Source organism: Bidens hawaiensis, unplaced genomic scaffold (genome assembly GCF_021521415.1).
Source record: "Bidens hawaiensis isolate Kalapana, Puna unplaced genomic scaffold, B.hawaiensis_p1.1 tig00016457_1, whole genome shotgun sequence".
NCBI lineage: Eukaryota > Viridiplantae > Streptophyta > Magnoliopsida > Asterales > Asteraceae > Bidens > Bidens hawaiensis.
This window is the reverse complement of record NW_027492506.1, coordinates 167088-239176: the sequence shown is the minus strand read 5'-3', so window position 1 is coordinate 239176 and position 72089 is coordinate 167088. Positions and strand designations below refer to the sequence as shown.

The 72089-nt window shown below is 37.2% G+C and overlaps 2 protein-coding genes, 1 long non-coding RNA gene and 2 pseudogenes across 3 annotated transcripts; 1 reads left to right on the top strand and 4 right to left on the bottom strand.

Moving 5' to 3' along the window:
• The first annotated feature begins 7347 nt into the window (after window positions 1-7347).
• Window positions 7348-9475, top strand: LOC143551439 (benzyl alcohol O-benzoyltransferase pseudogene; annotated as a pseudogene).
• A 7915-nt stretch (window positions 9476-17390) lies between these two features.
• Window positions 17391-30134, bottom strand: LOC143551423 (cysteine-rich receptor-like protein kinase 15; annotated as a pseudogene).
• Window positions 30135-30912: 778 nt separating this feature from the next.
• LOC143551453 (uncharacterized) lies at window positions 30913-32493 on the bottom strand. Its single transcript, XR_013138494.1, has 4 exons — window positions 32359-32493; window positions 31691-31744; window positions 31407-31601; window positions 30913-31145 (listed from the first exon to the last, which is right to left on the bottom strand). It is a non-coding gene; the product is annotated as an uncharacterized LOC143551453 (long non-coding RNA).
• A 9351-nt stretch (window positions 32494-41844) lies between these two features.
• On the bottom strand, window positions 41845-44415 carry LOC143551452 (putative ADP-ribosylation factor GTPase-activating protein AGD6). Its single transcript, XM_077041889.1, has 4 exons — window positions 43966-44415; window positions 43323-43780; window positions 42626-42715; window positions 41845-42555 (listed from the first exon to the last, which is right to left on the bottom strand). The coding sequence occupies exons 1-4, from the start codon at window positions 44312-44314 to the stop codon at window positions 42055-42057; spliced, it is 1398 nt and encodes a 465-aa protein (XP_076898004.1). The 5' UTR covers window positions 44315-44415; the 3' UTR covers window positions 41845-42054.
• Window positions 44416-47741: 3326 nt separating this feature from the next.
• On the bottom strand, window positions 47742-50658 carry LOC143551451 (uncharacterized). Its single transcript, XM_077041888.1, has one exon. It carries the CDS (start codon window positions 50276-50278, stop codon window positions 48023-48025), a length of 2256 nt encoding a protein of 751 aa, XP_076898003.1. The 5' UTR covers window positions 50279-50658; the 3' UTR covers window positions 47742-48022.
• Window positions 50659-72089: the final 21431 nt, after the last annotated feature.

The window sequence follows — 72089 nt, the reverse complement described above, 5'->3', positions numbered from 1 at the left end:
ATCTTATCCCTATTCAAATAAACAAATAAATATTTCCTATACTTGAATCGAAGCTTGGGTATTGTTTTATGATACCCAATTCGCTAAGATCGATGGCTCTGATACCAACCTGTCACACCCCCAATCTAGGCCTAGGAGTGTGAATCATAGTTGGTACCATATTTGTAAATATATCAGAGTTACGGGTTTAAGAGGAAGACTTTATTAAAACAAAGGATCGCTAATATAAATATTTACATTACAAAATACGAGACGAAAGTCTCGATTTGTTTTACTTGTTTATAAGATTACAAAAAAAAACCACCATGTTTTAATATTTACATAAAAGTTATCCGAGCCATCGGATACTTGAGCTTCTTCGTCCTTCAAGCTCTACTCATGATTACCTGCAAAATGTAAATAAAATACGTCAGCAACGAATGCTGGTGAATATGCTGACGCTTAAAATATTTTCTTTACTTAATTACCCCTCTAGACCACGTAAGTCTCGGCCCATCTTGGCTTAGGAATAATTAAAATAAACAATCATCATAAACTCGAGTCTCTGCACTAGGTCACCTCAGCGAAACACCGCAGCGTTTATGACATAACTTAGGTACTACAAATATACACATGGCCATTCCCCACTCGGACGTAACTTAGGTCCGGCCCATCGTGGCTGGAGGTCGTGACCAAGCGTGGTTCGATGTGCCCACCGCGTTCCACATATGGAAGGATCCAGACAAACGTATACCATAGCCTGAGGGCTGGCTTATACTCTTATTTATAATGTTTTTAGAGACACAAAGCCTCGTGTAAAGTTTTGCATAAAATCAAGTAGACTTTGTTTGAAAACAAGTTTGTAAAAGTGGGGCATATTCACCTTTTCAATGGGATCGGCTTCCAACACCGTCCGTTAATCTTCCTCCGCTATCTCGCACCTATAGTACGAGTATAACATTCATTAGTCGGATACACGATCCGTCTTAAGACCTTTAGTCTTATTTATCTCGATGAACCTTTAGTTCATTATTTTATTTTACTTTAAAACCTTTAGTTAAAAAGTAATCTTTATAAACCTTTAGTTTATTTATAAAACCCGACGTTTCTTCTTCATTAAGAAACGTATTCTTTTCTTTTATTATTTAAGTATACTCATAATACTTAAATAATATATTTGATAACAAAGAATAATCTTATATATATATATATATATATATATATATTATCTTTTTTTTTCTTTGTTATATCTTTCTTTGATTATCGAGAATAACTTCGACTTAGGGTATTAAGCCCTTTTAATATTTTATTATTATTTTGGTTGGGCATTATGCCTACCTTTGTCGGCTTGATAAACCCTAGTCACTTGGGCAGCACTTCGTCACCGCTAAATCAACACTCTTTCCTTGTAAAATCTTTTCTCCATACTTGGCACGCTTTTCGAGACACCAACACTCTTGGCACGCACTTCAAGGAAATCACCGGGTCGTCGGGCAGCACTTCCTTCTTGTCAACACGTGGTGACACGTGGCAGCAGGCGCTGCCACCGTGTGCCACGTGGCACACGTGTCACGCTGTGTCAAACACCCCGTCGCGGTACGCGATGGGTGTCTTTGTTGACCCTGTCGCGTAGCGTGATAGGTTCAGAAAACAAATTTTTCATTTTTAGTCCCTGGAGTTTGGAAATTGGCAGAATTGGTCCATTGACTTTGAAAACTTGACATTTTTTGCCCGAATTTTACGTGATGTTACAAGGCCACTTGACAATTCCTTAATTTCTTTTTTATTGTCGCCATCAACAACCGTTTTTTTCCCACGATCCCTACCCGGAGGGCGCCTACAACCTTGGTCTTTCAAATGACCTTCGGACAAGTTTAGGTCGAAGTCAATTTGATTCTCCGACCCCTCGAATAGACGTATGTGCCGGACGCACAAGTTTTTGTACGTTTTTCCCCATCGCCCACGTCTTCCGCACATAGTTCAATCCATTTCGAGCACTTTCTTAACACCTCCCACAAGTAGCCCTCGTCAAACGTCTTCACCTCCCCGTACCTCCTCAGCACCTCTTGTTTCTGTTCTTCACATGTGAATTGGTAAACCGCGAGATCATCGGACCCACTCGACCGCATTCGGTTAGCATTGCGGTTATGTATGTTGGTAAACAATCCTACATATTTACGAGTATCGGTCCACCGACCCGATATCATATTATCGGTACGAGACCTACTCCCCACTTGATCATAAAAACATTCCCGAACCTTGGCCTAGAAAACTCTAGCTTTTTGAAAGTCGGCTACAAAATAATAACAAAAAATGTAATAAGTACACACAAAACTTAAAAGATATATTAAACAATAAAATTCACGAAATAATTTACCCGTGTTTCGATCTTGGGATATTTCAATCCAAGCTTTCGCCAACGCAAGCTTCTCTTCTTTATACCACGGAGTAGACTTCCGCTTCTCCGGTGCCGAAGGACCATCCGCTTCGCCGGTCTTCTTCCCCGTTTTTTTGTGGGATAGTTTTGCCGGCTTCTCCGATGCCGGCTCCGGTTGTGTTTATGGGACCGAATAACCGGGTTGTGACATCTCAATGAACTCTTGAAACGATTCGTCGTCCATGTAGTTCAATCCCTCGGGAAATTGAGTGTCGTTGATGTTGATATTACCGTAACCCCAACCCGACATGGTTTGTAACTTGATAGATTCTTAAATTATTAGAGAGAAATGTAGTGAGAATGGTGTGTTATTGTTATAAAATGGGGTAGTTATTTATAATGGGTTTGTTTAAAAAAAACAAAACAAAACAAAACAAAAAACAAATTAAAATAGCCCAACGGCTATTTTTTAAAAAACCAAAACCTCCCAACGGCTAGTTAGCCCCGCGGTCCCATCCACGATGGCCAACCGCGCCCCCGATCACCTGAGGGGTGTAGCGGTGTTCGCGAGCCACGTAGGCGGCCGCACCCCCGATCACCCCCCACTACCCTCAGCCTAAGTAAGTTCCCACTCCACGTTATATTTACTTTTTGTATATCTATAGCTATATACTATATAAGATTGTTCGTTGTGGTCCAGCGAACGGTGGCGCGAATGGATAAATTGAATATGGTATTGCTGTACTTTATTAATTATAAAAAACCAAGATGTTACGTTATTGCGAGTTACGACCAGAAACGGGTAAGGCAAGATCGGGTCATGTTTAAGACCGGATTAGGGTCGGGAACGGGTTGATACAAAAATGGTTAATTTGGTTCGGATTGGGTCGTTACGAGTTCGAGTCGAAAGAGGTCAAGTCATAATTCATCGTTACGCATTCAATTCAGTGTTACGCGCGTACCAACATCAGATTGCACATGCATATAAGCGTTGTGTGACACATTTACCAACAACCGTTACACGTCCGATGTCATCCACCCTTGGGGCCGACCCTGCGACTTTTTATCAATGTAAGACATAAGATTTTCATATTTTATACATATGCATCCTTTTGACTAACTTTAGTTACATTTTGATCACCTAAGCATTATGTTAAACCTCAACTAATTATAAATACTAAATACATCGGAGTATTTCAATGTAACTAACAATGTAATTATTGTATAAAAGTTGTCACAAACATCACACAACTTTCATTGAATCATTCATATGTAAGTAAACACCTTTAAATACTTACATTTTAAATATTTTACCTAATAACAATATATTTGACATTATTTGGGTTGTTTATGTTAAAATAGAGTATTATACTATATAATAAACAAAATTTCTAAGTATCATATGTCATCATCAAAGTGATCCTTACAAACTCTTCATTCTCTCTCTCTCGCATACTAAGTTTATTTGATATTATTCTTTCTTATTAATAATTTTGTATTTTAGTTTTTTTTAATTAATCTTTCATTTTCTCTTCTTAATAATTCTTTCATGGTATAAAAAATGTAATACCAGCATAAATATGTTGTTTTGTTTTATAAAAGTATATTGTATTCGTTATTAATATTAGGTTTTTATAAGTAACCAATTTTCACGTTGATTTTGAATAATGATTTCAAATATTAAAGTTTTAAATATATTATATTAATTAAGGTTTTGTAATAAATGATATTATTGGATGAAGAGACAAGATTAGTTTATAATTAAAATTTTCACAAACTTTAACTTATATATATATATTATTTACTAAGTTACAAGTTTTTTCTTTAGTTTTTATGTTAACTTAAATGAGCGGGTTTCTTTTACCGGTTATTGAGTTTCGGTCCACGGGTTGTTTTAAAAGCTAGTCATTTACAACTTCTTTTTTTAACTGACTATTTAATCAACCCATCATTTATGTTAAGTTCATTATCTTAAAAATCCACAAATATATAAACACTAGACTACATGTTTTGGCTTTTCAGGTGGATAAGACAACTTCGTATCTTCGGAATACAAATGTTAGACATTAGCACATTATTGATTATATATGATAAATTGACTTTGTATATCCTTCTATTATTGAAGATTATATATATATAATATTTTATTAGTGAGCGAGTTATACTTGCACCGAAAAATGAGGTCGTTCAAGAATATAGCAAATGTTTGCTATCCATGTTTCCGTGAAATGAAGAATATTACCATAACATAAAATGATACGTTACAAGAAAGTATTATTTTTCTGATGTTTTAAATAACCTCAAAACTTAAGGTTGTCATGTCATATATTAATCCTAAAAGCAGATGTTGAAATGATGTTGCTTAAAATATTAACTAGAAAATTGCTACTAAGTGAAACTAAAATATATGCAAAAATACAATATGATAACAGTGTTATAGAAGCCGAAATCATATCCGAAATTAATATTGAAATTCACATTTTTATTCTTAAAAATATATCCGATACCTTTAGATGAAGTGACTAATTTCAAAAAATGAAATTTTCACTTTATTTTTGTTTTGCAATAAAGATTAATAAAAGCTAAAGTCAATCATTATAAATGGTTGGTTTGTTTTTGAAACAACTTATTTTAACTCATGGTCAGTTATGTGTTATATTATCTAGATTTAAAAACAAAAACAATGTGAAACTATTAAGTTTTGATATAGAAAGTAAAGTTACAAATAAAACTACAAATTTTGTGTAGAAAAGAATATTTAGAGATTTATGAATTTTATAACTTTTTTATTTTCATGTTGTGTAATGTGTAATTTATTCTACCATATTATATATCCTTATATATGTTGAACATAATTTTTATATTTCTCATTGTGTTATCAGTTTATTTTAACCCATATATATAGCACAGAAGTAGCTAACCTAATACTTAAATAAATGCTTAGTGTATGATCTTTTAGAAAAATGTGATAATGACAAAGTTGTATATTGGTCTTGTACAGTTGTACGTATAGTTCCAACAGTGTCTTTGGGAACATATATCAATTGACATGTAACATATAAAACTTTATACATCCATAATTCCATGTGGGCTTCATACTTGAAGAGATTTATGAGTTCATGACAATGTCTTATACATTGGGTCGTGTAAGAGTTTTCGCCCCAGTCCAATCAAAGTAATCAAATAAGATACTCAACCCGGCCAAATGTACCTCCTTTGAAATTTTGTAGTTGGAGACTTGGAGTTGCTCACTTGCTCCACATGATAGAGCGTGAATTTTGTATATATTTACCTACAAAATATGACATATCAAAGCATATGTGAAAATCATTTAAGATACAGAAATACATTATTCTAAATAAACTTTGTTTAAAAGAAATATATCGAAATGTTGAAAATAAATTAAAAATAAACATAAATTAATTCCAATTAATAATAAACTATAAATTAATTAATAAATTATCATCGTGTTAAGCGTTGCCTTGGTTGTTATCTAATTATCAGTTTTATTTATTACAATATTTTCCACGCATAGAATATTAAAAGGAAGGAAAGTATGGGTTAGGTTAAAACTCACAACACAACAGATATGCAAGTGATTTGGCCTAGGTGGCAAGCAACAAATCGTTGTCCTAGGTATAAATAAAAGTAATATATATATATATATATAAGGAGAGGGTCATGAGAGAACTCCTTTTTGTAGAGAAAACTAAAGAACTAATAATGAAATATTTTTAATTAAATAAAAAAATACTTTTAAATTTTTTTTTTTTTCATTCTTTTTATATGTTGTTATTCTTCACCACAAAAAAATATAAATATGAAAAAAAAAATAAAAAAAAAAACAAAAAAAATTAACGAGTAATGCATATATGCAATACACCGACTTTTTTTATAATGCATATGCAATAGTGTGCATTTTGATATTTTAAATAGTGTTGAATAGTATATATATAGTTGTTTGTATTGTATATTTGCAATAGTGTTATATTATATACAAAAATTAAAAAAAATCGATATAGTGCATATGTGCATTAGTGTTGTATTACATATATGCGATAATGTGTTTTGCATCAATTATTAGTGTTGTATTTGCATATATTCGATAGTGTGTATTGGATAATGCAATTGTATTGTATTATATGCAATAAACACTATTATATATATATGCAATAGGCATTAGTGCACATATGCACTACAGTACTACACCGACAAGTGGTTTTTTTTTAAGAACAATATCATCTTATTAGAAGGAGGAAAGAAAAAGAAATCACAAAATATTTTTTTTAAAATAGTTAAAAATAATTATTTGGTAGCTCTCTAGTTCTCTCTTTAAAATGAGTTCTCTCTAGATCCCACCCATATATATATATATATATATATATAAATATATAGGGTAAGGATCCTAAGAGAACCCTTTGCAAATTGAGAACCTTGAGAACCAATTTGGACCACTAAAAACACATTTGAAAAAAATATTTATAAAAATCATAAAACAAAAAATAACAAAAATTTTTACAAAGTAAAAAAAAACCAAAATTCTTATATTTCATTCCGGTTTCATTAAAAAAATAAAAAAATAAAAAAAACGTCATATTATACACATATGTATAATTTTATTTAATCTTTATTTACGTAATATACACATATGTACAGTGTCATTTATCTTAAATTATACACATGTGTATAAAAAATCATGTAAATATACATATATGTATATATTATACATATGTGTATATAATTTGGTTAAACCGAGTTTTTTTTTATGAAACCGGGATGTTAAAATAAGAATTTTGGTGTTTTTACTTTTTTCATTTTTGTGTTTTTTTATTTTATGATTTTTTATTTTTGAGTTTTTTATGGTCAAAAATAATTGTCATGGTTCTCAATTTACAAAAAGGTCTCTCATGATCCTGATCTTATACATATATTTATTTGAAAATATGGTAGTTAGTGTGATTGATACTTCAAACTCGCCTTTAACGTTGAATGGCTACTATAAACATATTTGCCACCATACAAAGATACCATCAAAAGCCAAAATGGCCTTCAGCGTTAGTAGACGTGCACCGGAGCTTATAGTTCCGGCAAAACCCACACCCAGAGAACTGAAGCCTCTCTCCGACATTGACGATCAAGAAAGATTCCAGTTGCAAATTCCGGTTATTATGGTTTACCGTAGCGACCCAAGCATGAGTGATATTAATCCGGCGAGTGTGATAAGAGAGGCGTTGGCTAAGGTGTTGGTGTTTTATTATCCGTTTGCGGGTCGGTTAAAGGAAGGTCCGGCTGGAAAGCTGATGGTGGACTGCTCGGGCGAGGGTGTGTTGTTTATCGAGGCGGAGGCCGATGTTACAATGAGTCAACTCGGAGATGCAATTTATCCACCGTTCCCGTGTATTGATGACCTTCTTTATGATGTCCCAGGCTCTAGTGGCATACTCGATTCACCACTACTACTGATTCAGGTAAAATATGTTAACACTAGATTAATTATTATTACGTTTTTTGTTTGTTTGTTTTTTCTTTTTTTAAACTATGTTTTAGTGTTAGCAAAATTAATCTATAATATATATAAACGAAAACATAAAAATCATATGTGTCGCGATGTGGTCGCTCCCTTTTTTTTTGGAGTTACCATATTTGCTTGATTTTTAAATGGAGGCTTCTCATGCATTTGACCCGAATTAATGGGTATGGGTCTTACCAAACCCAGATATTCCTTAAACGGGTTATAACATCTCATTAAATTAAAAATTATTCTCGCCAAATTATTGATCTAAAAATCCTATAATATAGAATATACTAAAAATTAATATCTTATTTATTTTTAAAAAGATATATATATATATATATTATTTAAATTAGAAAGCCAATTTTATAGTAAAAAAACGGGTATTGGGTCTCATTAAACCATACGTATATTATTAACTTTCATAAATATTATTTATAATTAAAAAAAACAATTTTATATTAAAAAAATTAAACGGGTCTTGAATCTCATCAAAACTATATAGCTTTTAAACCGGGTTATAACATCTCATTTATTTGTGAAACAATTTATCATCAAACCATAAGTATATTATTAACTTTCATACAATAAAAAGAATATAAATTCAAAAATAAAATAAATATTAGAACAAACAATATAAAACAACTCTTGTAATGCGGGGGATAAAAAACTAGTGTTGTTATATATATTTACACTTATTAACATGATAGGTGACACGACTCCTCTGTGGTGGTTTCATATTCGCCACACGGCTTAACCACACCATGAGTGATGCAGGCGGACTCGTGCAATTCCTGTCAGGGTTAGGCGAAATAGCACGTGGTGCCACTTCACCATCAACACTACCCGTTTGGCAAAGAGAGATGCTTTGTACAAGTGAACGTGACGGACCACCCGGTCCACCCATGACAACATTTAATCATAAACTAGGATATAATACAAATGATAACATGGTACACAAGCCATTATTCTTTACCACCAATGACATTTCAGCTTTTCGTAGGCTTGTTCCAACACACCTACAAAGATGTTCCACTTTTGAGGTGCTAACTGCATGCCTCTGGCGGTGTCGTACCATCTCTCTCCAACCCGATCCCGAAGAGGAAATGCCCGTAATGTGGCCTGTGAATGCACGTAAAATGTTTGACCCTCCTGTCCCGGTAGGATATTATGGGAATGTTGTGGCCTTCCCGGTTGCAATTTCAACTGCTCGAAATCTATATAACAAACCATTAGGGTATGCGTTGGAGCTAGTAAAGAAAGCCAAATCAGATGCCACGAAAAGCCGCATTACATCTGTTAGTGACCTAATTGCATTTAAAGGACGGCTCCATTTTACATCTGTTAGAGGTTATAATATCTCGGATTTGACCCGAGCCGGGTTTGATACGGTGGATTTGGGGTGGGGGAAGCCAGTGTATGGAGGGACTGCAAGAGCTAGAGCAGGGGTTAGTTTTTATATTCCTTATACAAACAGTAAAGGAGAGTCTGGAATCTTGATACTTGTATGTTTGCCGAGCGGAGTCATTATGGATCGATTTGTTAAAGAGGTAAAGAATATGTTGGTACTAGGAAAGAACGAGTTACTCACTCTTTCCAAACTATAGTTTCGACATTGGTGACTGCGCGAGATGATTTTGAGGCATGATCGTTTATTGTGAAATAAATACGATCTTATAAATTTATATGTATAATCGAGTGTATTACCTACGACTTCGCAACACATATCTCTATATGATGAAGTTTAGTTTCAAATTTGTATAAACACATGCGATTACATTGTTATTTCATATTTGTATAGTATTATGTTTTAAATTTCATATTATTTGGCAGCTTCCTCAACTTGCTCTCTATCTCTCTATCGATCTGTTTCTTTCTGTTAAAATTTGCCAACATTGGTCTTGTGACTTCCATTTATGATTCTCTTCTGTTATATATGCTACATCTTTATTTCTTTGATCTCTTAGATACATTTGATTATTTCGTTGGCTCAATTAAAGCTTATTGAATATATGACTAATATGAGTGGTTTGACCATAGACTACCATGTAAGTTATATTTTTTGTTGTTGTGCTCTAGTCATTAACGGTTATTCAGACCATTATCTATCTAATATAAAAGACAAGTTTGGTGCCATTAAGTCACCGTTGGGTTACTTAGCGACACCTTACTTGTCCATAACATTTTGTTACTTTTTTTGTTTTTTACGTTCGGTATCGTAATGAATATAACGTAAGCCGGTCGAACAACAATTTTGTTTGTTTAATTCCGATATCGTAACGAACGTGATAGGAACCGACAGACTTCACATAGACTTGCTGCCTCAACGCCCGAGACCGACAACGTTTGGGTTTAACCAACGCCCGTATTTATCGGCCGACGGCACCTCACTGGTCCACTCAATTTTTATATTGGTCCTTTTTTAGCCCCGGTACCGTAACGAACGCAGCCGAAACCGACCGAATTTGTCTCTAGTTACCGCCTCAATGCCCGGGTCCGACAACCCTTGGGTTTTACCAGGTTTACCGACCAAACAAACGGCATTTTAAATAATTTATTTTTTATATGTTAAGTTGACGAATATGTTTTTTGGTTAAACGCTAAGGTTTTATCAATAATGTCTATACCATAGCGAACGTAAATGATACTGACCAAATTCGCATCGTCTCATTGACATAATGTTCGGGTTTTATCAACTCCCGATTTCAACGTTGAGGTTTCACTAACTGCCCCAACGCAACGCGCCGGGGACAACACTAGTTTGACATAACCAAAAAGACTCATGCCGCGACCTAAGAAGACATCAAATTTGGATTCCTCTCGTCATGAAACCCAAAATTCATATATTATGGGTCCCGTAACTCATTTTCTAGCACATGATATGCTCGTTTTACTTCTTGATTGCGTTTTGTCAACCTATCTTGTTCAGTTTTAGCATCGGCTTATGTTTTCTCATCCATACTCTTCCCGAATTCTTGTAACACTTCCCGAATCCTTGTAACAATTCCCAAGACATCAAATCATGCTCCGGTCTTCCCGAGATATCATTTCATGCTCGTACAAGTCTCAAATTTAGCATTTTTAACAATAAATGGCCTAAAATACAAAAGCACATATGAAATACCAAAGTTCTAACAATATACTCAACAAAATTACATAATTAATACACTAATATATATACAAAATACCCGACCATCGTATATCGAAATGTTGAAATAAAATTAATAAAGATAAATTAATCGCAAATTAAAACTATATTATAAATTAATTAATAAATTTCATCGTGTTAGGCGTTGCCTTGGTTGTTATCTAATTATAAGTTTAATTTATTACAATAATTTCCACGCATAGGATATTAAAAGGAAGGAAAGTATGGGTTAGGTTAAAACCCTTCCTTGTATACTAATAAAAAAAAGCGTCCAAGTTATTGTATAAAAGTTGATAAAAAAGAGAAAAAAGAGAATGATTTGTAACTTAAAAAAAAAGGGATAACTAAAAAATCATTACTTTAAATACAAAAAATATATAAAGACTAAAATATTTTCTCCGTTTTCCTCATTCAAAGAAAAAAACTATGTTAGAGAAAAAATCATGGTGTTTATTATTTACCACTGTGTTTTTTTCTTATGCAATAACGTAATTTTTTTAAAAGTATTAATGATAAAAAACGTTTATTATTACAGTGAACTTGTTGTTTTCTTTTTAGATATCATATAAAAATTTGTAAACGTTTTAAAATAATGAAAGAATTGACATGTTTTAAAATAATTTCATCTAGACCTTGCTCGTTAAACATCATCCTTCCGGTTACTCGTCATTGTACCAAATCAAGTTTATTACTTGAACGTGAGTACTTTTCATACCCCGTTTTCCATCTTTCATTTGGGGGGGGTGATATTGCATACTTATTCAAACTAAATGCTTTATACTTGAGTCTTAAACCAAAAACTTTATTGTATACTTTACTTAAGTAAATGCTCGATTTGGTGTTCTATGCTTATATGCTAATGTGTTTACCGCTTTTGGTTGGTTGATTCATAAATCCGTGAACTATCTGGTATTCTCTTATAGCATGATGTTGTTAATGTATTCTTTTTAACGATCTCATATAAAATCCGTGAACTATCTGGTATTCTCTTATAGCACGGTGTTGTTAATGTATTCTTATTAACGATCTCATGGAAATCCGACTCTATTTGGTATTCTCTTATAGACGGTGTCGCCAATGTATTCTTATTAGCGATCTCTTTTTATCCAAATTGTTGCTATTATTTATCGTTTGGTATACAAGTTGTGGAATTTCTAACTATATACATATTGTTCAAAACTATGAAATTGCTCACCAACCTTTGTGTTGATAAACTTTATTTTATGCAATGTTACAAGTTTGACTTTGGTTGACTCGAGAACTTGACGAAAAACGTTATCAAGATTATTAGGATATTAGCAAAACGAACAATAGATATAATTGTTTACTTGTATTCAATTTGTTTTGTATGAACAAGTTATGTGATTGTTTATTGATTTATGAAATAAATGAGTTGATTAAATATTGTGTCACACCCCGACCAAAGGCGGCGGAACATGCCGAGGTGTAACAATTGCCCATAAGCGCATGACACTAATTTAAAGCGATAATATTTAACAAACTCATTTCATTTCACAACATCGAAAATGTCACATAACAATATTCATAACAAGTCTCAACAAAATATAACAAAATATAGCAAATCAAATATTGTTCATTTTTGCTAATAACTTAAAGGTCTTGACTTTCGTTTCCCCCACAATCATCAAATCAACTTAGATGCAAACCTGTAACATTTCATAAAATAAAGTTTGTCAACACAAAGGTTGGTGAGCAATTCATAAGTTTGAAACAATAGATATATAGTATGAAAAACCACAAAACTAGTATACAAAACCATAAATAATAGCTATAAACTTGGATAAAATAGTTATCGCTAACAAGTTAGCGACACCCAACTATAAGGGGTTGCCAAATAGTTTAGGATTTTATAGTTATCGTGAATTGCATTACGTTAACGACATCTTGCCATTAGGGGTTGCCAAATGGTCTAGGATTTATAGTTCCACCATCGAAAAGCGATAAACACATAGGCAAATAAGCATAGAACACCAAATCGAGCAATTATTCAAGTAAAGTATACAACAACGTTTGTGGTTTAAGACCCAAGTATAAAACATTTAATTTAGATAAGATGAAATGTCACTCCCAAAACAAAATATAGAAAACGGGGTATGAAGTTACTCACGTTCAAGTAATAAACTTGAAAGATTGATTATTTGGAGATTTGTCGGAACAACGAGTTTAACGAACAAGGCCTAAAAGAAAAGAAGTTTCGGGTTTAGCAAGGTTGCCTTAAAAATATTTAAATGAAATAATTGTTGAAAAAAGTAAACAATTTAAAGTTCAAGGTTTAAAATGTAACTATTTAAGAATTTATAATAATAACCTTTTAAAAATGCAAGTTTGCTCGAAACCTGGTTAAAGTATCTAACCTTAATATTTACTCAACCAATGTTAAGTAATAAGGTGGGAAAAATGCTAAAATGCAAGTTCCATTGGGACAAAGATACTAAAACGGGTTTTTAACGAGTGTTCGGGTTGTCGGTCCGGGTCTTGACGAATGGTCAAACACAAAGTCAACTTTCCAAAATATTAATTATTATGAGATAACTCATTAAAACATGATAACACTTAACCAAGTATGTAGATCTATTGTTTTAGAACTAACAACGTACGTTAAGCGAGTGTTCGGTTTTGTCGGTCCAACTATGTTATGAGACCAAGTTGGATCAATCATTTCCGAGTACTTAAGAAAATGATTAGAATCAGTTTGTAAACTATTTTTAAATAAATATACAAGTCTTGATAGCTAAAAACACACTTGTGTGTCTTAAGCGAGTAAAAAAATCGGATCGGTTCGGTTTCCATCTCACAAGAAGTTCATAGATGGATTCCACATACCCATATATCTTGTATAATAATGTACAAATGAAAATATTTAAATTCTACAACTACAAAGTCAACAAAAAGTCTTTTTAACATAAGTTCGGTTTGGTTTGGTTTCCATCTCACAATGAGTTCATAGATGGTCTCCACATACCCAAGACTTGTAAATATGACTAACAAACTAAAATGAGCAGAAGTTAGGCATAAATAATATGTATAAATAAGTTGTGTGTGTGTGTATATATATCAAGAACTCGAAGTCCTCCATGAAACCTTGCCTTATGATATTTGAAACTTAACCAACCGGAGTCGGTGAAGTAACAAATAAAGGAAACAAGGGGTGTGTATTATATATATGTTGTACCACCATATTCAAGAGTTAGTAATGTTAGATGAACAAGTTAGAATTAAAAATAAAACTCAGTTTGACTTTTAGAAGTCAAACCTTCAAGAACACAATGAAAATAACCTTAAGATCTTTGAATTTGAGAGAGAATTTGGAGTTGTAGCAGAGATTAATGGATGGAAAGGGTGGTGTATATATAGGGTAAGTTGAAATGGTCAAGCATAAAGGGCCTGGCATGAAAATGGGGTGTTTTGGTCACATGTTTACATAAAAATAAGCAAAAACGAGCTGATGTGCAGGTGTGCCTTCGCGCTACGCGACTGGGTAGGGTTTCCCCATCGCGCCCCGCGAAGGGGTTATTTTCCAGATTTTCAAAAATGGCAGTTTTGGCTCCCGAAGTTCGTTTTAAGTGATTTTTAAGCGTTTTAAAGACCGAAATGAATTTTTTCAAGACCCAACAAGTGTAAAACAATTTTGTAAAATAAAATCCATCATTTTTATTATATCAAAGGTTTCGGTTTACAAAACGGATCGGTTTACATCAATAAAGTTTACAAAACGAATACTATTCGGACCCGAAATTAACGAATGTCACATATTGTCACTTTAATAGTGTCTTGTGTTTTGGGCAATCTGTTGCACCCCGGCATGTTCCGTCGCCTTTGGTCGGGGTGTGACATGCTTGTTGGTGTATTTGGCAAGCTAGGAACAAGAGAATATTTGAGGATGAGGAGGTGAATGTGCAGAAGATTGTGGGCCAAATTAATTCTCTTAGCTTTCTTTGGGTGAAGGCTCGTTCGAGAAAGTTAGGAATAGATTAGAGAAAATGGTTGGAGTTAGATGTTTAATTTTGTTGTTGTTCCTTTGTTTGTTTATGCCTTGCTAGTTGCTTGCTAGTGGTTTGTCGTGTTTTTAATGAAAGTTGTCGTTCAAAAAAAACATATTCGACCACAAATACATTGTAAGTTGTGATCATACCTACCCATCTTGTCAACTCTTAACCGGGATATAATAGTAAAATTAAATAGTAGTTGGAAATCGGGCCTTTGATCGAACACACAAACACGAGATTGAACAACTTATTAGACTCTTTTATATTATTAATCAACAAAACCACATAAATTACAATACACTTAACCATCTATTTATACTAAAACTTTAACTTGCTAACCAAGACTCCTAATTAGACTCAACCTAGGAAACCAAATATATCAACAAGCACGCTTGTATAGATCTTACTGGAGTATCTCCCACTTGTCGGGCTTAAGGATACCGGGGTTTGTTGTTAGACAGACTGTGTTGAAGACGAAATCAGGAAAAAAAAACTAAGCATGTGAAAGCATGTGCCGAGAATCAACACGTCTTCATTTCTTTTGCTTTTGATACGTTTGGGTCACTTATTACGTTTTTGAAATGAGTTCAATAGGTCGTGCACAGTAACTTATTGGCGCCAAAGAACTATAATTTTGTTATCAGTATCATCGGGCTTGCCATTTAAAAGGGGGTGGTGACGCAGCTTGTTGCCCGCTTACACATCGCTCTATTGTAATTGGATCATTTTGTTCAATTAATAAAATATTTTTTTTAAAGAATAACCAGATCTTATTCCTAATTAAAATATAAAAAACTCAGTAAATAATTCACCAAGAATTATCTATAACCCGTTTGATCTTTATCTTATAAGTTCAAGATTAACGTCTTCATTCTCCCCTTAATCTTGAATTGGTATTCTCATTCACGTGGGACCCACCACGTCAATTGCTTTTTATACCATACAAAAATGAAAAGATGCCACCTCCACTTTTTTTCACCAACTTGAAGTTCATACAGTATAATCCCAACTAATGCTAGTAACCGTAGACTTCGCCGATGAAATTCACAAACCGAGTTCACTTGTGTCCACTTGCTCTTCACCACCATCACTAAACAAAAAATAAACAAAAAACAAAACCACGCCTCCTTCATAGCCATCAATTACCACCTATGTAGCACGGGAACGGGTACGGGAACGGGGTACGGGGACGATAAGAGTACAGAGAACGGCAAAAATCAAAAATTTAAGTTACAGGTATGGCAAAGGTTCAACAAAAAAATATAAAAAATAAAAATATATTAAGCAAAGTCAAAAATAGATATATATTGATGTAAAGTGTGTACTCCAAAATCACTTTATTAACCATATGTAATTAATTATAAATAAATAAATAAATCATTTATATATATAATATATAATATATATATATATATATATCAATTTTAAACATTTTATGTATTAAATTATAAGTTGAGGACCAAATGTAAACACTTTAGATAGAAATGGTTAAATGTTAAAATGCATAACTTAATTTAATGCTTTTTATGTAAAAATTAGCAGTTTTTTTGGACTAGAAGCAAACAAATAAAATATCAAGGGGTTAAATGTTAAACATTATAACCTTGAAATACTAAAACAATGTTCCAGAACTTCCAGCTGACTCATTTCTTCTTCTTCCTTCTTCTTCATGGTTTTTCTGACGCCATAATTCATGGCTAGAATACCGTATGTGGCCGCTCCGTCATGCTATTGGCTATAGAAATATCCACGATATGGTTTTAAATCTGTCACCGAAGGTCCGGAATCATTGTTGATCGTCCCCATTTAACGGGTCCGTTTAGAAAACGTTTCCAACGCGTTTCCGTCCCCACGCCGTCCCGGGACCGGTATCCTAATCCCCAAGTCGTCCCCATGCATAAGAGATTACCACCAAACCAGCTGTTGTTGACCAAACATCTCTCCCAACCCCTGACGTTACAAGGGTTGCTCCGTTGCTTGAGGTCGACTCTCAAAACTGCCACAAGCTCTTATACCAATTGTTAGATACCAGACCCTTTATCGAACACACAAATAAGAGATTGAACAACTTGTTCGACTCTCTTTATTATTAATTAACACAAGCACCCAAATTACAGTACCCCATAACTATCGATTTATACTAAAACTTTAACTTGCTCACCGATACTCCTAATTCGACTCAACCTAGAAAACCAAATAAAATTTTAAAAATAACCAAATCTTATTCCTAATTAAATATAAAAAAAACTCAGTAAATAATTCACCAAGAATTATCTATAGCTGTTTGATCTTTATCTTCTAAATTCAAAATTAACGTCTTCAATAATGTCATATAATATACACACGTACAATGTCAAATTATGTAAATTCGGTTATGAATGTGTCAAACACACATTCAACATATAAGAAAAACCAAATTTAAATCTTAATTGTTTAACATGAAATCTGAATGTAAAATCAAATAATGCTTAATATATGTGTGACTATCAACAACATTCTAATGACCTATCTAGGAACAAAAATAGATATCGAAACTTCATTAATAGAATGTTGAGATAATCTTGATCTTGACCCAGTAGAAGAGCTATACTCATGTAGAAGCGGCATTTCAGGATTAATGTTACTGTGCATGAAAAATGCAGGTTCTGCTGGTATGGGAAGCGTAATAGAGAAACTATTAAGCATATGAATAACTGAAGCCATGATTGGCCTATCATTAGCATTTTATTGAACACACAATAACCCAATGTGAATAACTCTAATGATGTCATCTAACGAACAAGATCCAGTCTTCAATATAGGATCAATTATGTCTAATGTTGTTCCATTCCTCCAACTATTCCATGCCTAAAAAGGTATTAGTAATTTTGGTTTTCAGGATTCATACAATACAAAGATAACTTTTTCATCAAGAATACATTTTCCACATAAACAATATGATCCTGTAGGTAGAAAGATTATATGGATACTTACTAAGCCAAGAAGATATTCTATGTTCTCTCCACTCAGGAAACGTTTGTTCTTTTGACCTGCTATCACCTCTAATACCAACACTCCAAAGCTAAAAACATCAGACTTCACTGAGAACTGACCATGAAGAGCATATTCAGGTGCCATATAACCACTATAAGATACAAGGTGAAAAGTTAGCACTTTCCTGTACACAAACTCATACTGACACATATGTGTTTTGAGTATTAGAAATTAGTTTTTGGTAAAATAAACTTAGCCGGTAATGTTCCCATACTACTTTCTAAAGAAGGTGCATGTACTTACTACGTTCCAACAATTCGACTTGTGTCTCCTTGTGTTTCGTCAGTATTAAACAATCTGGCCATGCCAAAATCAGCAATTTTGGGATTCATTTCTGCATCTAGCAATACATTACTTGCCTTCATATCGCGATGAATTATCCTTAGACGTGTGAATCTTCATGAAGGTATAGTAGTCCCTTTCCAATGCCTTTAATGATATTATATCGTTTTTCCCAGTCAAGAAGTGTACGTTTAGTTGGATCTAAAACACCAACATTAGTAATAAATCCATTACAAAAAGTTCTATTCAATAGAAAAGATATATACAATCGGATTATATACGGTAGTTAATCACACAGCCTCAAAAAACCCCAGGGCTCATTTGAAAGTGGGATATATAACTAATGGGTCCATCCTAATATCCTATATAGTATTTACAATATTCCACAGACGTAGTTGGAACAAGAGGAGAGCAGATGTGTAGGTGTGCTCTTAAATACTTACCGAATATAAATTGATCAAGACTCGCATTTGGTAACAACTCGTAAATGAGAAGCCGTTCACTTCCTTCTATGCTGAAACCCAGTAGCCTAACCAAATTAAGATGTTGAAGTTTTGCAACTATCAACACTTCATTCTTAAATTCTTGGTCACCTTGTCCAGAATCCCATGCTAATCTTTTTACTGCTACTTGGTTCCCGTCTTCAAAGGTACCCTGATAATAAAGTTAATCAACAGCATATATTATATTTTTATTCTGTAAGCCTTTATATGTAGAACATAAAAATCATGTCTTTTTATTGATGCTAGTAGTTGAATTGAAAATTTAGATATAGATCACAATCTGTCTACAGTTTAAAATGAAGATAAGTTTGTTAACATTACTAAATAGCTTTGACTCTTTAACAAATTTATCTTTACTCTTTAAATCGCTAACAATTTTATGTTGATAAACGCTAATTATAAGTGCAGACATCTTTTTTTGTATTCTTTTGATTTATAAATGTAAATATCAAAACTGTGAAAAAGTGTGCTATATTTATATTTATAATCATTAAATATGAATGGGTATATATATACCTTGTAAACTGCTCCAAATCCTCCTTGTCCGAGCTTATTTTCTTCAGAAAAGTCATTAGTTGCTGCTTTAACCGTACTAAAGTCTTACTGAAAATATTCAGCTGTGCCAATAGTAATGTAAAGTTTCAACTATAAGATAGACAAGTCCAATTAAGCTAATATGTTGTTTATTAGAGCATTCACATCAGGTCCTCTAAAATATTTGTGAGAGAAATCTCTAAAAATTTTTAGCAAATGGTAAGTGGTTGTGAGTAGAGAAGAGAGGAAATTTAAAGAGATGGGTAAATTTTGAGTAAATTTAAAGAACCACTGTTCATCCTCTATTTATTTTTTAATATATTTGAAAGTGGTTGTGAGCGGAGGAGAGAGAAAATATAACAATAAAGATGTACAAAATTAATATTTAATTGTATATGAGAGAGAAAATGTAGTGTTTTTTTAGTGTAATTATAGAGATGGAGATGAAGGATGTGATGTGAATGCTCTTAACAAATTGCATGGTTTTCAGTTATAATTTGAGTGTTTAAAACTTTAAATTATATATAATAAAATTAATTAAGAATATCGACGGCTCTAGATCCACTATGCATTAGCCATTTAGTCCTTTATATATATATGATCGAGTTCCACCTATAAATTTTAAGCTGCAAATTTAGAACTTGTCAACTTACTCTCAAGACTTTCTGGGGGAGGTGGCCTCGGTTGCCTTTTCTTCTTCCTATATCTCATAAATATACAAATCGAAGCGACTGTTATAATAGCGATGACGATCACAGTAACAGTAATTAATATCACAGTCCTAGTAGTGTTATTCTTTTTCCCTGAAAAAACTGAAAGTGTTGCCATGAGAAGTAAAAAAAATCAAGTTAATGAAGAAAGTTGCAAAAGGAAATTTTTTAAAATGAAAGGAAAACAGTATGTATTTCTTTCCACCAGCTTATAAATGATGGAATGTAATTATTTAACACTTAAAAAAAATTGAACATCATTTGGAACTCTCCCAATACGTACGGTGAGTTGTTCTGAGACGGGATATTAGCCGTCCATATTGATTTTTACGTTTCAAGTCTGATACACCCAAATACACCATCAATGAGGAAACCCACTACCTTGAAAAAAACCAGGTTTTGAGCTTGAGACCTTAAAATTCAAAACTTAACCATCACCTACCTCATGCCATTAGACCAGAAGGCCAATTGCTCAAACTTATAAATTAAAACAGAATTGACACACATTAATACATTATAATTATAATTTAAGGTGTTAGACAAAAGATAACGACAATGTTGTAGAAAATTTTGTCACGGCGGTAATTATATATATTATTGTTCCCCCTACTAGTAACTAACATTTTAGATCATCATGACCATTGAAAGTCATCAACTTTTAATCTTGTCCACCCAAAGTCCTTAAAATTCTTCTAGAAGGAGCAGTTGGGGGAGGTTCCACACTCTCTCTCCTTCTCCTTTTTCATCGCCGGTTAAGCTAAATCTTCGCCCCCCTCAACACATAAACCTACCTTTAATCATTCATTACCAAAACACTCACGAACATCAGACCTGTTCTTTACTATCTATGGCAGCTTCGTATTCCCAATTTCGTTAGAATGGATATGCGGAATTTGAATACAAATGGTGTTTTGCCAGAGTTGTTTTACATGTAAGTATTTATGCTTAACTATTATGTTTAGTTGGATGTATCTAATAGCAGTTAATATAATTTATTTTTTTATGTTGCTTGTGTTAACAATACAAATGTGTGTAGCCAATCGACCACTGGTCACTGAAGGATATTCTTTAGGAAGGAACGGTGCTTGATTGAGGAACCTGCATGGTTTTTGGTGGGTTATACAACACGAATAATGTTGATCTGTAGCAGTACAGTTTATGCCATAATGAGAATCACATATTGGGATATACTTTATGAAAATGTGATAAGGTAGAATTTCAATTTGATATGGTTAGAACATAACATTGTTAGTTTTGATAATCATTGTATATGAGCAGGAAAAGAGCTTTATGGTCTGTCTCCATATTTGCATTTTGGGTAGATTTCAGCCCAATGTTGTGCTCTACAGGTACACAAAATACACAAAGTTAATCCACAGGCATGTGGTGTTTGGATTGACTCACGGCATCTATTTATATAAGTTAACACGTTTTGGATTGGCTCCCGAGTTCCATTCATATAATGCTTCCTTAATTGTGTGCTTTTAGGAAGCTGCACCATGGAGGCATGGATTAATATTTGGTGCAGCGTGTCATTTGAAGTGTTATAAAAGAATTATGTTTACTTTTTAAGAGAGATGAAGTAATAAGTGTTTGAGCACTAATTGGTAAATAATATAAAGGCCAATAAATCTTCTTCATATACCTCCTGAGAAAGTGTAAGATACTGTTATTATTTTAAGATAATAAATTGAATTTTGAATTTGCATATATGAAGGGGTGTTAAATTGATTTGTTGAGATAAGGTTAACGCATTAGCCACTTATTAATGGTTTGGCCACGTTACACATGGGGTGTAAAAAAATTGTACGTAATTAATAGTTTGTTTGTTAGTTTAAAATTTTAGTCTACAGGTTTTACTTTGAGTGCCTTTACTGCAGTAGACTAAATATTTAAATATGTCATTAAGTTCACTAAATCTATTAAACCAAATTATGTCGACTCTGAAATGTTATCTCACAACTTTAAAGCTTTTGTCACATTTGAAATTTATACAATGACAAAATCCATTCAAACTCTTCAAGATATGTTTTTCAAAGTCATTTTAGTTAAAACGGTAAAATAACTCACATCAAATCCCAATTTGAAAAGTTGATCGTTTGGACATAAACTGACCTTTGTAGATTTACAGGTGTAAAGAATAAGATGGTTGTAATTAAAGTAATGTTTATTACTTAAAGGTGTAAATAATACAAAGACAACTACATCTATTTATACACAAACAAACCCTAGCTTTCAACTCATAAAAGGCCCATGGGCTTTAACCAACTACATGGGCTAAAACCCTAATTATAACTAAATACAACTAACACTCCTCCTCAAGTTGGAGCATAGATGTTAATCATGCCCAACTTGTTACAAATAAGATCTATCTGAGCTTTCCGGAGCGGTTTAGTTAGAATGTCTGCTAGCTGAAAATTTGTCTTCACATGAACTGGTTGAATGGATGGAGGATCAGTTTGTGTGCATACTACTCGATCTCTGATAAGGTGGCAGTCGACCTCAATATGTTTTGTCCTCTCATGAAATACTTGATTCTTGGCTATGTGAATGGCTGATTGACTATCACAGTATAACCGCATCAAGTCATTAGAAACAACCCCGAGTTCTATGAGAAGACGACGTACCCATGTCATCTCTGATGTTACATCTGCCATGGCTCTATACTCCGATTCGGCACTCGACCGGGAAACCGTGTGTGTTGCTTCTTACTCTTCCATGATACAAGATTTCCTCCAACAAACACACAATATCCGGTGGTAGATCGTCGAGAAATCGGACAACCTGCCCAATCTGCATCTGAGAACCCTGATATCCAACCATCTCTTTCTTCCGTGAAGGCACCCACACGACAATGACCCTGATCAGAGTATAATATACCCAAACCAGGTGAGGTCTTAAGATATCTTAAGACACGAATGGCAGCATCCCAGTGACCGGTGTATGGCGCAGCCATAAATTGGCTCAGAACACTAACAGTAAAGGAGATATCCGGTCGTGTGACGGTTAAATAATTAAGTTTACCAACCAACCGTCTGTATCGCTCAGGATCTTTCATTGGATCTTCTTCCTTTGGGAGGAGTTTCTTTGTAGGAAGAATTGGGGTATCAACAGGTTTACAGCCCAGTAAGCCACATTCAGTCAACATATCAAGGACATACTTTCGTTAGGAGAGAAGTATTCCTTGTGGAGAGCGAGAAACTTCTATGCCAAGGAAATACCTCAATCGACCTAAGTCGCTGACCTGAAACTGAGACTGAAGAAACTGCTTGAGTTCGGTGATCCCGACCTCGTCATCACCTGTGATTATAATGTCATCCACATAAACAACTATGATAATCCTCTTTCCTTTCTGGTGTCTAAAGAAGACAGAGTGATCGTAGGCACTCCGAGTCATCCCAAACTGTCCCATAACACTAGAGAATCGACCAAACCATGCCCTGGGAGACTGTTTAAGACAATATAGAGAACGACGTAGTCTGCAAACTTTCGAGGCCTCCTCCTCAACAACGAACCCTGGTGGCTGCTCCATATATACCTCCTCCTCAAGAACACCATTAAGAAAGGCGTTCTTGACATCAAGCTGGTGGAGCGGCCAATGATTAATGGCAGCAAGAGCAATACAAATACGGACAGATGGCATTTTAGCAACTGGCGAGAAGGTTTCATCATAATCAATGCCATATGCCTGAGAATACCCTTTTGCGACCAACCGAGCCTTCAAGCGGTGTAAGGAGCCGTCCGGGTGTAGTTTAACCGTAAACACCCAACGACAACCAACAATACGCTTCCCTTTAGGAAGTGTTTCAAGATCCTATGTATGATTGGACTTTAGAGCCCCAATTTCATCTTCGATAGCCTTTCGCCATCCTGGGTGAGCGAGAGCGCTCGTCACATTTTTGGGAATCGGGTAGGAATCAAGAGTAGTGGTGTACGCATGAGATTCAGGAGATATGTGGGTGTAGGCAACATAGTCCTGAATTGGGTAACGAGTGCATTTCCGGGGTTCTTTGCGAAAAGAAATAGGTATATCGGGTAGTGGCGCACCAGGAGGATCATAAACAGGTGTATCAGGGGTAGCTTCGGATGCAGACGGAGGATCGGGTAAGGATGTATTAGTGAGAGGTGTAGATTGTTCGGATGCAGACGGAGGATCTGAGGGTATTTCAGGGTTGTGGCCTGAATGTGAATCAAGTGTCTCTGATATTTGACCCTTACCTCGCCTAGCATATGTGAAAAGCAGTGGCGGAGGTTCTGTCAGTGGGTCAGAATCAGCAGAGATTGGATCGGTAGAGGGAATCGACACAGGAATGGTGAGGAGGAAGGGAGATGTGGGTATATCGAGGTCGGGAAACGGGTCAGAAACAGGAGTGGAACACTCGGGAAAGTAAGGAGACTCGTGAAAAGTGACATCGGCACTAGTAAAGTATCGGTGAAGTGATGGGCTATAGCATCGATACCCTTTTTGAACTCGTGAGTAACCAAGAAAGACACAACGAATGGCTCGGGGATCAAGTTTGATGGTTTTCGGACGATGGTCATGAACATAGGCGACACAACCAAATACTTTAGGTGCGAGAGGAAATGGATCATCGTTGGGAAATAGTACAGAAAACGGTGTTTTACCATGAAGAACGGTTGAGGGCATGCGGTTAATCAGATATGTGGCAGTGAGAACGGCATCTCCCCAAAAAACGATGAGGAACACGTGATTGGATCATGATTGTGCGAGCAACATCCAATATGTGACGATTTTTGCGTTCGGACACACCATTTTGTTGAGATGTATAAGCACACGATGATTCATGAATAATGCCGTTGGTTTTTAAGTATGAAGAAAAGTCGGTGGAAAAATATTCTTTAGCATTATCAGATCGTAAAGTTTTAATGGTGGTGTTAAATTGGTTTTGAACATAAGCATTAAATTCTCGAAATATGAAAAATACCTCACTACGAGATTTCAAAAAATAAACCCAAGTAGTGCGAGAATAGTCATCAATAAAGGTAATAAAATATTCAAAACCCAACGTAGATTTGATAGGGCAAGGACCCCATACATCAGAATGCAACAGTTCAAAACAAGAACTGACTCGATTGGGCACCCTAAGGGGATAGGGACGCCTGGTATGTTTACCAAGTTGACACGACTCACAATGAAAATTAAAAGACGAAAGTGGTAAATCTGGTCGCATTTGCCTCAGAACAGCTGTAGAGGGATGACCTAACCGACAGTGAGCCTCCCTGATAGCGGAATCACATAAGTTTGCTACAGGATGCGAAAACGGGGATATACGATAGAGACCTCCTGATTCAAAACCAGTACCAATTACCCGGTTTGTTCCTAGTTCATGAAAAACGCAGTGAGTTGGGTAAAAGGTCACAGAACAGTTGTTTTGTTTGGTAATCTGACTCACTGAACAAAGACTGGTAGGGAATTTAGGAACAAATAGGATAGAAGACAGTTTTAGGTTTTCCGAGTTACTGATGGATCCTATGTCGAGAACGGGACATGAAGATCCATCGGCAAGACGTACTGGTGCATGGGAAACATTTTGAAGACTAGAGAAAATACCCCGATTCCTAGACATGTGATGTGTGGCTCCAGAATCAATCACCCATGATGAGTCAAGACTAGAAGATTTACCTGGATGTGCCGAGTTGGTTTGAGGATGAGGCAGTTGCGAGGCAAGAAACCGTTGAATAAGATCATGCTCCTCCTTGGTAAATGTATACGTGTATTTATTGTCACCCATAGTAATACACCGAACTGAAAATGGTAATCTTCAGATTGTGAACAGTAACTCTGAGATAAGAATGTGTTTAACTAGAAAACGAGTGCAGGTAGTGGCTGGAAACAGATTTTGGTAGCGGCAGACCGACAACGGTAGACAACAGCAAACAGAAAGTCGTCGGTTCGAAAAACTAACAGCACGGGGAGCTTCAGACAAGAAAAATAATAAATCTGAAAAAAAAGTCGGTGGCCGGAAACAGGGTCGCGCCGTCACGCGGTGGCGCATCGGCGGCAGTGACGGTGATCGGACGGCGCGTGCGGCGGCGGCTGGCGACGGATTTTTGACAGATGATATTTCGGGGGTTTCTGGTTACGATGGTGGCGGCGGTGATGGTAGGGGGTGTCTGGAAAAAAGATTCCGTGATAGGGCAGCAGGTTCAACGAGACCGGAGCTCGTTTCAGATCTGATGGTTGTTGATCAGATTCAGGTTCGGGTCAGACGGCTAGGATTTGGATCGAGAGCCGTCGCTCTGATACCATGTAAAGAATAAGATGGTTGTAATGAAAGTAATGTTTATTACTTGAATGTGTAAATAATACAAAGACAACTACATCTATTTATACACAAACAAACCCTAGCTTTCAACCCATAAAAGGCCCATGGACTTTAACCAACTACATGGGCTAAAACCCTAATTATAACTAAATACAACTAACAACAAGTAAAGCATCACAACCAAAATCGTGGACATGGACATGAAGAAGACAAATAACCTGTTAGCAAACAATGATGCCTAATTATTCTATCACAGGTTTGCAAGTTTATTGCTTTCTAGATGGTAATCTGCCTGATGAGCTAAACTAAAGAATTAATGAAAAGAAATGAGTGAAAATTTAATCTTTAATGCATGATATATGATCCAGATTGACAGTGAGTACTAAAACATCGAAGGGGCATTTCATGAGGGCAGATCATGATATGTGAACTGGATTGTGCAAATGGCAGTTGGTCAAAACACAGGTGAACCATGGATCATGTGCAAGCAAGAAGACGCCCCGACGCAGCACGTGGGTTGATCGTTACACGCACATCGTGTTTGTATGTGAAGAAACGTGGATCGACTCGCTGGTAGACGATCTACTTTCCTCGGGTGTGATTATGCTATTTCACCGATGGTTCTCTTGGATCTGATGGATCTGGGTTCTTCCACCTACAAAATGAACAGCACCGTAAACTTACCCCTCAGAAAGGGACAGAGGGGTCCTCTTTGGGGTAACCCTCCGGTGTGAGAATAAGTGTTTGTAGGAGAAGATAATGATATGAGAGTAAGGAAATGGAATGTATTGCTTAATAGCTGAATACTCTGTAATTGTGTGTAATTGAATATGTCTCCTCCTTGTGGAGTTGATGTGGTATTTATAGTGCTAGGGTTTCCACTGATTGGGCTTAGACCCAGTTAGGGCTTTGTTGGCCTCTTCCAGTTGCTTTGCGCCACGTGTCCTTTGGGACACCTGGTGCTTTTTCATTGGTTATAATCACGTGGTAGCACATGGGTTTTGCTGAGTTGTCCACCTTTCATTGGCAGCTGTCAACATCAGCATATTCTTATTCCTTAAAAAGATACCTTCTGGAAGGTTGTCTGACGTGCACAATAAAGGTTGCCCTAATCCTGATTTGGATAAGGATGAGGTTGATTATGTGCATGTGTGATACGCGCCTATCCTGAGGATGCGCGAGGTCTTCTCTTTATTCTCACGCGCAGATGTTTCATGCGCAGATGTGATATGCACGAGCATGTGATATGCGCCACGCGCGGATGCGCCACGCGCATATGTGATATGCGTGAGCATATGTGATGCGTGAGCATATGTGATGCCTGAGCATATGATGCCTGAGCATATGATGCATGAGCATATATATGTGATATGCGTGAGCATATGTGATATGCGTGAGCATATGTGGTGCCTGAGCATATGATGCCTGAGCATGTGATGCATGAGCATATGTGATATGCGTGAGCATATGTGATATGCGCCATGCGCGTAGGTTTTGGCTTTGTGCCTTCATAATGTCTTGATTTCAAGCCTGTTGTCCATATCTTGTGGGTTGACCCGCCTCGCTCGTTGTTGAGGCGGGTACATACCTCTTCAGTATGTAAATGTCTGATGTTACATTTTGTTTAATGATTATTAAAAATTTTGTGATTGTATATAAATGTCTGGCGTTACTTTTTATTTGATTATTGTTTGAAATTTGTTTTGTGTTAACATTTTTTTTCTCTTTGGAGAAGTTGCACAAGTCGACTGGGAAGATTTTTGTTCATACTTGTATTATTATGTCATAAATCACCCGTCTACCGGACGGGTATAAAACTAGTTAAATCAATGGAACCAAACAGAAAATACCCTTGTAGCTGCTAAATTACAGTCTCAGAGCATTCACATCAGCTCAACAATTTCTAAATCCAAAATTATATTAAATGACACATTATTTTTCTTTCTTTTTTTCAATTAAAAAAAATTTATACATTTCTCTCTTTTTCACTCACAACCACTTTTAACAAATATTAAAAATTTATACGGTGTGAACGATAACTTTTAAAATATACAGAAAAAATTATTGCGTTTTCTCTCTCATCCACTCAAATGGTTAGGACGTAAGCGCTCTCAGCCATAAGATAGGATTAGGGGCACAAAGATTGTATAAAAAATGGATTTTTATTATATTTTATTATATTTGTGCCTTTTCTTTGTCTTAATTATACTAGCTAGTCTACATGACAATTTCTTCGAGGAAACTACTGATCGAAATTTCAAGATCTTGAACTTTCGCATGACTGGGTGTCAGATATTTAACTTATTTTTATAAATTTTATAACTAAAACATGTTTTAACTTAATTTTATTTAAAAAAAAGTCATGAAAAGCCTAACAATCTTTTCGAGATGTTACTTTTTTTGTATGATTTTTTATAGTTCCATTGACAAGTTAAAAGATATGAATTTTAAATTAAGTTATTTTCATTTTTGATTTACAAACAAGGCCTTTTGGAAGGTATACAAGTTTAGGTGGTCTAGGGTCCGCTCTTGACGGGGAGAGAGAAGGGGGGGGGGGGGGGGGATTAGTAGATATAGATTTAAGAGTGTTTTGCAATTGGACCCTTCCTCGGTCGATCATTTGCGACAATTGTGATATTTGTTGGGATTCCCAAAATATATTATATGTTATCAATATTGATATTACTGTGTTTATTATTATGATTATTAAATACTAAATATAGATTAACTTTAATTTGTTCATTAAGTTTTCCTTCTCTTATAAATTACATATACCTATTGATATTTTATTGTATGATACACCAATTAATAATATAAATATATTCTTTCTCTAATTTTCTTCTCATCTTCTTGCTAGTAGGCTTGTTACAGAACATTATGTTAATTATTCTCCTACATTTTTAGTCAAATTTAAGAGCAGAGCGATTTAACATTTTAAGTTGATTCCGTACAAATTATTGTGTTAGGATATTGCTGGTATAAAGAAGAATCAACTTATCATACCTGGTGGTGGTGGCGTGATGACTCCATAGCTACTGTTATAAAAGCGATATATTTCATATCTAAGATTGCATGTAGGTAGAAGAAATACTGCTCCAACGCTCCCCTCACACAAACTTGGAAAGAGTTTGAATAATTCATCGAAGCAGTTACGACACTGTTGCTCCGATAGGTACGGAGTACACTGCACAAGCGCGTATATTGTAGAGAAACCCGAACCATTCGTGTACCCGCTGGCAAATTTCTTTAGGGTGTCGCCAGCTGCCGCAATACCTGTCAGGTTATTCAGTAATGATGCCAGAGCGTCATTGAACTCAGCAATATTCGACGCGGTCATTGTGTTGTTTAACTGAGACGCATTAAAGTTTGTTTGCGGGTTTCCGAGTATACTCTCGTCAGAGTATCTCACAAAACAGTAGTCGTAGTATCCTATTGCTTCTTTTTGGTATGGGCAGAGTTGTGGCAATTTAACTACGGAGTCATTAAGACAACTCTGACACACATCCGGGTTGATGTCCCCTCGACAAAGGGCGATCGAGTTGACTCTATCATTGCCTAGGCCAGTGGAGTCATTATAGAAACCAAAGCCCTTGTCGGTGGTGGGGAGGACGGAGAGGGTGGTGTTGAGATTCCTTCGATACGTGCTGTTTGCAGCGTTTTCGCATAAGTAGGAAATGAAATCAGGTTGGGCTATACTGGCGGTGTTGATTAGAACATAAAATATGATAAACAAGAGAGCAGTTTTCCTGCTAGGATGAACATATTTTTATGTGATTGAGAAAAAGGAGCTGAATTATTATTGTTGATAGAAGTGATAGAAAACTATCCGTATTGACTTGGTCAGATGGAAAGGTACCCGTAGAAAAACGAAATGAAGAGTAATTGCCTAATTGGGACCTTATGAGTTTTGACCAATAAAAATCAAACCTTTGTCCTTTAGAATAGAGGTCAAACTCAATTTGTTCTTTTTAATTGAATTTCAGCAACAACAAAAAAATTGGTTTTGCATTTGACTAACTACACATCTAGAGTAACCATCAGTATGTTTTAGTGATAAAAATATATGTCTTACAATCAAATGCTTGGGGATTCTAATTTCATTAGAGACGTAAGGTGAAAAAGATGAAAAAAAGTAGTTGTTTTCAAAAAAAAACTAGAGTTCTTATTTTTAATTTTGTTTTCAAGAACTATCTCAAAATAAGAAATAATACTGATGACATGACATGTGATGTGGCATAACTGGATTTGCATTCAGAAAATAAGATGTGACAAAAGGAAGATATCTGATCATCCTTGTTATTGATAAGAATAAGCAAGGGTGTGAGTCTTCGTGAAGTGTGAGAGGAGGTGTGCGTTCTAGCTTTACTTATAACTAGTATTCGTACCCGCGCGTTGGGCGGGACACGTTAAATGCGATATATTACCAACAGACTAAATAGTAATCCGACCCGTTGCCAATAAAACCAAATTTCAAGTTGTAATTTGACTCGTTACCAACATAATACAAATACAAATCCAAATCTATACATCGTTAATGAAATGGAAGGGAAAAAAGTTTCCCAGAACATTGAGACTATAGAACTGTACCAAAAATACATTCTACATCTAAATTTACCCAAGAGAAATTTTGACACAAAACCGAATAAAACTTTCAGCCCACTTACAGTTTGCACTCCGTGACTTCAACATACTTTCAACCCATAACATAAGCTAGTTGTTCCTAAGAAAAAAATGAACCTGAAATCAAATTTGAACCCTTCTAAGTTGCCGAACCTGCAACCAACTGTTTGGTACACACATCAGAAAATCAAACGTAAATTCCAGGTTTGACTAATTGCAAGTCAAACTGCAAGCGTGCACTTCCACCATACTAAAGTACTTTTGAAAGCAGTCTATCAACATTGAAATATTATGTAAAACTCTCTATATAACTAAAATGCAGCATAATAATTCAATTTTAATACTAATTCATCACACTCAAAAATCAAACAGAAGCTACTTTGGTGTATGATTATAACATCAGAGAGAGAAAACCTTGAACATCTTGAAACTCCAACTCAACGTTAAGAAGCTCCTCCAGAAGATCTTGTGTTCCACTATTTGCTGCTATTTATTCCACACCCGTTTGCTTAGAAAGCCTCCTGCATCAAATAGCTTGTAACCAAGACCCGGAATTGTGGTTGGGTGACCCAGTGTTCCCTAAATACCCCTGGTCAAATGACGAATGGCCTACAGTACTCAAAACCATTTATCCAACTCAAAAACACCCTTAAAAACTATGTCAATTTTAAAGCATAGGCAAAATGAGAATAAAAAACCTGCTGCATTATCTACAAATAGACCGAAATGCCCCTGTGACCTATTTGTAGAACCTGCAGTTTTGATGGGTAAAAGCATAGTAAAAAAGAAAATAAATATACATATGCCATTTGTTTTGTTTATTCTTATCTACATATTTTTAATTATTATCTTAAAGAGTATCAAAATCAAAAAGAAAAAAAATTGTTCATTTAATTAAATGAACGAATATGAACACAATGTTTAATTCGTTTATTTACGTTCATAAAGTTTCGTTTATGCTTGTTCATTTTTGTTTGTTCGTTTATGTTATTTAACCATGTAAAAATTTAAAATAAATCAACATGTTTGATAAGAATCCATATACGTTAATCATGTAGTTAGTGATTAATATCTGTTCGTTTGTGTTCTATCAAGTGTGTTCATTTATGTTTGTCTATGCCCGTTCGCTTATTCATTTATGTTTATTTATGTTCTTTTATAATACAACAAACTAACATAAACGAACACAAATGTGTTCATTTTTTAAATAAACATGAATGCAACTATTTGTTCAATTAATTGTTTATGTTCTTACAAATCCGAGCATCTTTTCCCCAAATTAAGATCTTACATTAATTCTGATGTTTCAATCCTGTAACATGGGATGACAAATAAGCAATTAAAAAAAACAAAACCTCTAGATTACCTGTAGCTCGATCATAAACCTTCAAGGCTATATCAGCAAACAACGTTTGTAGTAAGTCGAGTCTCTGGTTCGGTGAACCTATCGGCTGAAGAAAATTCACAAAATTATCTTGTCTTTTACATATACAAAAATAAAATTAAAATCAAATTCTAATTCATACAAACCAAGGGTTAATTATACTAGGAAATTATCCTGAACAATTTAAAATTAAACGAATCGGAAATTAACATGAATAAAAGAAATGTGAAAACCTTTACAAATAGCAGTAGGTCCAATTACTGCAACAAAAAAACAACAATCAATATAAGTTACAAAGAAGCAACGAATAATGTTTAACTCGAACTGAAAATATTTAAAAAGGCATTTTAACAAACACCTGGCAGGCAACAGTTTCAACGGTGGAACCATCATCCTTGGTTGTTCACTGAGTAACCTTACTTTGGGTGGAGTAGGTTCAAGGTTGGGCAAAGGGTTATCGATCACTTACACTGAATCAAATCCTTCGCTCGACTATGTACAAATCGATGGTAGCGATAGTCGATAGGGTTCTCGACGTTCTTGCTCGTTGATTCTTACGGCGAGACTCATGGTGAGCAGCGTTAGAAGGAAAGGAGATAGCAGTTGGAGTATGAGGTTGGTTGTTATCAGAAGAAGAAAAGTAAAACCACCCTAAATCAAACGGATGAAGCGATACGTGGACAAAAGTAGACACGTATGTGACTACTCTGAACGTGTTTACAGGATTGATCAAAACGTGTCTTTAAATCCTAACCTCTACGTGTATTTAAAAGCTGCTTCAAGTGCTTGTACTACATGTTTCATAAGTTGTACAAAACTGCTACAGTAACAAATGTGAGTATACCACCGAATGCCTTTTAATATATAACAAGTTTTTTCACCCGCGCGATGCGGCGGAGGCTATCGCACGGAAGCATAAATTCAGTGAGAAAACAACCAATGTTAAAATCTGAAGTCAATGTAAAAGTAATTTCACTACGATCTCATTGACTCAATTAAGGGAATTACATAGACTGAAATGAGAATTCAAATTCTAAGAAATAGGAATCACTAAAATATAACTAAATTGCATTGCTTGCATGTTCACGTCTTCAATTCAGCAGGCTCGATTAAGTTGACTCGTCTCATTTGACCCGATATCTTTAACTGTTGGTGTAACGGCTACGGAATTAAAATCACGAGTGACCAGCCATCCTAATTAAGCTACTAAAATGAATTAAGGGTACATGAAACTATCAAGTATAAATAATATTAAAAAAAAAAACTTTGAAGTATCTTGAAATATAATGGCAGTAAATGCTTATGGATAAAAATCAGCAAAGTTTATACTATTGTCTAGAAAATTTGTCTAGTTCTAGCAAAATAAATGTATTTAATATGGATACATAAGTAAAACAATTGATGCTTGATAATATAATTGCTCTTCGTTAATATACCTTTGGTCATTAACAGTTCTATAAGACTATAACATAATATTAGCCAACTGTATGGTCTTCCATCTGATATGTATGTGTTGAAGATATAAGCCCTATTTGATTCGTATTTCAAGAACTTTAATAAAATGGAAGTACAGTAGTCGTATTCACAATTACAAACGATTTTAATTTAGAAGAAGTATTTTTAAGTTGGGAACCATATCAAGCGAACTAACCTGCACAGTAAATGTAGGCCGTGGTAATTGAGATTCCTGCTGCTTTCTTAAAATTTGAAGATTTTAAAACATAGGAAATTAGTGGTTCAACTACTATCTTTTACTTTAAAATGTTCACCTTGATTGTAAATGTAATATACATTTACTACCAATGTGCATACTCACAAAGTAACTTATGTTTACGGGCAATGCGCATATTCACAAAATGACGCACTGACCATAAGACCCTTCGCCTTAAACTATTTAATACATATAAATGACACGCCTACATATAATGGTTATTATAGTCCAAAAAATGGCATGCATCATTTGAAGTTATTACTAACTTTATTGGCAAAGCAGAAAAAATGTTGCTATCACATGATCTAATACAGTGGAGACCAAGACATATTTTAGGTATACAAACAGATAAACTCATTCAAAGTTTAAAGTTAACCAAGCAAATTATAAGCATATTTTTCATTTGGCTAAAGTATACTTACTAACAGAGTTGTTTATGCCCAATTCAAGTATATACTTTAATTTGTTTTAGTCTTGGATGTATAAACCCTAAACAAACAGGGCAACTAACCCAGAGGTGAAAGTCAGCAAGTCAATCAATTATAAACAAAAATCTAGTGTGAAGGCTTTTTATCGAAGTACAAAAAGGAGTTAACTTAATTGTTGTAAAATTTTAATCTCAGTGCAAGTAGAAAATGAGATATATGTGAATCTACATCACCTGAAATAGAAGCTTCAGTACCTTTTAAACTGCAATCAATGTCCAGATTATCCAATTTGTTGTACTCGTCGTCTTCGTCTACACACAGATGTTATTATTTACGATTAAAATACATCATAATTATAAGTAAAAGCCAATAAAGCAACTATATTGAAAAGACAATAGCCTTCATCTAAAACTAACTTAAAAAGAAGATGAATTAAACCTGTGAGATGATGACTTTATACCTGCAAATCGGTGTTGGCAGTCGAAATCCTGCAAAAAAAAACATCTCGAGAGCCAATAATCGAAGTTGCGAATGCAAAGTTAACCCAATAAAACTTTAAACTAAAACAACCGTTGTTGGCGGTAGCAGGCAGCAGCATAACGCTAAATTACAGATTCGAAAGTTGAGATCTAGGTTTTCACATACCTTCATAGCGAGAAATGAGTGAGATTTGTATTTGGTTACTGTTTTGACTCTGCGCCTTGGACTAAGAGCTTTGAAGGACCTTTATCGATGGGTTGATAGAAGAAAAGAAACATGGGAAAGAAGAAGAAGAAGAAGAAGAAGATGAAGAAGATAGAAGGCGGTGGAAGGCTTAAGAAATAGAAGCTTAAGCAGATTGTACACTCAGCTTAAAATATTAGACATTGATGAATAGTAATTATGCTTTTTAATATATATATATAATATAATTGGATCAGCACAAAGGTTGTTAGACATTTAAACTGTAAAAAGAAAAAACGATTATTGGGTTTTAAGAATCTCGACCATGATTAATCTCAACTCATGATAAGTTTACAGACAATCCAAACTTTGAACGTATTTTCTTACGGCAATACCACACTGACTGTTGCGATTTCTGATGGGTGGTCCATGGGACAACCCTTAAGTGAATTAAGACCGTTAATAATCATGCATTTAATCGGTTAATCTTGTGGAATTAGATGACTATGGTTACTCATATAATTTCAGGTGGGAGAAGATAGAGGATGTAATTACGAGAACGTGGGCGAAAATGGTGAAGAAAACGGAGTTGAAACGAGAAAGTTATGAAGAAAACAATTAGGCAAGAATGGAAGCCACCGTAAGCTACGGTGGGATCTGAAGAAAAACCCACCGTAGGGCATTTGGAAGCCACCATAAGCTACGGTGGCCATCCTAGCTTACGGTGGGCGCGTTGCAGAATTTCGTAACTGCCATATTTACTTGTATTTTGGACGGCTTTTGAGATCTTAATCATATCTTTTGATCCTAGAGCAACCTAGAGGCGATTTTGGGGTGAAATAACATTATTGTGAGTGTGGTAATCATTAGAGACTCGATTTTGATTCATATGCAAACTTTAATTGAAGGAATGATGAACCGAATCATGCTCGGCTAATTCCCTTTGTGTTTTCCCTCGGATTGTAAGATTTATTCATGAATGTTTGATTGAATGTTTATGCAATTTCTGAGATAATAGTTTTATCTTATTGATTTCATTATTATGGTGTTTATGCATTGATTGATAGATTGTTAGTTTATTGAATTCGTGTTCTAAACCATCAGTTCTTGGTGCTTTAAGCAATCGAGATTAATCAGGAGGGATTCGGGGTTGGATAAACTAATTGGTTTTTGAGTGATTACCTTGCGTTGTATAATCCAAGTACTTGATCCTCAATTATTGCAATCATTTACAGCATGAACTTTATTTATTGTTCATCTCAGTTTAAACATTAACTTTGGTATTCATGGAAACCTGAAACCGAGGGAAGGCATATTTTCTCTTATTGTTTTAAAACTCGTTAAATTGCTTTCAGTTCTTTTCGTTAATCAAATCAACCAACAAAATACTTGAGTTTATTTTATGCATTTAGTTTAATATAGATTAATTACAAAGCTACTTAGTAACACATTTTCCACAAAACTCCCTGTGTTCGATACCCGCTTATCACTATCTAACTAGTTGTAATTGGTTTATTTTTAAGTAAGTCTTCGACCTCACGTTAATTTCAACCGCTCAAGACCTATTAACAAACCATTAGATTATAAGCTAGTGAAGAAAGCCACGTCGAATGCCACTAAAAACCACATTAGATCTGTTTGTGACTTGATGGCTGCTAGTTGCATTTTTTTTGGCATATTTTATAACACTTTAAACATCAAGTTTAGCTATATTAATGCATCTATCATACACATATCACATTATTTTGTGAAACGCTTGTTTTCTATAGCGGAGTCTACCTTGGATTGTTTTAATGTTTTTGTAGTTGCGGAGCGGACGCGAGGAATAGCAACGGACGTAGCAATTGAATCATCGGAGAGAGGAGTAGTTAAAAGAAATCAGTGTACTCTTTGTTGATGGAATTTGGAATTAAAAAAGGCCCTCGAATTATATCTTATGGTTACAAGACAATTTGGTGATCAACTTTGAATTAATTTGTTCGGATCTGATTATATGTGGGCTTCAACAGAAAAAAAATGTATTGTGGGCTGGTGGCCTAATATGTTGGGTCAAGAAAGAATATTGAGAAGTTTGGGCCGATTACCAAGAAGAATTCAGGGATGATGAGATTTGATATATAACAAAACTAGCTTTTGAACCCGTATAGGCGTATATTATACGGGATTTGTCAAATGACCGAAAATCATACATTTCTTATGGATTTTCTTTTGAGTTTATATATTAATTTTAATTAGAGGTGGCAATGTGAATGGGTTGGGTTGGATTTGGGTGATGGGTTAGAATGGGTATGGGTTAGGATGGGTATGGGTAAGGATGAATTTTTAAAATAGAGGGTTAGGATGGGTATGGGTCAGGATGGGTAACGTTAACTCATCTTGACCCAAGTGAAGGTTAAAATACAAAGGGTTTCAAAAACCCCTAAAAAATTAATAAAAATAATAATATCTCAAAATATAAATAAAAAACGTAAAATGTAAAAAAACTAAAATGTTTCCCCCATCATCCTCGTTCATTAAAAAAACCCCACTTTGTATCGGTTCAGGTTCGATTTTTTCGGGGGTTTTTTTTGGGTTCGGTTTTGCTTTTTTTCATTTCGGTCGGTTTCAGTATCTTTTCGGTTTCAATGATTTCGGTTTCGATTTCTCGGTTTCATTCGGTTTCGTGGGTTTTGTTGAAAATAAAATTGGATTGAGCTTGTTTTAATCCATTCTAACCCATAAACAAACTCATTCTAACCCATGACCAAAAGTCACTAGTATTTCCCCAACCCATCTTGACCTCCTTGGAAAATTCTTTTGATCCATCCTAACTCATTCCAATTTTAAAAATTATCCATATTGACCCAAAACAACCAATTTGGGTTTGTTTTGCCTCCCCTAATTTTAATATAATAACACACACCTCGAATTTTACATATTTAAATTTTACATTTTCTTAAGATTGAAATAATTTTAAAATGAAATAAAATCAATCATTAGTACCTAAACATATTAAAAATATTTTATATGAACAATACGAATGTAAGTTAAATAGTGTTTACAAATTGTAAGATTATGAATATTGTATTTATTCAACAAAATTTGAAGTACACACATAACTAAATATTTATGATAAACATAGGTCGCTAATTATTATTCAATAATGGTTTGTAAATCATTATTTAAATAATTTAATAATTCACTGTTTGAGTTTAAACTTATTATAGATATTCAATGGTTTATATGTTTTTTTATATTATGGTCAAACTTTCAATATCTAATAGTAAAATTAGATGTAGTGGGTTAGTAAAAGTTATTGTGATTTAGATTAGATTAAATACATTTTTTTTTCATGTGGGTTACAACTAATGGGTCATAGCAATTCAACACATGACCCATGGGTAACATGGATTAAGGAGAGAAATGATTAGAAAATATGAGAGAAATTAAAGTTAAAACTTAATGTGGTTAGGACACATCATCATCATTATTTTTGTTAGTTAGTATAGGTGGATATTCGCAGAAGGAGTTCACATCTTTCAACGACAACAATATTGGAAGAGCAGTTTTCTTTGATTTCTTTTGGTCGTAAGCTTTATTTCTTTTTATGTTTCTTTTCAGATTTAGTTTGATTGGTTTAGCCACAATGTCCGGCTAAATCAATATAATTTCGACACTAGGGTTTGATTTGATTCAAAACTTATGTGAAACAATTATGTGATTCGCTTGTTTGAATGGTTTGTTTGTTTGGTTCTTGTGCTTAAACCCGGTTCCATCCCGATACAAGAATGTTACTTCTTAGTCGTACAAAATATTTTGTAACTATTCATACCTGGTGGTGGCAGCGGTGGTGGTGGAGGTGGTAAACGCGGTGGTGGTGGTGGTGGTAAACGCAGTGATGATAGTGGTGGAGGGGGTGAATCCGGTCATGGTAGTACCAGTCGAGGGGGTGAACATGGTGATGGTAGTAAACGCGGTGGTGGAGGTGGTAAACTCAGTGATGATAGTGATGGAGGGGGTGAATCTGGTCATGGTAGTACTAGTCGAGGTGGTGAACGCGGTGATGGTAGTGGTGAAGGGGGTGAATCCCGTCGCGGTGGTAGTGGGGGAGGCGGCGTACGCAGTGATGGTAGTGAACCTGGCACCTGATGATAAACTGTGGTTCCAGTACTACTACTAATTAAATGTATGAAATTAAAATATAATAACCATAACAGCAGTTTTTCTGCTAGGATAGACATTTTTCCTGTTAATGATTCGGGATAGAAAGAGTTGGATCATACTAACACAAATGGATCTAACTCTATATTGACTTAGCCATGCATACAAACAAACTAGAAAGAGAAAGGTGTGACCCGTCTCATACTCTCTCATTTGTCTCCACAACGTTCCAATTGTTTCATTACACAACATGCGGTCGGATCAACTACAAACACGTTTTATCGTGCAAAAAGAGCGATGACTATTCCTAGTCACTTTGTTATGCTGCGACAAAATATAAGTAGAGTAATAATAATTACGCCATGTGTAAAGTGTAGCATAATTACTACTACTTTACTTCTTTTTTGTTGTAGTGTAATAAGAACCGCTAACAAAATAAAGTTAGTATGAATTATGTTATTTGTAGAATGTAACATAATTAATATCACAATACTTGTATTTCTGTTGTAGCATAATTATGAAAAATGTCATCGCAAAAATATATTTTTCTTTTCGTGTTATTTGTACGAAGAATTCTTATGTCGGCATGAGAGAATGTTGACTCGCATAAAGATTAGGCTGCCGAAAAAGGATGGGACGATAGGCTTTGATTCATCAGTTTTGAAGAGGGCTATAGGCCACTTTCTCTTACTCAATAGATCTATTACTTCGAGTGAGGGTTGTACTATAAGACCTTGATAGCCTCAATGGATGGCCCCTCCAAGACACAAAAAAAGTTAAAACACAACCATATATGCAGTTTTGATTTCATACATTTTCTGTGTATTGTTGTCAACATTCGCTTTTAAACCATTTAACATTTTACTATTTTTTACAGTATGCATAAGTCATATAGTTTAAGAAACAAGAAAACGAGTTTGTGTATTGTTGTCAACATTCGCTTTTGAACCATTTAACATTTTACTATTTTTTACAGGATGCATAAGTCATATAGTTTAAGAAACAAGAAAACGAGTTCATTTACAACGGTTTCAATACACAAAAGTTGTCTAACGTAATTCAGAAAATAAAGTCGTGTATAAAAGAATATTAATATTGGTTCCAATAATACCGATACCGGAAGTCGTTATTGGTTCGGTTTGTTACAATAAAGAAAAAAAATTTGTATATGAACCATTTGATCTTGATTCTTGAACAAATAACCAAAATAATGTCAGCATTAAAGCTCGCCTTTAAACTTTCACAAATGATATATTGTAGTAAAGATGCTTGTTGCTTTTATATTTTACAACTAAAATGAGTTTTAACTGAAATATTTTAGCACGGCGGTAGTTTTACCCAATCAACCGAACTACCTTCACCTATGACCAAAAAAACATAACCATTGTAATTGAAATCAATCAGCTATAACAATCTAAAAACTAAAACATCGATTGCAGGTCCTGTTCGACCCATATCCAAACCAATAAGTGCTCGTACCTAACATTACCTCCTCAAAACATCACTAGATGAGTGCAGCAAGAGAGAACCCTCTTCACTACATGTTTTCATTGCTGATAATTCAAACTACTATCTAAAACTCCTCCCACAACCCTAAAGCCATCACAGACGTACAAAGATGGGTTTGCAGTCATTGAACATTTGAACCTGGTTGGTCAGTGGTCAACCAAAGCCCATAGGGTCATTAAACATGCACCACGTACAGATCAAGGTCTTGGTCTTGAACTCTTGGTAGGCTTGGCTCGCAAGCATCCCACAAAAATGGTTTATTTCGTGTTCATCGGTGATCCAAACAATCATGGGACCAATGGGTAGGGCGGCAGGATGATTGCACAAACCACTACTGAGGTGCCATATATAAGCTTGTAATGCATGATAGAGACAACAAAAACTAGGTTTTCTAGAAGCGAGAGAATGCAAATAGAAACGGTAAAATTCTAAGTAAACTAAGCACGTATCTCCTGACAACTAGTTAAGCTAACGACTGGCTAACTAATCAAAACGGGTTCTGTTAGACCATGTTACTTTATCGTATCAAGTCAAGTTGTGTTGACCCAAAAACACTTTGTCTAAACTTATAACCAAATAACTTGTTGACGCTAATCATAAATAAATACATTATTACAGTAATAATATGAAGTTTTAGATGATACGGGTTGAGAGGATCTAGGCATTAAAGGTTTAACTTCGGATGACACTCAGCTCTCTTGTAACTAAATGTTCTCATTTGACTCGTTTAAGATAAAACAAAACCCAAATTACTAACTCTACTAACAATAAATATTAGAGATAAGACAGAATGAGAAGTTTAAGCCGTAATTGCACGCAGTATGTTCCCGGAGGCATTAATTGCAGGAATCATTTAGCATGAAGGCCAAACTTAATCAAAACTAAGACTTACGGGTGCCATATTAGCACCGTATAATTACAATATTGCATCTCCTGCTAATGGTTCATAATCTTAATCTAGCTAAAAAAGACCACATGTCTTACCAAATTTTACCCCAATAATAAAGATCTACAGTCTACACTAAAAGAATAAATTATATCAAAAGTAAAATCACAATAGAAGTTTCAAGAAAACAAATTGTTACAAGAAGAGTCTAAATTCCAACCGAAAAACAATTACTTAAGTTCCCCTGTAGTTGGGCAATTAGCCCACATTGTTGACAATTGTACACAATATAAACTTTTACATAACAACGAAAATTTTCAAGGGTGAAAAATATGCTAACCTTAAAGAAAGCCAGCCCCGGACCAGTTCCCATCCGATTTGCCAGCATGGCTTCCGGTTTTAGCATCCGACTTGTAACTATCATACGGGTCATCTTTAACATCATCCCAACCTGCCCAGTCATCACCACCCTTACTGGCTGCAGTCGCTGACGTGGACGAACTTTTATTATGCCCATCATTATCCCAATCATCCCAAGAACTGAAATTTCTGCCTGATGAACTAACAGAACCGCCACCGTTCACGCCAGATGCAGGGGCAGAATTGGAAATCCCATTAGATCGTCCAAACTCCTGATAAGACCCGTTTCCCTGCGTTTCATTTCTCTGCCAACTGTCACTGTTCCATGTAGGGTTATCTTTTGAAAGCTCTTCAACCTTTTGTGAAGCAAATGCCATTACACCTTTCATGAGTCCCCAAGTTTTGTGTCCAATTTCTGTTGTTTTCGCTGTGACAACATTAACAGTCTCGTTCACCTTGTAATCATAGCCACCATCTCTGACCTGTAAAGACAGTTGTGCATATGTTAAACCAGTTGTAAAAAAATATAGTGTATTAAGTAAACCAAAAGACCTTTGTCGTGAGTTCCTTTGTGCCAGCTTGAACGACACTAGCAGCTGACTGTGCAGCAGATGCAGCTACAAAGGATAGCTTACCAAGTCCCTGCATAAGCACATTCGATAGATCAGTAACCAATCAAACACAAGTTTGCCCTAATATTGTTCATAATAATAAATTTATCAGCAACTGAACAATAAATGTAAATGAGTCGAGTCGAGCCGAGTCGAGCTCAAGCTTGGCTCATTTTGACTTATGAGAGCTTTAACTCGGCTAGTGAGTCTTTTTTACAAGCTCGGACTTGGCTCGTTTATTGAATATTAAATAATTTACGTATGTTTATAATTATTTTTATATATTTGGAGAAAAACCTTTAATGAGCACAAGCTCGGCAAAAGCTTGTGTAGTAACTTAAACAAAGCAAAACTCAGCTTGAGCCCTGCTGTAATGCTGTTCAGTGGAAAATTAATACATTGAATGCCAAAAAAAGTACAACTTAAAAACACGCAAAGCTCAAGCTCGGGGTCGATAATCAAACAAGCTTTGTTAGATTCCCGGGCTCATTTCAAGCTTTTAAAGCAACTCTACTCGTTTTCATCCTAAACAATATAATCAAATCGATCTATAGGAAAAAATTTATGGAATTTCTATTCGATAATAGATATATAACAGTTTAATCATTATCAATTCAGTGTTATAAACAATACTGTACCTGAGTAACAGTAGAAAGAACATCTCCTTGCGCGTCATGTCGCGGCACCGGATTAGGCGACGATCCAAATCCAACATACTTCCCTCCCTGCGACGGCGGCAGTCCCTCGGGCCTTGACTCATTCTCCGCCAACTTCCTAGCAAAAAAACCTTCTTTCCCCGCCGCAGACGCCTCCAACTGCGCACGCGTGTATATATCCTCCGTTGATCTAGACCTAGCCGGCGGCATCCCACCGTTCCCACCACCATTCCTAAAATCCCCAGCACTCTGATTCCTCCTAATATTATTATCCTGAGATCCAAACCCCCTCTCATCAAATCCACTATCTCCCCAATCACTATCCCACCCTCCCGCACTCCCACCCCTTCCCCCGGAAGCCGCCGACAACGGCGGCTTCTTACTCCCCCCGGTTTTAACCGAACTCTCCTTCACAACCGGTGGATCCTGCCATGCCTTACCTATAATATCATAAATTACAGTACATAAATAAATTAATCAATCAAGCAGATAAAATAATTTACTATAATTTACAATACTACGCCATGCCTTACCTATAATATCATAATATCATAAATTACAGTACATTAAAATTAATAAATCAATCTGACCAGATAAATTAATTTACTATAATTTACAATACTACCTTCCGCCAACGATTGGATCCGGTCTCTATACACGGAGGCAGCGTTGGTATTATACTTGGAGACAATATCGGTCTCTTTGGGGATCCCGTACTTGGAGAAAAACTTATTAAGGGTTTCGTTACCACCGGACTCCATTTTGCGAAGCTGGATCTCGGACCAGGAGTCCATGGTAACAGATCGGACAAAGGAGATGTGGACACCGAGGCCTCGGTGCTTGCCGGAGCACTCAAGGCACATGAAGATGCCGTAGGAGACGGAGGCCCACTGAGGGTTTTTTTGAGAGCAGTCGACGCATACTTTGTTGCCGGGTTGAGATTGGAGGTCTCGGAGCCGCCGTGACGCCGCCATAACGGAGATCTGGGATTGGTATGGTATTGGGATGGGTGGCAGATCTGGTGGAGAGTAGAATCAGGTAACCGATATGTGAGGGGTGAAGTGGATGGTTGGATGGATGTGTGCTGATTATCATTATTATTATCATTATTATTATTATTATTATTATTATTATTATTATTGCTTTAATAAATATAAATAAATCGTAAATGTTCCGAAGACAGTAAACATGGTTGTAAAAATTGTGTCTAGGTGTCGAGTACTTAACATGTAATCCCCGCCTAGGCCGGGTTCTCGGTGAGCCATCCACGAGTACTCTCCGACTAAGGCCAAGTACTTTCCACTCCCCAGTCGACTGCTTAGGGTCCGCATAGCAGTTTTTGCAACCTTGACAGAAAACAAGTGAAAAATATGAAAAGAACTTAAAAAACTACGAAAAAAAAGTTGGTCGATTACAGTATGTACACTATGTTTATAGATAATTTCTTGGTGTTGTTTGTTAGTTAATCGAGCATATAGATGTCTCGAAAGCAACATTTAACGGCCGGATCGGGAACCATTTACACCGACGGTCTCGTTATGCCTATTTAAGCCGCTGCTAGATTAAATGACTGGTTAGGGACTTAGGGTGGTCAGCAATAGAACCAACTAGTCAACAATAGAACCAACTGGTCAGCAAAGCAGCAAGTAGGTCGTTTTTACCAGTTTCATGATTCATTTTAACTTATTTCTTTTTGTTTACAGAAATATTAGCATGTATTAAAAGGTTTATAATGAGAATTGAGAAATATGATTCACGATTATCACACATGTATGCATAACTATATATATATATATATATATATATATATATATATATATATATATATATATATAGGGGCGGACCCACGTAGTGTAGAACGGGGTCCCGGGACACCAATGTTTTTTAGAAATTTTCTAGAGGCGGTATATTAAATTGTTTATGGACCCCATAAAAATTAAGAGTTGGAACCCATGCTATCAATACTGATGTGGTGTGGTGGTAAATTCTTGGTTTTGTATCCCAAAGGTCACTAGTTCAAGTCTTCCAACCCTCCATTTTCTATGATTTTTTCATTCTTTTTTAAATCCTACTCAATATTAGTTACTAGTTAGGGCTTTAAAATAACCAACATTCGGACACAGAGACAGAAGACCATAAGTAGAATAGGTGGAGTTTACCTTTTGTTGGATCCAGCATAGGAGCTTTGGAGTTTACCCTTTTTTTTCATTTAGAGCTCGTTTTTTGTCATTGTATTATTAACTTGCTATTTGCTAAAGGAGTTTTGGAGTTTAGAAAGATTAGAAGTGGCAGATATTGAAGGTTGGTCATAAGCAGTCTTCCATATAGCATTTATCAATTGAAATGTCTACGTATATATGGGTCTATGAAGCTGCAATAGTTGTATGGCTTTACACAGTTTTAGATCGACAAAACAAATCTCGAAGTGGTTACGCGAACATAACGTAAAGCTGTGAATATAATAGGCACTAACATCCATATCCTAAGGGATGATTTTGATTCAAAAAGAAGTATATCAAAGCCCATTCTTTGACTATTTATGTTTGTGATTTGTAGAATGTAACATGGACTTTTTGTTAATAATTTCACATTGATTTTGAAGTTATCTACATTGTATTTTGTTGATAATTTTTGTGTGTTTTCTAATGAGGACCGATCGTATTTCATCATATTGTTTTATTTCGTCTCGACCCGAACCAAACGACGGCCGACCCGAACAACAACTGACCCGAAAAATCTAAATACCGAAAAAACGGGACCCCATTGGCCAAAATTCCTGGGTCCGCCACTGTATATATATATATTTATATATGTATATATATATAAATAGTAAAGCAGACAATCAAATCGTCTGGATATCTGAAGGGACGAACAAACCAACTTGCTTGTTTTGTTGATATGGTTTGCGTACCGTGTATGTCGGCTGATAGGTTTGTTACTTTGCTAGTTGGAAATAAAGTAAAGCAAAAGCCATAAAATATAAAATGTGGACAAATCTTATTTTCTATTCATACTACTTTTTCTTCTTTTAGTTTTTATTCTTAATCTAGCAATTCTTAAAACTAAAAAGGTAAATAAATGCATCCTTTGGTTTTCTAAAGCCAGTCGACTGATCCGACCATGGTGATCTGGCTGGTTCAATCACTGGTCTGGTTTTTAAAACATTATTTGGAAGCAATACATTGGGGGATTTCTTGAAGCTACATATACCGATATACGTCCATTTCTAGCAATGTAACTTACTAAATTAAATATAACTTTTACAAGTTGCTGAAAACATATCACAAGGACGAGTAAGGAAACTTAAACAAAGATTGATACTTTGTTTAATGTTTGTTAAGTTTGTGGATTAATCTGAGAGTGAAAAACAAGAAAGTACATAATGTGCAACAAGCTAGTCTTCCCCCAATATGTTTTCCTCTTGTATAGCATTCAGTGAGTTAATGTTTATGCCAAACTTACATGTGCCTAGACCCTAGTACGCTAATATATACTCGTAGTTAGTTTTAGACAAAATTTTGTTTACTTCTTTACACGGTGTTTGGTATCAAAGTAGCCTCCGATGAATAGAAACATTGTCTAACATGTGATGTTGTAGAATGTAGAGCCTCAGACACAAGATTCAGATAACAAATAATGCTCAATACACCAAATCTAGCGTTACTGGTGCTTTACTCGTCTTTTTGCATTAACTGGAGATTTTTGTTGATGCATCTTCTCTCTAGAAGGAGAACTAAGGTACTTGGAGGAGAAAGATGAATGTTGCATTTTCATATGTCCACTCCTTGAAGCCTTCATGTTTCAATTTATTGAGGTATTATGAGTATGAGGACCTCACACCTGTATTGCAAAGTACAAAACATGAAAGTCATCCTAAATCTTGTACTGGTTTTCCATACTTGCAATATATGATATTTACTACTTGTAATTATGGAAATAGGTGCACCAACCTCTTGGTTGCGTATAGTAAAATGCAAACTTGGTGCACAAGGCTCTCGCATACGCAGGTTCTAAAGAAGTGTCGGACCAACTTGGGCCTGATGTATGCAACCTTACTTTGCATTTCTGCTAGAGGATGTTCCCATTACTCGAATGACAATCATTAAGATGTGTATATCATTTTCGTAACTTTAAAGAATATGTTTGCTCTATCAACCTCCAAAATTACTTCATGATATGTTATGTCGCCCTTTATTAATGAAAGTATCATAATAAAGATTTTGGGAGATCAAGGGTTTAGCAAGTAAAAAAGCACCACATAGAAAGTCAATTGCAGTGGTTGCATTATATTAAACCTTTCAGCATACAGGTATCCTAAATACTTAATGAAAGCAAGAGACTTGAGTACCGACACTATAACATGGTTTACATTATACTTTTGTTCATGTAGTACTATTTTTTCAGCTTCAATGACAACCTCTTGTTTAATAAGATAGCTTTTTTTACTGACGGAGCTGGGAATTCAGGTTCTACATGTCGGAATTAGTGGACTTGCTAGTTACTGTCGGCGGTTGAAACTGTTCCGGTCACCAACACGTAATATTACTCGAATTTCACAAAACTTGTAGGACACGTAACCAAGCGGCATCATGGTACAAGCAAAAAAGTAACACATAATCTAAACCTAAAAACCTAGCAATTAAAAACCAGAACAAGATACAAAAAGACTGGACATTTTTACCTCACCGATAACCTCTCTTCGGCTTCCGAACACTAAGAAACCGATCCAACGATCCCAACGCGTCTTCAAATTTGCGAATTTTAAGGAAACCCATAATCACACTCACTTCATTTTCTTGAAACTTTGCAGTTTTCATAACCTGATCCACTATCTTAACTAAAGTATCCTCCATTTGCAGGGCAAGAAGCCCTTCAGCCAGCATATATATACAACCAAACTCGGGTACATAACCTTTAGAGCTCATCTCAAACACAAAATCAACCGCCTGCCCAATGGGCCCGCCACCCAAACACAATCCTTTAAAAACAATCTTGTATGACACCTCATCAGGCGGACAACCCTTTAACTCCATTTCTCTAAAAAACTCCATTGCAGCATCCACACCGCGCTTTTTAAACAGCGTTTGAATAATGGGATTATACGAGTGTGGTGTAACAACCATGTTTTTTAACTGAATGGTTCTAAGTAACCTACAAGCAACATCTATCCTACCCGCTTTACATAACCCTTGAATCAACGTCCCATACGTGACTATATCGGGCTCACACCCGTTTGTAGCCATAACTTGAAGAACATCAGTTGCTTTTTTAATATCACCTGCTTTACAAAAGTGTGAAAGAATTGAATTATAAGTGAATTTATCAGATTTCAATCCTTCGATAATCATCTGGTCCATAAGTGTAACCGCCTCTTCAGCCCGTTTATTTTTACAAAGCCCGTCAATAAGCGTGTTGTAAGTAACCACGTTTCTTGACACCCCGTGAAGCTCCGTCCTGTCAAAGATTTGACCCGCTTCTTCGACTTTCTTGTTTTTACAAAACCCGTCTATAAGTGTGTTGTAAGTTATCACGCTTCGTGGGCAATTGCTTGATTCCATTTCTTTCAAAAGATTCAAAGCGGGATCTAGTTTTCTTTTAGAACAATAATAACCGATTAACATGTTATAAGTAAACTCATCCGGCTGACAACCTTTGGTTTTCATTTCGTTAAACATTTGTAGTGTGTGTTCGAATTTGTTAGATAAACAAAGCCCTTGAATTAGAGTATTAAAACTGCATACATCGGGCGTGATTCCTTTATTTGTTAAAGTAAGAGCAAGTTCAGAGGCTAATTCAACTTGGTTTTCCTTACATAAACCACTAATTATTGTGTTGTACGTTATCGTATTGGGGGACACGTCACGTGCCAGCATTTGGTTAATAATTTCTTTTGCCTCTTCAACTTTACCTAATTTACACAATCCGGAAACAATCGTGTTGTAGGTGTACACATCAGGATCAAAACCATCGTGAACCATGACATCCAAAAGCTCCAACGCATGCTTCACATGGCCCGATTTGCATAACCCGTTAACCAAAGTGTTGAATGTAAACCGGTCCGGATAAAACCCCTCCTTTGACATTTCTTGAACAAAACTCAAAGCTTTTGAAACTTGACCTAGTTTGCAAAATCCATGAACCAAAGTGTTGACGGTTATATTACTCGATTGACATTGAGCTGATACCATTTGGTCTTTGATTCTCAATGCACCGTCTAAATTCCCGTCTTCGATAAACCCATGCATCAGGGTCGTATACGTCTTTTCGTCGGGTACTAATCCGTGAGTAAACATATCTTCCATCAACAAAACCGCAGGCCTCATTTGATGAGCTTTACAAAGAGCTTTTATCAAGATATTGAAAGTGGAAACGTCTCGTTTAATTCCTTTACTCGACATTAACAAGTTAACATCCTCGACTAGCTTCAATTTGTTTGCATCAACAAGAACATTTAGCAAAAAGTTATAACTATACGTCCCCGGTTTCACTCCAAACTCTTCTTCCATAATAAACAAAACACAAACCGCCTCGTCATACAATTCAACCTTTGCAAAACTTTCAATTAATACAAAGAAAGTATCTTCAGAAACCTTACACGAAGACCGTTTCATATCATCCAACACACCCCTAATCGAATCAACCGAACCTACTTCACCAAGCTTCTTAAGCATTTCCTCAAAAACACTCAAAGACGGTTCGAAACTTGGTTGGTTCAAGGCCCATTTAAACACGTCAAGCACCGCATGTTCAGTGTTTTCACCACGTACAATATCGAGAACTTGTTGTTCGATAGGGGAAACAATGAGTTGTTCATTGTCTTTAGTGGATGCAAAAGAAACAATACTTGACGGTTTTGCCGGATAGAAAATTACAGATGGGTGGTTTAGATTTTGTGGAAGTGTCCATGGGTCACAACTTAAACAAGAAGAAAAAGCCATTTAACTTATTCAATTGATTTAAACTCATTCAGGCATTTAAACAAACACCTGGTGGGCAACTATAATTTCGTATAGTTTTAGTCAAATAAACCAAAACCCACAAAAACCCATCAAACAATTTGAACAAAGAGTTAACTTACGCTATCTGTAACACCAATTTGAGGAGTTTGATGAACTGTTACACAAGAATTTAACTGGTGGAAGTGAAAGAGACGAAGAAACCGAACCTGGGTATGTTACAAGCGATTAGAAAACTGCAAATATGTAATCTTTGAGATGATTCAGTGGAGTGAGAAATGAGATATGACAAGTGGAAGAACAAAGAACTAAAGAACAAAGATTGCAGAGAATCAATTGAGTGCGTGTGTGATGTTTAATGGATGAACTATCTTCTACGAGCATCAATAGATTGCTAAATTTGGTTATGAAATACCAATTTTACCCTTGCCCTTTTTTTTCTTTTCTTTTTCTTAATTTTTTGATCGTCAATTTTAGTCATAGGTAGCAACTTTGAACTCGGTACAACTATGTCTATATCTTTAGTAGCATGTATGAAAAACAATAACAAGTTTGTACCTATATAGCTAGTGGGGAATCTTCAACGTTTATATGAAGAAGGTACTCAATACGTATCAAAATTTCCGATGTAAACATGAAAATTTAAACTCCTGGACAAAAAAAATTCCGATCTCTTTTATGCTTCACGTGCCCTTGTTGATAGCGCTTGATACATCAATGGCAAGTTTGTATTCTGAAGGCATTTTATGTTAAATATGGGACAAATGAATCAAAAACACCAAACACGATTTTGCATAAAACGTTTATGCGACTCTTTTTATTAATAAGAAACAAGAACACAATATTTTCTGCTAGAACAAAATAAAACTAACGATGGGTTTATATAACATAATTTATTCAACTTGGTCCCTGAACTTTGGATCTCAACCAAACCGCCCCTTGAGATCTTTCGTACCACTATTATACTTTTAGTATTAACCATTCGGGTCCTTTAAGTTGGTGTTGCTCCAAGTTTACATTTTATGTAATAGTACAAGTGACAATGGATATAACAAGGGTCAGGCTAAACGTACTCATTCCTTACTAACCACACACACCCCCTCCCTTTCCTGAACTTTCATTTCCCCTTAACATGACATGTTACTCTCTCTTAATTTATTTTATAATTTTCTCAAAATATCAAATAAAAAACTATTAAGTTTTTATTTTTGTTTTACAATTTTTTTTATATATTTTTGTTATTGATTTTATTATTTTATTTATTTAAGATCTTATTAAAAGTTTATTTACTTTTTTTACGTGTATTAAAAAGTTTTGTATGTTTTCTCTAGCTAGTTTTCTATTTTTTTTATTTTTTTTATAAAACGTATTCAAAACAGTTTGATTTTATTTGTTAGGTTTAGATACACGAGTTAACGTTACCTTTGAAAAGAGTCAAATTTGTTTATCGAGTTGTATGTTATTTAACCTTTTATATTTATAAAAAATAATATGATTTTTTATAAAAGAATGTAAACTATCTCTTAACTTAAAAAAACGCTATTCAAAAAGATTAAAACAAGTATAGAAAAAAAAATTGAAAACAAAAATAAAAACAACGTTTTTAGATAAGCAAAAAACTGTTTTCTAAGTAAGAAAAAATATGTTTTTATTAAAATTTTATAAATATACATAAAAATATAAATAAAAAAATTGTTAAATAGAAAATGCTTTTATAAAAATAATAATGATAATAAAAGATAACAAAATGATTAAAAAAAAATCTAAATCGTATTAATGTAAAACTTGAGGGAAGAGGTATGTTTAGTAAAAATGGATGAGATGTGGTACGTTTAGTAGCACCCTATAACTATCAACTTACGCAATTTCATTAAATGTTGCAATCGTTTTGACTTCTCGTTCCCTATATAAGAAATTCACTTGATATGGTTCAAAGTGGTTGAATTCACGACAGATGTTAAAATTTTACATAACACGATTTATTTTATGGTGTTTAATCGTTGTTGCTTAAAAGTCATCATCAGGTTCCGGACTATTGCTTGATTCATCAGCAGTAAATGGGGTAGCATAGGCATGAAAAAAAACTTCATCGCAAATTGGTTTATATTTTTAGTTTTACTTGTGGAGTTGCAACGATGTTGTAGGGGGTAGCTTGTTTTGTAATTTGATAAACCTCAAAGCCGACGAATTAAATATTTATATTCTTTATATTATAAAAGTTAATTAATTCATGGGTAATGATTGCAAGGACTTTATACCACTACACCACTTTATACAAAAATAACAAGTCGGTGGGGCTTTGAAACTAGTTCTAGTACCAGAATCATTTTTTACACACTTGTAAGCTTTCATGTATAGGTTGAGTGTGCTGGACCCAGGCCCTTTAATGTGGTAACAAACCAGATATAAGACACAGTGACGTAATGTGATGTTGCCATTTAGATATTTGAAGAATAATCACATCAATTGGATACAAGCTCTAGTAGATTTGTGGCAGTACTTGCCGCAACTATAAACAAACTGGCATAAAACGGATCGAAGAAAATTTGGAACCAAACAACATAAATAAACAGAACCCATAGATACTAATATTATGTCACACCCATGACATATAGAAACTATAAACCAACTACCCACCAAGCAAGCATTCTTTCAATTCCCAGAATTTTTCCTTACCCTGTTGTCGTCATACACCTTACGAGCTCCCTTCCGTGATCCAAAGTTGTCGAGTTTAATAAAGCTAGGACGATAGGCAATCAAACTGTTGAAGCAGCCCCACAATTCTAGGTATAGAACAGTATTTGTGTTAAGACAATACGCCATCAGTCTTGTTGTACTATGATCAAATAGCATACAAATACTAGCACCATTTAAACCATCCACGAGACACAAGGGTCTCACCCATAGCGGTCCATCGATAATAAACCTTACAACTACATCTTGTATAACTATCTCTTTATACCAAGATTTCTCTTTCATCACCCAAACCTCTAATCGCGACGAACACCAAGACACCTGACTTAACCTACCTTTTAATACCCCCAACATACGCTTTGCTTCTTTCTCATTTTCATTTCCCTTTTTGGAACCCGCACCCGGAGGGGACGGATGTAACTCAAATGTCTCTATATTCAAATCAACATAAATTTCATTACCAATAAGAAAATACACATGACTACTTAGATATACACCAGAGTGCCAGACCTTGGAGCATGTGGATATTTATCAAGTTCCACATACCCAGTTAGGTGGTAAGTGGTTCGACCCAAAACTCTCCAATGCAACGTACCAAGGGTGTACATGTTAACTTTAACCTCGTGTTCCAATGGATCTACGGATACTCTACGACTGCAAATCCGTATCATTTTATACTCCCTGGCAGCTGAAACTCCAAAACCATAAAACCGTGGCCGTAAATCTGAAATCAGTCTAGGGAGGGTGATATATTCTTCCAAGACGGGATTAAATACACAAACAAGATCATCCGGTCGTTGACAGGAGACCAAACCATTCACGGAGCCTACTCGAATCATCAAGGTACTATAGAGGTAGGGAACCAAAAAGACCCAAATACCCTTAAGTACTACCCGCGGGTCATAGAGGAACCTCTAATAGGCCACCCGCGGGGCATACGGATCACCCGCATATCACGATAGAGGAGGAACGTCCTCATACCACGCGCGAAAGCATTCCTGCGCCCTCAGAAGTCGTCCGCAGGACAGGACATCAGCCCGCCCGAACAACCAGGAGGAAGTGCCAGCGGGACAGCTGTCATCAACCGGTTATCACCTAGAAGAATATTCACGATTGTTACTTGAGGAATACGTGACCTACCAGCCAATGAGCAAAGGACACCTGGCCAGGTTGTTATAACCGTGCACATGGCCAGGAGGCAAGCCATCCTATCATTGGGCGACACGTGTCCAGGTTGTTATACCTATGCACATGGGGCGTATAGCTCAACCTATCATAAAAGGACACGCGTCCAGGCGGTTATCGAAGATCTTCTAGAAGAGGACAGCTGGCCCAATCATCTTCCTACATCTTTCGGCTATAAATACCTTGTCAAACGGTATGAGGTATTCATTCGCTCACTTGCATTCTGAATATACTTAGTCTGTTTACTTCAGTACTTTCTCCATTTACGAGCGTTACTGATTCTCACGCCGGAGGGTGGTTACAGGAAGACCTCCCCCTCTTGTCCTTCCTGTAACGAGACTCACGGTGTCTGTTTTGCAGGTTCCGGTCATTGGACTTTGGGAAGTTACACTCATATCTTAGTCATAATTATCGTACTTTACCCTGTGGACTCATTGGATCCAGAACCCATACCCGGGGATTGGATCCGTGTTTCTTCATTGGCGCCATCCGTTTTTGGTGTTAGAACTGCATAATTTTTTCTCCGTTGGTTTTTTGGTTCATTTAATATGAGTAAACTTCCTGAAGGGCCGACGGGAACTCCTGCACCCGATTCACGTGTAACTAACACAGAAGCACCTCTGGGTCTTAGTTTTTTGCACGTATCACGACTCCAAGTGGCCGTGCTCTCGAACGTGTCCCTGCTCCGGGGTCACGAATCACTAAGGTAACACCTGGGGGTTTTACCCTAGAAAATGTTACAGAACCAACTGGTCCCACTCCCACAAACATGGGACGTGCCTTGGCACCGGAAGGTTCCATGTTAGGTAATCAAAAACGAATTATGGAAGAGACTCGCCGGAAACGGCCAGAATTGGATCTGGAAAATAATTCAGGCGATTCTGACATGGCGAGATCTCATCAATGTAATTTTAGATCCAGAGGAGCATTAACTCCTGAAGAATGGCTCCACGTGCAACAGCAAAGTTTGGTGGCTGAATACGAGCGTGGAAAACGTAACGAACGACTTCACGCTCGCACTTTGGATTATGAGGAATCCCCTAGGGGATCCCCTTCCCCTCCACCAATAGTGAGAGTAAGTCAGATTCGTTACAACCAATAGGCGGAGCCAGAGTTTGGCGAATTACCGAGGCTACACCCTCGTCCTCGCATTGACATGCGGATACCATCTTATTTGGACGAGTTTGATAGTTACGATTCATCTTACCACCCGGGAGATTACAGTATGTATACCGGGGATAGTAGGATGAGCTCACAGGCGAGAAGTAGTCGCCCGCATGACATAGTCCGCCACACTGAGTACCATAGCAACGCTGAACGAGACTTTACCAAACCATATCGCCTAGCGGCTTTCGCCGAAAAATCAAAGTTCATAGCAAGTATTGCCACAGCACCCTTTCCTGTCAATGTTAAAATAACTACATCAGTGGGTAAATATAATGGTATGACTGATCCAAGTGATCATATCCATAATTTTATAGCGGTAGGAGGTGTTAGTGGTTGGACGCTCCCCTATTGGTGTCACATGTTTGCATTGACACTAACAGGGGCAGCAAGAGAATGGTTTGAAAAGTTACCTGACGGAGAGGTTTCTAGTTGGGACGATCTGGTGAAAAATTTTCTCAACACTTCAGTCAGCAGAAAAAACATACGCGAGACCAATCAGAAATTTTAGATGCCGTTTGTAGGTTCCCAGCCGGATCTACACGAGATATCTTGTTCTACGTAGGTGCGGAATCCCTACATAAGACGTTACGAGCGTAGAAGACGATACGATTAAACACACGTTACAATAAACACAAACACGTTATATTGCAACCGGAAAACACGTGATATCTATCACTAATACTGGACTCGTTACACGTAAACTGAATACACTGATTGAATCCTTCTTCTCTCTAAGCCGTAACCTAGGACATATATATCACGACAACTTCGCCTGGCATGTTCAGGCGAAGTTGTCACTAACTTCGCTTAGTTCACAAGTTCGCCTGTATCAGCGAACTTGTGAGCTAACTTCGCTTACATACAAACACAAATCCAAACGACTCGATTACAGACACTAGACACTGAACTACTGACATCATGTACCAACAGACTCCCCCTTGGCAGTAGCTTCATATCTTTATCTTCAAGCACGTGTCTCGTAATCTTCAACAATCTTGAATCTTCATCTTTAAGCATTCACTCCTTCACGTACACATACCGACACAATTCTTTGATATTTCCTCGCTTCGTCTTTCCAAGCAGGAATATAAAAGATTTTCTTCTCATTCAGCACCTGCAGATCAGCTCGAGACAGGTTCACTAGATGCATCGGATCATAGACTCTCAGCAGCTCTTGTTCATCTTCGTCTTCCATCACTGCTTCAGCTGTCTCACAATCTACATACCACCACTTTAGCTCTTTCAGCACATCATCGGGCATCTGTTTCATCGGCACTTCTTTCAAACACCGGATCGGTTTATACTTCATAATCATCCAAGGCTTGCCATCTGCTCTCAACCCTCTATCTTTATCTTTGATAAGTTTACCCTTCTGTGGTTTCAGCAGCTCGAACTTCTTTTCCTTTATACTCTCCTTCCATACTATCTTCCCGATGACTCTAGCCATATTATCATCACTTCGATTTATCAATCCCAATCTGGCTAAGTCTTTCACTTCATATTCTGGCAGTGTGTTCAACGATCTCAACATTCTTTTGAAGTACTGAATACCATCATATCTCTTAATCACGAAGAGCCTCAACTGCTCATCGTATATCCAGCAAATAATCCCTTTTCTCGCTTCAGCATAGCCTCTAATGTTGTAAGTCTTCTTAAACATAGTAGGGACCGCTGGTTTCTTCGTTTTGACGAACCACTGAGCATAGCCTTCTTTCCATCTAGGCTGCTCTTCCCATTCAGTCTCATCATTTCCCATCTCTTTACTCATATCTGCGTTATCGACTTCTGGAATCTCATGCTCTACATTCTCTTCTACTATCTCTCCCTCTTCTATCTCATCATCAATCACAATCTGTTCACCAATCTTCTCTATCTCATCACTCGGTAATACATCATCACACATAAAGTCATCATCCATCTCCTCAACCTCCACTACCACCACATCATCACCACCAGCTGCAGTTGTCGACTCCCCCTGAGTTGTGGAAGTCCCAAGAGCTTGTACAGTTCTTGGCAACTCACCACCTGCACCTTTCGATGCGTTGGGATCATCGTCTCGATCATTTCTCCTCTTGGTCCTCAACTCATCGCCTTTACAGCTCGTCTCCCCCTGAGATGCCAAGAACTCCTTCAGAGCATCTCTGATTTTTCCATGTTCTACCAGCAGGGACGACTGCATCTGATTCTCTGCAACTAGGCGTTGAATAGCCTGGGTCTGGATAAGATTAATCCTTGACTGCTCTGCCACGACCCGTTCAAGTGTTGCTATTCGTTCAGAGTCTGATAGGGTTGCATCAAAATCAAACCTCATATGAGATATATCGTGAGTGTACTGAGGAGGGATTGCCGATGTAACCGGGACCTCAGAAGTAGACGTAACCGCAGGTGGTATCGTCACCGATAACCCTGCAGTGGCCACAACCATCGACTCAATAAAATGTGCCACGACCTCCGTTGGAGTAAGAGTTGGAGGTGGCAACGAGACAATCTCCGGAGCCGATAGTTGAAATGAAGTGAGTGGGAGGCCAAATGAGGATGAGGTAGCCACCACGGGAATGTCCGTGGCGCTTGGCCTTGTAACCTGTAATGATGTGGGAACCATTGTCATACCGGACAGTGCTGGTGGAGTGAGACGTACCACCCTCGAGCTCTCACCGGCTCCCGATCCTGCACCTGCCCGTTCCCTTCTTGATATCCGAATCAACTGTTGTACCTCTTCTTCATAATCTAACTCGCTATCATCATCAGCTCTCTTTCTTTTCCCATGAGTCCGTTCATGTGTTACCAAAATCCGTCTCGCTTCGGCCAATTCATCATCATAATCTGAGTCAGCCACCGTGGTAGCTGCCCTACTAACATTCACACCCGAAGCTCGTTCAACCGAGACCTGTACATTCTCCTCTGGATCAACCATCTCCATGTCAAAAAATCCCTGACCGCCAAACTCTGCGTCAAGATTTATGTTCTTCTCCGGTGACACAACAGGAGCAGCAGGTATAGCTTGAGGTGCTCCTGCCTGTTGTGGTGCCGGGTCCCGAAACTCGTCCCCACGAGCAGGCACATACCCCGGGTTGATTAAGTACCCGAATAGTGGAGTATGCCGAGGACGGAGCTCAGGTTTGCTCATCGCACTGGAGGATCTGCATTGGGCAAAGATCCTTTTGCTCACACTTTCTACGTATCGGATTGGGCGGCGCTGAGGTAGCGTTGGAGCAACATGATTCAAGATCATTAGGGAAATCTTGGATACATGATAAATCTCTCACGCGCCACCGCTCTTCGTTGTCGATCGATCTCGTAGAAGACCATCTGACTAAAGCTGTAACGCTTGTTATAAGTCAGAGCAGTCATAGCCGACTGCATGGTCGCACCCATGCCATCAGTGCCCGCCTTTCTCCCTGACATGCAAACAATCATGACATGCATGAGAAAGCGCCACTGGTCAAGCAGAAACCCCTTTCTTCTCTGCGTATCTCCCAAGGGACCTGAGTATCCCATCCTCAAAAACGCTCCATCACGGAAAGGAGCTACAAAATCTGTCGGGTCATCTCTTGTCTCATTTCCAAAACGTAAAGCCGCCCGGATTTGTTCAGATGAGAACTGAACAATGTGATTGTTGACTGTTGCTCGCATCACCGGGGGCTCGACCCTACAATCATATTCCACGGTCTGCCAAAAATCCTCAATGTTTGGCAAGGATATTGGTAGTGTTGTCGTAATCGCGTGGAATATACGCGAGCGTAGTAGGAATGTGATGATTTCGCGGAAATCATCAACTCCGCTCGCCTCCGGGTCTAATGTTATATACATGTTGTGACCCGGGATGAACTGTCTTTGGTTATCACCACCGTCATCACCGCCTGCACCACCTATAGCAGCCATATCTGCACCAAACAGACTAAGTTAGATAAGCGACAAAGCAAATCACAAGTTCGCCTGTTACCATGAGCGAAGTTGTGATCTTTTCTGTATAGGCGAAGTTAAAGGTGGGGCGAAGTTGGGAAACAACTTCGCTTCAACTTTAACTTCGTCTGTTAAATGTTAAGTAAAAAGGTCCAGGCGAAGTTAATGGTAACTTCGTCTAACCACAACATCGCCTCATAAACTGTTTCAAAAATAATTATCAGGCGAAGTTAAACCTCAGGCGAAGTTACGGACAACTTCGCCTAAACTGTAACTTCGCCGAATATGAAACGGCATCAGTTAGGTTTATAGAACGACGTGATTTGGTCAATTTTGAGCTTGCGGATCTCGTAAAACTTGATTTAATGACGATTTAGACGATTAGATTGATTATGAACACGTAAAGATACGTTTGAAAATCGGTTGTTAAGGGTTCGAAAAACGAGGACGTGAAACGGGTAGAATCGACCGATGATAACGTTAATGAACATGATTAATCGATTCGATTACCCTACACACCTTTAAGCACGGATTAGAAACTGGAATAAGAACACAGATGAAGATCGATAAGTTCGCTGTGGGTTTAGAGGTCAAGTTCGCTGGATAAGTTCGCTGGGTTTTGAAAATAATGAACCAGTTTGACCTTTAATTTCCTTTATATAGGGTCAAAATTATACAGGCGAAGTTGTGGATAACTTCGCCTATTGCAGGCGAAGTTATGGACAACTTCGCCGGTATTAAAATTTTCATACCACAACCCCCTATAATTTGAACAATTTGCAATTAAGTTTTAAAAACAACCTTTAAAGTGTTAAATGATACGATCAAGACCAAGTAACCAGGTATAAAATCATACAACTACATAGGTAGAAAATTTTAAAATGAAAGTACACGGGATCAAATTTCAGTCTGGATAGGGACTACCATGTTTTAGGAAAGATCCGAACAGGAATCCTACTAACTACGTGACTGTCACATAGATCCGTGTTCAGCTGTATTATGAGATAAAGAAACAGGTTGTAAGCAGGTAATTAACTTAAAATGGTTTTCATCGTTTCTGTGATACGGGTTCGGTTCAATTAAGCTCAAAACTTAAGTGGGCAACAACTCAGAGATTATGATGCCTCCTATCTATTCTCAAAGCGTATTTGGCTTTCCCCAAGTCACCCCGAGTTGACCTCGACCCGTAGTGTCTGATTAAATAGTAGGAACTCTTCGATCTTTGGACTCTGCTTCCCGTTCTCTATCTTGCATCTTGATTGAGAAGTCTTATCATTATGAACTCTATAATGTCTCAATAACTCAAAAAAAAAAAATTTTTATTATTATTTTTTTTTAAGTATTTACACAGACTTCAGAGTAGTAAACTACTGCAAGTCCCGAATCTGGATCACTGCAGTATCTTGACACGCTATCTTCACGGGAATCAGAACACTCACGGGCTCGTGTATGACTGGGTAATCGCTTTTCTGCCTATCATTCGGAAAGATATATATGGAGACATGCACAACTGTTAAGAAGTTTCCACGTAAAATCGAGTAGATTTAGTTAGTATCACTTCTACTTTTACGCACCATAAAAAGCTACCATGACATACAATGACTGTTCTAAAGTCTTTTAGGCCTAATAACTTCACTAGTTAAGCACACAGAATCAGTATATCTATCACTTTCCAAGGTTGGATCAATTTTCTGTTAAACATAGTAAAGGAACTTCTTACGAAGTAGTAGACTTGAAAAATAATTTCATCTCCCGCAAAAAAAAAAATTTTAACTTCTATCGCCCCGATCAAGTCAAAGTCTTCAGGTAAACGGCTATCCTGAAGATCCAATGGATCAGCTGGACCGACCACATACGAGTATGTGTCCTTCTAACTAAGTATGATCGACTAATTTTCAGCGAAAGAATAAAAAACACATCATAAACCGCCCCGGTAACTTTTAGTCATCTGGTTAATGGCTATCCTCATATTCTACAAGTAGAAATGAGGACCAAACATATCCGAAGACATGTCCTTCAAACTGAGGCGACCGACATAATTCTAAGCGATAGTGACGTGGTTTTTTTTTTTTTTTAAACAAAGTCACAAAACATGGTTACTCGGGATTGATCATCCCATTCAGCTCAACAAGGTTTTGAAATCTAGTTTTGTCAAACGCCTTCGTAAACATGTTAGCAAATTTAATCAGAGAATCAACCCTTGAGTTATGCGTGAAGCTCTCTTCTTCGATAGTTGGCGTCTGAGTGTCCATCCTTTCTCTCATATCAACGTCTAAAGCACTCTTTTCACTTTTACTTTCAACACTTACTCTTTCTTTTTGTATAACTTTCCAATCACGTAACAATTTCTTGTTACCAAACAAGTGCAGGGAACGGCCACTGTTGACAACCTACCTGTTGTTCCCAGTCCTTTCAGACTGTTCCTGCACACTCAAAGGAAAGGATTTAAAATCTGGGGACCCAAGACCAATAGGTCTTGGGTCGATACATCCCGTACCTTGGCTGTCCAAAGTTAGTATCAGAATAATTTCTGTAAGTCCTAAAAGGATACCTTCTTGGAGATTGACTATGAGGCCATCCAAACCTTCTTGAATTAAATGAATTATTACTTATGGTTTGGTTGTTAGGAGTGAAAAACTGAGATCTTTTTCTTTGAAAACCTGATTTAGTTTTACCACTATTGTAGTTACTGTTAGTTCTGTTTCAGTTTTTGAAGGCCTCACACCTCTGAATCTCCGCTTCAGAGGGCAATCAGCAATTAGGTGTCCTAATTGATTACATCTGAAACAACTCCTGTGTTCAACTTTCTTTTCAACAGTTGTTTTAGATGATGAGGCTGCATTACTGCCCGTTTGTCTCACATATGGTGGGACATACGGGTTTAGTGGAGATTTCTTTCCAGTTGCTTTATTTTTCTCTCCATTTTTGGTAACACTGCCTTTTCTTTTGTCTCACTCGACACTGATGACTTGTCCGAGTTTGATGAGACAGGACTAGGAGCAGAAATTTTAACACTCGAAACAGGCTTACTTGTTTCGCCTTTACTAACTTCTGGTTCTTTACTAGTTACCTTAACCGGAACTGTCTGACTATAATCAACATCAACAGATTTCTGATTACTATGATCATAAGTGTAATTATGATTGTAAGGTGGTGGAACTTCATGATAACCAATTCCTCCCCTTTTAACTGGGGAACCTTGATCACTAACGAGGTGATCAAGTATAGCGGTGGAATTTCTGAATTTCTCAAGTTTCCTGTTTAGTTCCACCACTTTCACCTGGTGATCAGCTATCTGTTTATCCCTTTCAGCTATTAGTTTGGTTTTCTCTTCTAACATTTCTTAGCTCAGATCAATTACTTTAATTTTTTCAGCTAGATTTGCTTTAAGACTTCTAATATCTTTTTCACTAGCTTTTATTTTTACTTTATAACTATTTTCTCTAGCTTTAGTGAAATGATGTTCTTCTTTTAAGGTTTTAAATTGAGCATCCAAACTAACATACTGATCAGTTATAGTTGTCAATTGTTCAGACAGATTTTCACATTTAGTGCAAGGGGGTTTAGTACTTACCTCGGTGAGCTGGTCTTTCACATCTGCCATGTAAGCTTCATTTTGAGTTTCTGCCATGTAAGCTTCACTTTCGCCAGTCACTTTCTCACTATCTTCAGTTTCGATGTTCGCCAAATTGGCCTGTTCGAACACATCTTCAACATGCAGATTCCAGTTATACTCCCCATTCTGTCTGGAAATCATGGCTCTATTATCATTACCACCCCCATTCTGGTGTGTCGACCTGTTCTGACTACGTTCAACTCTCTCATTCGTGCACTCCTTCGCAAAGTGGCCATTCTGTTGACAGTTGTAACAGCGCACCTTTGACTTGTCAAAACCAGGTCTCTCACCAACAAACTTCCTTCCTGTCTTCTTCATAAACCTCTTAACCCTTCTCACAATCATAGCCATCTGCCACTGCAGATCCATCTCTTCCAGATCATCAACATCGATCTGATCATAGTCTTCATCCAGTGTTGCTGGATCAACAATCTTACCCTGAATGTAATTTTCATATGAAGCGATGAAAGATGCATAGAGAGCAAACTGCTGTTCAGCAGATTTAACACTCATGGGCATCTTCGAGTAGTTGTTGTTCGAAACACTTGGGGTAAAACTACTCTTGGTTGCTTGAGGGTTAGAAGCATTTGATCCTCCAGCTACAAAGCACACATCACCATTCATGTTGAGAGACACATGACCTTCATGTGTTGAGTTAGCGCCCGACTCTCCCTTTGAGTAGTAAGCAGACGAATCAGACTTCGAACTTGAACTTGAGTTAACCTTTGCACCATACATTCCTGGATCTTGAACCTGATCAGTAGGTGTCTCTTTTCGAACCATGTTTAGTTCAAAAGTTCGTAGCTTGTTAACTGCTGTTTCAAGGTCATAGTCGGCAAAGTCTTTGTCTTCTCTCATCAACACAGTGTACATCTCCCATTTCGGTGGGAGAGCATCAAGAAGCTTTTCAACAATTTCATCTTCTTTGTAAGCAATTGAATAATTGCCGAGTTCGGTCATCAGATGATAATATCTAGTGATGATATCATCAAGTGATTCATTCTTCAAATACTTGAAGACCGAGAACTGGGTTTTGAGAAGTTTAATCTTTGAAGCACGAATTCCCACATTACCCTCAAAACGGTTTTCAAGTGCTTCCCAAAGCTCTCTAGCAGTTTTATACTTTCTGAAGGTGTGAAGAATCTCTTGTGGAAGAGCCATAGTAATCGCTGCATGAGCTTTGCTCTCAGCCTCATACATTTTCTTTTCTTCTTCTTCCATCTCTTTGTATTTCTTGATCTGATCACGACCCTCATACTCAGCAGTTGGTGGAATGTAACCATCTTGTATGCACACCCACATTTTAGCATCTTGGTACTTGACATATTGTTCAAAACGATCTTTCCACGCTACATAATCGGTTTTCTTAAGCATCTTCGGTGCCTTTGTAGCTGACCCCGCTTCCACTTCCATCTTTACCAGTTCAGTAATATTGATTGAAGACATCTTTCACGAAACACAAAGAAACCCGAAAAATAAAAATTTTATTTTTCACAGTACTGTAGGCGAAGTTGTGGATAACTTCGCTTAAGTCTGAACTTCGCTGATTATGAACTTCGTTCCCTTTTTAAATTCGCCTGATTCGGCGAAGTTGTAGATAACTTCGCTTAAGGTAAGCGAACTTGTGAAGTAGGCGAAGTTGTGGGTAACTTCGCTGATATAGGCGAACTTGAGAAGGTAGGCGAAGTTGTGGATAACTTCGCTTAACCTTATATCTTCGCCGAAACCCTACGAACAGTGACGGCAACTTCGCCTGATGAACACGATGAATATGCAGGTTTGATTTCTGGATTTTACGAGGTTTGTGAAGGTGTTATGGGTTGTTTATGATTGTAGGAGGTGAGTAGGACACAAAAACTCAGAAAACTCGTCCCGCGAATAGTCGAACGGAACGATTTCTACACCCGCGTGATAATCCCGAACCACACAATCGAGCAAAAGCTCTGATACCAATTGTAGGTTCCCAGCCGGATCTACACGAGATATCTCGTTCTACGTAGGTGCGGAATCCCTACGTAAGACGTTACAAGCGTAGAAGATGATACGATTAAACACACGTTACAATAAACACAAACACGTTATATTGCAACCGGAAAACACGTGATATCTATCACTAGTACTGGACTCGTTACACGTAAACTGAATACACTGATTGAATCCTTCTTCTCTCTAAGCCGTAACCTAGGACATATATATCACGACAACTTCGCCTGGCATGTTCAGGCGAAGTTGTCACTAACTTCGCTTAGTTCACAAGTTCGCCTGTATCAGCGAACTTGTGAGCTAACTTCGCTTACATACAAACACAAATCCAAACGACTCGATTACAGAAACTAGACACTGAACTACTGACATCATGTACCAACACCGTTCGTCGCGATAACGAGTCTATAGAAGATTTTATCACCAGGTTCAATGACGAGAGCCTAAACATCGGTGGAATTAGCAAAGACATGCTTCGTGGTGCCTTCCGCAAAAACGTCAGATGTGATGATTTAGTCAGCACACTTACTGGCAGAGATGGAATGCCAAAAGAGTGGGACGACCTCATGACTGCAGCAAAGGTGCATGCGAACACTGAGAAAACATTGAGAAGTGGTAACTCAAAGCAAAAATTTAAAGTCAAGTTTCAAACTCCGAGGCCAAATAGACAGGCGAAAGGCCCTATCTGGTCGAGACTTCAGCCAAGTACGGAAGCACCAAAACCATTTGATGCACGATCCCTCATAGGTAACAAAAACAAAGTGGGACCCTCGAACCGAGGTCCCAATAATTGGACTCCTCTTTCAAAGACTCCCACCGAAATTCTCACCACGGAGAATGTGAATTTTAGAAAACCTCATCCACTGACGAGAAGGTCATTCCTTGACCCGGAAAAGCGTTGTTCGTATCATGATGACATTGGTCACAATACGAATGAGTGCAGAACATTAAAAAACGAAATTGAAGCGGCTGTAAAGTCTGAAAAACTTGGACACCTGGTAAAAGGTGGGAAACCTGACAATGGTAAAGCTCCTGCACGGGATATCCAGGGTCCGAGTAAAAAGCAAGTCAGAGATTTACACGTCCATATGACACAAGGCGGATACGATACAAGGAAAAAGAGGAAGGAGTGTGCTGATGAGGAATGGAAGAATGAGCCAGTGATATTTCCTCGAATCAAGGGGGGCCGAATAACAAAAACCCCTTGATCATCACTGCCTTATTCGGACACTATCGTTCCCAATATGTCTTTTTCAACACCGGTAGTACTTCGGACATTATGTATGAACAATGTTTTGAACAGCTTTACGAAGAAGACAAAGAAAGATTAAAACCCATCCACGCTCTAGTATTTGGGTTCAGAGGGGAAATAATGCATCCGCGAGGTGTAATTTCATTCCCAGTCACCCTAAGCGACGGAATTCATTCTAGGACCGAGGAGGTCGAATTTTTGGTTCTGCCAGCAACATCAAAACATGACATTATTCTTGGATGAGAAGCGATTGGTGACTTTAATGCTCATCCGTCCACGGCACACGGTGCAGTAGGAGTTCCAACTTGCACTGGCATAGCAATAATTCATGTTAATCGGCACTGCTTTGCAACCGAGAGCTCAAAACCTAGCAAGATTCCAAAACAAACTGTGAAGATTGAACCAGAGAAATGGGTTTTGAACAAAAAGTTTCCTGACCAAACTGTAACAATAGGACCTGCTATTTCCGAGATAGTATGGACCTTCTTGAAACAGTTATTATCAAAGAATATTGATGTGTTCGCGTGGCAACCCGCGGATATGACCGGTGCTCCGCGGAACATTGCGGAACACAAATTAAGGGTAAACCTGTTGTTTACACCAATTGTTCAAAAACAACGTAAGATGGGTCCAGAACAAACAAAAGCAATGAACGAGCAAGTCCAGGACCTCTTACAAGCTGGAATCATCCGCCCAATTCGTTATCAAACCTGGGTCGCTAATCCAGTTATTGTCCCCAAAAGCAATGGGTCATGGCGGATGTGTATCGATTTCAAGGACCTATATAAAGCATGTCCCAAGGATTGTTATCTTTTACCTGAAATATATCTCAAGGTTGATGCCGTGACACCATTCAAATTCAAGTGTTTCCTGGATACCTACAAAGGCTACCATCAGATCCGCATGGCAGCGGGTGACGAGGACAAAACAGCATTCCGTACCAATCAAGGCACCTTTTGTTACAAAATGATGCCTTTCGGACTGAAAAATGCGGGAGCCACGTACCAACGATTGATGGACATAGCGTTTAAAGGACAAATCGGTCGAAATTTAGAGGTGTATATGGATGATCTCGTAATCAAAAGTGTTGAGTAAGACCAGATGTTGAGAGATATTGAAGAAACTTTTGAAACCTTGAAAGGTATTAACATGAAGTTGAATCCGGCCAAGTGCTCATTTGGAATGGAAGAAGGAAAGTTTCTGGGAGTGATTGTCACGGATGCGGGCTTCAAAGCTAACCCAAATAAAGTTCAAGCTATAGTCCGCATGCCTTCCCCATCTTCCCTCAAGGAAGTTCAGACATTCAATGGCCGACTGGTTGCTTTGTATCGTTTTTTTGGCAAATCATGCAGCCAAGTCTCATCCTTTCATCTCAACTCTAAGGAATTGCCTCAAGAAAGCACAATTTAAATGGATCGCGGAAGCGGAACAAGCTTTCTTGGAGGTTAAAAAATATTTGATGGAACTCCCCACGTTAACAGCACCTCACGCGGGAGAACCTTTGACATTATACCTATCAGCTTCAGACATTGCTATTGGGGTCGTCCTTCTGACAGATCGCAAGAATGTTCAAACACCGATCTACTACGTCAGCAGAACACTATCGGATCCAAAAACAAGATATTCCATGCTAGAAAAACTTGTTTTGGCACTGGTCTATGCTGCACGACGTCTCCGCAGGTACTTTCAAGGGCACCCCATCCATGTCTTAACTGGATACAAGCTCAAAAACGTTCTCAGCAAGCCAGAACTGTCTGGGCGATTGGCCAAATGGGCCATCGAGCTAGGTGAACACGCAATAGAATTCAAACCTAGGCCAGCAATCAAAGGGCAGGTGTTGGCGGACTTGGTGACGAAAGTCCCACATCACAAGGAAAAAGAATGTTTGATCGAGCAACAACCCCAAGCACCTCCGGAATCAGGACAGATTTGGTCATTATTTACTGACGGAGCCTCAAGCAGTGAGGGATGTGGCGCAGGCCTCAAGCTAGTCAATCCCGAAGGCCATGAGTTTACATATGCCATAAAGTTGGACTTCAAAAGTATCAACAACGAGGCAGAATATGAAGCTTTCTTGGCGGGCTTACGAATAGCCAAAAAGCTTGGGGTCAAATATTTGGAAGCCAGAGTAGATTCCATGTTAATTGCGGGACAGATCAACGGCACATATGAAGCAAAAAACGATATCATGGCTTCATATGTGTCACAGGCGAAAGATCCGATGCTCCAATTCTCTTCTTGCAAAGTCATTCATATAAAGAGAAGCGAGAACAAATCAGCAGATGCTCTCAGTAAATTGGCTTCAACAAACTTTGAACATTTTGCCAAAGACATTCGCATCGAAATATTAGACCGCCCGTCTGTATCGCAACATCAAGTTTTAGTGATCCAAACGGGAGTTGAATCCTGGATGACACCCATTATAGCATACCTGTCATCCGGAGCACTTCCGGAGGGAAAAAAAGCGGCCCGGAAGATAAAGCACAATGCCTTGAACTATCAAATACTTGACGATGTTTTATACCGACGTTCCTTCCTCGGACCACTATTACGATGTGTGGATGCCGAGGACGTGAACTATTTAATCAGAGAGGTTCACGAAGGCATTTGTGGTCTTCATGCTGGCCCGCGCATGGTCGTGGCGAAATTAATGAATGCCAGATACTATTGGCCAGGGATGCACTTGGATGCTATGAATGAAATCAGAAAGTGCGATTCTTGCCAACGACATGCCCCTAACACGCTACGACCAAAAAACGAGTTAGTTCCAGTCACTTCAGCTTGGCTGTTTCAGAAATGGGCAGTAGACATAATGGGACCTTTTCCCGAAGCCCCTGGACGTGTCAAATTCTTGATAGTAGCCATTGACTACTTCACAAAGTGGGTGGAGGCTAAACCGGTTGCTTCCATAACAGCAGCAAGTGTCAAGAAATTCCTGTGGGAATTTGTAATATGCCGGTTTGGTCTTCCTCTGGAACTCGTTAGTGATAACGGGACACAGTTTGCGGACAGTGGGTACAAGAATGGTTGAAAGAGTTACACATTTCTCAAATCTTCACCTCAGTAGCTCACCCGCAAGCGAATGGTCAGGTTGAACGAACCAATCGGACCATCAAAGAAAGAATTAAGGCCAGACTAGGAACTAAAAGGACGGGTTGGGTCGACGAACAGCCCCATGTGTTATGGGCTTTCCGCACTCAAAGGAATTCCAGTAATTTCGAAACTCCCTTTAGTTTAACTTATGGCACAGAGGCCATGATTCCAGCCGAAATCGGGATCCCATCCGCCAGAGTCCTCATGATCGAGGATAACGATCAGGAACTCCGGATGAACCTTAACCTCCTTGAGGAAAGAAGGGAATTGGCATCGATCCGCGAGTATAATTATAAACGCCAGTTGCAAAAATATTACAACTCGCGGATCCAAAGATGTGAATTCGACGCGGGAGACTTCGTCTTCCGCAGCAATGAAGCCTCAGGGCAAGAGCCTCCGGGCAAGTTGGCCCCTACCTGGGAAGGACCTTATAGAATACAGAAAGTTCTATCTAAAGGTGCATACAAACTAGAAAGGTTGGACGGGACGAAGATCCCTAGAACTTGGAATGGGGCTTAACTGAGGAAATGCTACATTTAGAGGGTTTGACTTTTGGCCTGCGTGCCTAACTAGATGTTAAGAACCTTTGTAATTTCGTTTCTTGTAATTTGGCTTATGCCTTGTAACATCTCGAATTTTGTAACGATAAATAAAAGAGGCCTATGATTTAAAAACGAGTGTTAATATTTAATTAATATTAAATGAAGAAAGATCATGGACTTGGATTAACTATGGTGGATTAAAGGGTAATGGGCCTTAGGTCCATGGGCTTTAAGGGATATAAACATCCTCTTAAACCATCCTAATACCCTAACTATCATTTCCATCTTTCGTAAATCTCTACACACCTTAAAACACACACAAAACCACCACATCCATTTACGGCCGAGAAGAAGAAGATCCGAGATCTAGGGCACACTGAATATTAATAGATCCTTGATAAGAAAAATAGATACAAGCTTTAAAGATCATAGTCAAGCTAAGCGAGGTCCAAACGAAGGTATGTTTTGATCTTAAAGTTTACATTTCTATTAACGTATAGTCTTGAAAATTAAAGCGAGAATAGATCGGGGGTAAACGAAAAGTAAAGTTGTAAACTTGATGCTAAAACGAACATAATGGACCTGCAAACAAGGTACAACTCGTTTAAAATGAACCCTAGATCTAGTATTAAATGTTTAGCCTTAAAGGTTCATGCTTTATGTTACAAACGGGTCAAGTTTGCACCGCAAACGAACAAGGGAACGCTTGTGGTTAAGGCCGAACTATAATAAGGGGATTTAGGGTCGCTAAACGTGCGTTTTGGACCGATAAACGAACCTGCATAGCAACAGTTCGCTGCGACAAGTTCGCCTACCAGCAAGTTCGCCGGCCAGCATGTTCGCCAAAGCAACTTCGCTGCGACAAGTTCGCCTACCAGCAAGTTCGCCGGCCAACATGTTCGCCAAAGCAACTTCGCTTGCGGCCAAGTTTGCCCGAGATAACTTCGCCATATATAAGTTCGCTCAATATGTAAGTTCACTTATGTATAAGTTCGCTTAAGTTAAATCCGCTTAAGTTAAGTTCGCTTACACGTATATTCGCTTACATTTATGACCGCTTGCAAATACAGGAGAGTTAAATTAATAACTTATAATCCTAATGGAAAATGTGTTAAGACAGTTAATGGAAATAAAATTTTTCCAAGCTGACCTGGCAGCTTAACCCCAGCCAAGGGCTCTGCCCCTTGGACCCTGCTAGGGGCTGCCGCCCCTAGAACCCCGCTGCCAGGGGCGCTGCCCCTGGACCCCCGTTCGTTGTGGGTAATAATTGAACTAGAAAAATGATATGGGTAGTGATAGTTAATTGATACGTGTAATTGTTATACAGTTAGTCGTGCACTACTCAAGAAAGAAGTAACCATTAACGGAAGAAGTAACCGGGTTCAGGTGAGTTTCTAGCCCCACATCCTTGTTATGTTTTCGGGGCTGTGTGCATACTCAATGTGCTTAGTTAATACACTTACCTTAAGTGGTAAGTGTATGCCATATATGATATATGTGATAGATATGAATGATTGACTGTCGGTATGCGAACAATCTTCGGATATTGCGCGTACTGTCAGGTTATGAATAAGGTATGAATATTATATATGGAAGATGTATGAACATTACAAATGAACACTTGTCGGGGCGTGAACGATCTTCGGATATTGCACGTATCGACAAGGGGTATGGTTGTTAATTGAATGATGTGAGGAACGCCTAGAGTGTTCTTATGCTATGATGTGTTTATTGTATATGCGAAGTAAGTGCATGCAGGTACAGGAATGGTACGTGAGTTCTACGTCTGACGTAGCAAGTTAGGATGGCGAATCCCTCTAACTTCTGTTGGACATCGACTTGGCAGGTGATGGCGTAGTTAAGGACTGTGGGACTTATACGTGATATAGAGGATAGATACAAACGTAGATAGGGACAATGGGCCTTATACGTGTTATAGGTATAGACATCAACGTAGATAAGGACTGCGGACCTTATACGTATTGTAGATAGTCGTCAGCACAGGAAAGGACTGTGGACCTTATACGTGCTATATTTGTGTTGTGGTAGCATAGGGGAGGACTTTTGACCTCGTACGTGCTATGGTTTAGGTTGCAACATAGGGAAGGACTGAGGACCTTGTACGTGTTGTTATAATAGGATGGTACAGGGAAGGACTGCGGACCTTGCACGTAACAAAACTTGTGAACATAGGTAAGGACTGCGGACCTTTTACGTGTTCACGACTTTGAGTACAGGTATAGACGGCGGCCTATGAACGTACTCTCGGTAGTCGGAGGTTAGTGATTGTAGATATGTATGTATGTATGTATGTATGGTAGTAGGGTAATTGATTAAGTATGGATATGTATCTTCGGG

Excerpts from the sequence above, each read along its gene's own strand:
- LOC143551452 (XM_077041889.1), bottom strand. The coding sequence starts at position 44,314 with ATGGCGGCGTCACGGCGGCTCCGAGACCTCCAATCTCAACCCGGCAAC. Across the intron at positions 43,781-43,965 it reads GATCCAATCGTTGGCGGAAG|GTAAGGCATGGCAGGATCCA; the intron begins GTAGTATTGTAA and ends ATGATATTATAG. Across the intron at positions 42,556-42,625 it reads CAAAGGAACTCACGACAAAG|GTCAGAGATGGTGGCTATGA; the intron begins GTCTTTTGGTTT and ends CTGTCTTTACAG.
- LOC143551451 (XM_077041888.1), bottom strand. The coding sequence starts at position 50,278 with ATGGCTTTTTCTTCTTGTTTAAGTTGTGACCCATGGACACTTCCACAA.